The 72,089-nt window shown below is 40.1% G+C and overlaps 1 protein-coding gene across 1 annotated transcript; it reads right to left on the reverse strand.

The window, feature by feature from the left end:
• Positions 1-3,831: 3,831 nt before the first annotated feature.
• LOC124607169 (dnaJ homolog subfamily C member 1) lies at positions 3,832-37,445 on the reverse strand. Its single transcript, XM_047139383.1, has 8 exons — positions 36,987-37,445; positions 36,797-36,898; positions 36,037-36,255; positions 30,385-30,494; positions 24,806-24,937; positions 16,717-17,041; positions 10,915-11,148; positions 3,832-4,531 (listed from the first exon to the last, which is right to left on the reverse strand). The coding sequence occupies exons 1-8, from the start codon at positions 37,122-37,124 to the stop codon at positions 4,439-4,441; spliced, it is 1,353 nt and encodes a 450-aa protein (XP_046995339.1). The 5' UTR covers positions 37,125-37,445; the 3' UTR covers positions 3,832-4,438.
• Between the last annotated feature and the right edge of the window lie 34,644 nt (positions 37,446-72,089).

Here is a 72,089-nt window from a genome sequence, read left to right on the forward strand (position 1 = left end):
CCAAGAATAAGAGAATTTTAGGTTTGTACCCTCACAAAGATTTGAAAACTTTTAGCCCTTAACAGAGTATGCTGATACAAAAACAAGGTAAGTCACATCTGGTACTTCAAGCTGGAAGAAGAAGATATAAGCTATAATCTTAAGTATCTACATTTTACAGCACCAGCAGTAACAGCAGCAGCAGCAGCAGCAGCAGCAAGAAGATAAGACACAGGAAGAACTAACAATTTTCATGCAAAGCACAGTTACTGATTATATTTGTTAATACCTTGCAGACCAGCTGACAGACTAAATGACCGGAGACAATTGCTGCTCTGAACCTGATATATTAATTGGCATGATAGACACTTGATTTGCTATTCACACTCACACCACAATCCACATGAACACAACATGCACAAAAAAAAAACACTCTACAGGAAATGACAAATGAGATTAACTGAGCAAGGCTATATAATTTATTTTATTTGTAAATGATACTTTGTGCATGTGCTAATTTGGAATTGACTGTGGATGTGACGTGTCGTGTCTTATTGTAATCATGATTTTTCAGGACAGATCATCTCAAGGATGTTTTCTAACCTATTATGAAAGTTTATGTTGCAGGAAACATTTAATGAGGAAGAACACTTATTGTGTAGTACTGATGTAAAGGAAAATACACTTAAAAGGAAAACTTTATTAAAAAGGGGAAGAGACCTGTAAAAGAAAATGGATTTTCTGAATGTATCACAATACACTGAACCTATTAGATAATTTTTTTTATGTCTGACCCATATGTATTTGTAAATATCTAGTTTAGTGTAATTGAAAAATATAAAATATGTATATGTATTACGAAACAATGTAGTGTAAATGTATAGATACATGTTTCACAGAAAATTTTTATATCTATGTAAATATGTAACAGAAAACTGTACTCAAAGTGAAGTGATATTTGTTATGTTTTGTGCTCTCTGTTGTGAACGAACATTTTGTTTTGCAACGAACAATGTATGAACAAGTTGTGTGCAAATATAAAAAAAACGGTTCACTGCGCTCATGATGGGACACTATAGGTGACGTGAGTAGCAAAACCACGGCACACTTTTCGACGAAACGACGACACAATATCCAGGAGACGACATACGCTTTTTGGAAGACGAAATATGGAGGTTATTGAGTAGATGTAACACGGACTGGTCAGTATGGAACCACTGACACCATGAATTCCTACCACGACGAAACCACATTTTTAACTATGTCTTCCAAAGCACGCTTCGTTGCGAGATTCTTGATCTCCAACTTTTTCTTCAAGAACTTTCGTCTTAATGTAAACAAAACGTGTGACACGTGACATTTATTTTAAAGTGCAAAGACTTTAGCACAGTATAAAACTTTACTAACAAGTGACATTCTAAAGAGAATATGTTCACATATCTCTGAATATACACAAAACCATTAATTAATTTTATTTATTGAATGAACATGTGTAATAACATTTTGAAGTGAAAGAGAACAACGGACTATATGCCCAACAAAATTTTTACAAAGTAACAGCACAAGTGAATACGAACTATGAAATTCGTTATTGTCTGTGTACAACTGTTACATAAACTTGAGAACTGTACGCAGGGTAGCAGTGATAGCACTGTGCCACTACGCTGGCCTGTGATACTGGAGTTCCCGAGTTCAATACTGCGCGGAAGCGAATATTTTTATTTTTTCTTTTCACTTTCTTTGATCTTGTATGTAAATATTATTTATGTATTTTTGTGGATGTATGACATTTTATGATATTTTAAGTATGTTGAATCTGTGAAACAAGATACGTAATAACTTATGATTCATGACATGACAAATAAAGAAAATACGTCAACAAATTGCTCAGCTGCTGGTGGTACACCTTTGCTCTCGCAATTTGGGGGGCAGTTTAAGGAACCATTTGCACTCGAGCACAGACAATATTTAATTTAGTTAACTTAGATTATATGTATCGATTTTTTAAGACAAGAGAATGCAAAATAAAGCAATTAACACCGCTCTCTTGTCACAGCCAGTAGGCATCAACACTCTCATGTCATTCGTTGTCCTAGAAGGACTTAATATTTTGTGCGGCTTCACAGTTAGCCATATTGATATTTATTAGCAGAAAAGAGGCGCAGAATTAATAAGTCGCTCTCATTTGTGAATGATCTGCCATTATTTATCTAGAATTTTACGTAAGTGTAATTTATATCGTAACGTATATGTTAAAATGAATATATGTTTTATTTAATCGTATGCTTTTCTTTGTTTTAGTAGTTTTAGTCACTCCATTTTCATGATTGAAGCTGAGGTCAGATATCAGACTCTGTCTACAAAAAAAAATACATAATGAGCCCTGGCTACGTTCCGTACATCTTCGGACGTGCGAAGCTCGATAAATTCACGGCGTAAAATTTTAATCCCTCAATTACTTATCCAAACAAATAACAATTATTATTATTACAAATTATTATTATTATATTTTATTATTATTATTTTATTTTATATTTTTTATTTGTTACAAGACACCAACTGCTGTCTTTTGCAAACGTCATAGCATTTTTTTACAAGTTTAGCTGGCTATGGGGAAGCGCAGCAAACAGCCAGACACAAAATGCAAATGGATTAATTCACCCAACAGTTCCTTAAGTCGTAGGAATTCCACACACATTCAGTACTTTAGCACCTTTCTTTTACAACATTTAAGACCTAAATTTAATAGTGCACATTTTCACAAACAGGTCGATATTGTTATGATACCTTTTCCTCTTATGAAGATGAGGATGACACAAACATTCTAAAGTGCTACAGACAACATTAGAAGGGGGCAATCCTCTAACACAAACTTCTTGTGAATTGAGGTCATGATGCCAATGTGTGTGTGTGTGTGTGTGTGTGTGTGTGTGTGTGTGTGTGTGTGTGTGTGTGTGTGTGTACAATGCAAGAGCACAGATTTTATGCCACATTCTATTCTTGTCTGATTCACTGTCACTTGCAGAGGTCCATACCTAGCACCAACAAAATGCAGCCAGTGTTCTGAATAAAATCATTTCTTAGGTTTATAATTTACATATGGGAGCTCTTTGACTTTACTGTTTGGTCAACCAAAAAGTGTGTGTGTTTAAATCCATTAATATGCCATGATCTACGTTAAAGTAAGAATTCAATTGTTTTGACATTTCAGTGGTACTGCTTTCAGAGGGTGATTCTGTATTTGATAATGATGAATGATTTATCAACTTCCAAGTGTGGTTTACATACAATCAGACATATCACTTAAGTATGTACTGTAGTAGTTTGGATTTAAACCCTGACCATACCTTCCAGTAAGCACCGACACTGAAAAATATCTTCACTGAGTGCAGCCATCCAAGTTAAATTCCTATAGAATATTAATTGTTATGTAAGAAAATTGATGCCTGTTGTCTGAGCTGGATTTCTTTTGAATTCAGAAACTAAGCAATAGTTGTCAGGTATTGTTGAAAAAATTATTTTACACAGGTTTCTACTTTTGTTGTTATTTTTTATTTGGAGCACACAAGAAAAATCATTAAATAGTATTAAATAAAAAATGCTCTTCCAAAAGTATGTTGGCATACTTTTATACAAAACTCTCAGATTCTGTTTATAGAAAACAACATAAATAAAAATTTCCAGTTCAGTTGACAAAAGCTGGTTACAGACAATATAAAAACTGAAGTTTTGTGATCATTAAAATGAGCAGTCTTTCACTGCAGTAGGAAACAAAAGCTGATGGAATTTCAAACTGGACATGGATATATCAATTGCTGAGAAACCAAGATTAAGAAGAAGATTTTTGCAGTGGGGCAAAAAACAAATAGTAACACTATATGGTATGTAAAGTGTTTACATATTCATTAGTGACATGTGTATCTTTCTTCTGTACAAGCATAAACATCTGACAGTTCTTCATGCAGCCCAAGCACATTACATTTTCACTATTCTTTGATGCTGCAAAATAGTAACAATCATAAATTCATATACGTATTCATAGTTTTTATAAATATGCTATTTCTTTTTGGTCTTTTCTCAAAACAAATCATTCAATAGTTAACACAACTAAATGGTAATTACACCTTGTTCATTATGTACATAGCCTAACTATTCTTTGTTAGGAGTTTGCAGTCAAGTCACACTTAAAATGTACACATCTCTGAGCTTCGAAAAATTTCACAGACAGCAAGTTCACAACATACATCCACACATTAGGAACAATGATACATTTTTTCAATAGAGCATTCATAAAATGTGATACAAACATAGATCAAGGTGTACTACAATATAAAACAGTATTCAATCATTTGTGTATAACTTAACTTTGTTTTGTAGTTTACAAAGAAATGTAAATGCCCGCAAAACAGGAAGCACCTGAAATAATACTTAAACAATAGGCTGCCTCCATGGATGCAACCTAAGGCTCTGCCATTGGCACACATTCTGCAGTATTCTCCTTTTTCTTCTTTACTAATTCCACCAGTTGTCTATAACGATACATGCACTCTTCCTGTAAAAACAAAAAAGGTGAAATTTTAAATAATAGTTATCACACAAAATTTCGAAGAGTGTGACCCAAAAGGGAATAACCTTAATTTATCAATGTAGCTCATTATTATTCTTTTATCCCTGTAACGCTATCGATTTTCATAAAATACTATTTAACAAGATATGAACTGCTGTCAGGTATTCAGCTAAGTGGTGTCACAAGATGGTGCCGTATTTCCACAAGCTAACTTGTCACCATTCTCAGGTGGCAGGTGGTCATGATGACCATCTTTCACTGGGCTCTGTCTTTTATACCCCTCTCTCCTGCTGTCCATCCTGTGTCCACAATGCTGGTGTGCGACTCACCTGGTGTGGTGGAGGGGCAAATGATTTACACGTCTGCAGATAAAGAATCCTACACTGACGTATAGAAAAATAAGAAGACTGTACACTGTTTTTAAAGACACACAACATATTCTAGACATATAATTGATGCACCATTGGAACAAGCAATCCAAGTTAAGATTCCTACTGCTGCTTACATATATGAAAGGCCCCTGCCTTAAGCCTTTCTCAGGCTGTAGGAGGTCCAAGATTTTTCTTCAATTTCTCTTAAGTATCGGACAGAACATTAAAATATGAAACAGGTTTTGGTTTTTCTGGATGGCTAGCTAACTTATTTGTGAAGGATATAATCTGACTAGTGACAATGATCACATGTATTGCACATGTCTCTACTTTTAGCCTGCATCCAGATGATATACTTCAACAGTGACTTGACTGTTGAATATATGCCTTTTCCCAACTATGCCTTTTCCCAACTATGTGATATACTTTTTTAACTGCAAATCCTCAATGCTAGAGCTCAATTCAGCATCGACTGCTATTTGTGATGCACCACCTGTACATGAGAAAGTGAGTTACAGCATGTTACTAGTGCTCCCAGAAGTAGAAAAAGATTTCCTCAATCCAATCAAAATAGGACTACTTCCCTGACTCGTGGAGGGAAGACATTCTAACAGTTATTCTGAACAAAGAAAGGATAGTACTTGCCCAAGTCAATATCATGGTCCTATCTTCATAACTTGCATACAATATCTTTGAGTAGATGATAATCCCATATCATCTACCATATTTACCCACATATAAGACAAACCCCCTGTTTTCAAGAAGCTTCTTGAGAAAATTTATTTTTAACATATTCTGACTAATCAAAATTACAAACTTTTACAGACAAAGTATCTGCCAAAACACTTAACATTATATGTATTCTAAATCTATGCCATTTATTCATTTTGACAACATTTTCTTTTCCACATTTTTCTCTTATTAATCCCGTCGTTTGTGGTATCACTATTTTTAACCATCAGCCTAACAGCACAGCCGTGAAAGAAGTATCCTCATTGTCACAAACATTTTGATGTTTTTTCCAAATATGTTGCGATTTTTGATGTCGTGGTTAACTGTGGGACCTCTAAACACAGCTGATTTTATCCAAATACATATCGGATTTCACTTCTATACTAATGCGAGAATGTTACAATGTTTCTTGCTTCCAAACATATTGGTGGCCCACCATTCTTTCATTGGCTGTGTAGAATCAGCAGCGGACTCACCCCTTTCATTCACAGTGAGCATTGACAACATTGCAGCATAAAACATGTAAGAACACCACTGGTGACTATCTAGACATTTACTGTCTCCTGCAGACAGGAATACTATTGTTGAGTATTTGTCCAATTTTAAAGTCAATTCAGTTTCAACCACAATCAATAAAGGCACACTGCAATATAAACATGGTAGATGTTCCTAAAAATCAAAGTAAGCAGTGTAGATTCCCAAGACTGGCAACATGACACACTTTGCTACCAGCTCAGTCCACATGTACATTGTGAGGTGCATGGCAGAAGGTACCTCCCAGTGTACCAATTATTAAGGTTTCTTCCTGTTCCAGTCACGTATGAAGTGTGTACTCATCTAGTTCTCAGCCAATCTGGTATCACTGCTCTCCCTCCACATTTCCGTAGTGTTTACTTGTGCAAATGTGAAACACCGGCTGCAATATCTTCTCCCACAGAAATCATACATCGCAACAGCAATTAATGCACGAATAAAAGATCGCAATCACAATTCAGTCTAATTGCCAAATTTTCCGTCATTCCACTATCTACCGATGTCTTTTGGACTATCTCCAGACAGGTCTTGCTGCTGTATTTTTTTCTTGTGACAATAAGTCAGTCAGTTTAATATCATTTATTTGTTTTTTAGACATTTAAATCTGGATTAATTTACGCTCTCGTTTCAGCTGCATGTCACCATCATAATGTTGATTAAAATTTGGTAACAATTTTAGTCAGTGTTCCAATACATTAAAGTAACCAAATCTCTCGCCTGAAACCCACTTAGTAAAACATTAGTCTCTCATAATCAAATAAAATATTGATCTCAGTTGTGAATCATGTAATGTTTCCTGAAGAACAACATTTCCACTTTTTAATGTTACCTTCACTTAAAAAGCAGCAATAATGTTTATAAATGGTATCCATACGTGTATGAGAACTTTTATTGCAAACCTTTTCAAATATAACAAGAGTTTGTAAGTTAATAGAATTTAGTGCTATTTCCTCCTGTATTTCACAAAATTGTCAATTTTTAAGCAGAGTAATAGATTGCTGTAGCGGCTGTTTCATAATTTCTCACATATCCTTGGCACTACTGTCATTCGCTTCAAATATCACGTGATTGTTCGAGTAACATTGATACTATATCAAGCACTTCGTCATATAGGGAAATCTTGGCCTGTTCATATGCCAGTGTCACTTGTCTGTCCCTGCCCTTTTGAATGCTTCAAAATAAATCTGCACATGACTTCAATATCCAAAGATTCATCTACACATGTAAGAAGACCCCTATATACTCTATTAAACAATGTAAAAACGATAACCTCAGCAGCAATAGTTTAATCTGGTAATATAAAGCAACCTTGTATTTTTTGAATGATGAATTTGGGAAAAAACCTTGCCTTATAATCTGGTAAATATTGTATGCCCTTCAGCACATTCAACTCTAGTACTGGTTGACGAGATGATAGACCCAACTGGTTACCAAACCTTACTGAAGTCTAAAATTCAACAGGCTTTAATACACGAAGAACTACCTTCTTTACTAGCTCGAGGAAGCCTATAATACCATTTGGGAACATAATACTATCACGTAGCCCCACCAAAAGAGCTTCCGGGAATGTTAAGCAGTATTTGTGTGGCCCATCCTGTTTTGGTGATGTTTCGGACACAGAGTCAAGAAAGTGCTAACAGACTGGTTCTTGTCCCCGAGAAAGTGTTCTAAGTATGACCATCCTTGTCACAACCAGCAACATCACAACATCCATGATAAAGGAGCCAGTATAGAGGTTCAGAACTGGAGACAACTTTGCTATATTTTGACATTAAATGCCCACTTCTGCTTTCATCTCGCCGGCACACAAGACTTGCCAAAATATTGCACCATCTGGATGAAGCCATCTAGCACATACCCACAAGCAGTTAAAAAAAATCGTTGTATATTGAGAAAATTTAAAATCAAATGTAATTTTCTCTCTCCTATAAACAGAACTTACTTTCTCGTTTTCAACAGCCCGGGAGTTTCAAATACAGTCAGCATCAGCTGTGAAAGCTTACACTGTATGATAAAGTATGATCTAGTAAACACTATATATTATACTTTCTAGCTGTCAAGGGTTCTTTCTAGTCTGTCTTTGACCCCTCTTCTTAGAGTTTCCCACCCACCACATCCTGCATCCCTGACAAGCCTTAGCCTACTTACTTGCTTTGCTTATCTCTCCTCTTTTCATCATTCCACAAATACTAATCACAATCACAACACAGTCTTGAGAGAAAAAAGGCCACTAAAGAATTATACCACAAAGTTCAGTATAACATAAGTTACAAATGTACATGCTGTGAAGTGAAGTAAAAGCCATGACACAACAGCTTCATTATGTTAGTAGCCATCACAGCCGCTGCACCATGTGCTTCACACATCACCTAAATTGAGGTGGGTCTCAATTCTGAGTATTTTCTCTCCATTTCAGCATTAGAGCAACTAACATTTATTAATGTGGGAGAACAAGCAATCATACATGAAGTATGCCTTACAGAATATTTGACCATTAGATAAACAGGGAAAGAAAATAATGAGCTAAAATCACATTAGGTGTGCCAAAAGCAAGAAAGAATTAGCTTATCTTGAACTTTAACACTAAACAATTCTACAAGATAATTTCTTGCCAGATATAATCAAAAACGCACTGAGAACTGGGTGAATGCTTGAACTGAAGATCATTTGGCTGTACATCATACAACACACACATGTGAACACCATCTCCCTTCAATCTTTCTTTGTTGTCTGATAGTATAAGATGAGAAGAGATTTAACTAGAACTTATTCTTATAAGGCTCAACATGGTCAAGAATTAATGAGGCTGGCCAGCTCACCAGCCCTCATCATTAATCTGTGAGATGGATTCCATCTGGGTCAGGCTCACCTCTCCATGTCGCGAAAGTGGCATGTTAAGTGCTTGGCTATCTGTGCGGGTCGTAATACATATTGTTGGACACAGTTTAAAGTAAGGATTGGCATTACCACAGTTAATGATGGTAAATATTTTGAAATATCAGACACTGAACTAGCACAAATGATCATAAAGGATCTTTTGCATTAGCAATATCTTTTAAGTTGCTACAAATGACCACTAGATGGCACTGACTACTGTTTTACAACTGCCTGTTTGTTACCATGTGTTACTGTAAAAGTAATGACAGCCCAGAGATTAGTTAAATAATTTACTTAAAACGACCTTTGGTGGAAGTTTCAAATTAAGAGTTTTGTTCTTTTTTGTGATTTTTTCACTCCTTAATATCAATGCCTAAAATAGTTTCATGTAGCTTCAGAAAAAACTGTTTACAATTGGTTTGCAGAATTTCATTTGGTCATGCTTCCATCAGTGACAAATTTCGAAAAGCTTGACCAAATTCTGCTGTCCAAAAATCACGAAGCTGTGCACAATGTGACTGAAGAGGATCAACATGTGATTTCCCTTGAGCTAGGAACATCCTAACGCATGTTAAAAACAGCAGTACACAGACTTTGCACAAACATTTCGCTGTGAAAGATGCCTGCATCTGTTCCCGATTGGTGCCACACTATCTGACCGAAGCTCAAAAACAGGCTCTTGTTAACTGATATAGTGAAATCTTTAAAAAATTGACAGGGGCAATGCAAAATCCATATGCAACAGTTTAACAGGACATAGAATTTTGATATGATTGTATACACTGGAAACTAAGCAACAACCATTTGTTTGGGAGTTCTAACAGAAGACTACCTGTTTGTTCGCATACACCAGACATGTGACCACAGCTTTAGAGGATCAAAGTATAGTTAATGCCAAATAGTGTATAGTTTGTTTGCCACAAGTTACTAATGAAATCAGGAAAAACAACAACAAAAAATCACTCATCATCATGACAGTGCCAGCTGCCATTCTTATCAAAGAACTGATTATCTAAAGAAGATAATATTCAATTAAGGTATCACTGCCCTATTCACTTGACTCATTGCCTAATGGCAACTTTTTGTTTTATTATGTCTAACAAAATTTTGTGGATAGCAATTTTCATAACCTAAAAAATATGATGAATCCTTCCGAAACCATGTGTTCAAGGTACCAACATCAGTAGAAAGAAGGTTTCTAAGACTCATTCAAATGCATGCATAAGTGTGTAAATTTTGAAGGTGAACATTTTGGAAAATAATAAAACAATTTATACAAAGAATGTTTTTCTTTCCCAATTTTTGTAGGAACTTTAAAGGCAATCCTCTCATACTGAGCACGTAATGGTAGTATAGACACCTTTTTAGGAAATTAACTGAATTTCTGAACACAATCTCAACTCCCAAAAATAAGTCAATGTCAGGTGAAGACATAAGTATCAGCAATGAATTTAGTAGCATCCTTTAAGGTTTTTTCCTCATCAGTGTCGATAAACAGTACAACAAGAGTAACTAAAAATTCAGCATAAGTGGTTAACAATATAGACTGGAAATCTGCAAAAACAGAGTAATCAGTTTTGCCCAAATAAGAAGAGTAAAAACAGGCAATGAAAAGCCATCAAAATACAAGTCTTAAAGAAACTTTTAAAATAAAATGTAAAATTTTTCAAAGGTAATGCTAAACCAAAGATGGAATTGTATGACTATGACAACAAACACAACAACAAGTAGTAATCAATCAATTAATTAAGTCCTATGTGCCAACAGCTACCTAGAGAGACATTTCTCTGAAAATAAATAAACAAAAAGTCAGAAAGATTGTGTAACCTACTGCTCAAACATTAAAAGACTCACTTTCGTCTTTCCTGGAACACATTTTGCAATTTTCTCCCAACGATCTCCTGATCCTCCTTTAGGGAATTTTGTAAGAGCATTTTCAAGAGCTTTTTGTTGTGGCTGACTCCACTCTGAGGCAGCTGGCAGTGGTGATTCTGCAGCACGCGTTTTTGTTTTCCTAGGGAGCTCTTCTGTTGTGACCTGTGGAGGACGATAACCCTCTTCTTTCACCTTCTTTGCCATATGTGCCACCTGAAATAGAAGGGATATAAATCAAACAGGCTGTATAATGTATGCCGAACATCTTTTTTAACTTCATTCTGAACCAGAACATAACATAAACAAAAAAGAAAAATTCTCTTCATAAAACTATCAAATTATGAGGCAGACATGCTGGCCTGGACTTCCCAGCCAGGAGAAAAGTCAGTACTGCCAACAGGCCCCCATGAAAGTATACCTACTGTCATAGCTCTCAGAAGTAATAGTTTCAACAATGGAAAAATCCAGGATGGAATTTAACAATATTATAAAAAGGATAGTTGCTACTTGCCATATAGCAGAGATGTTGAATTGGAGATAGGCACAACAAAAAGACTGTCAGAAAATGAGTTTTCAGCAGAGATTGCATTTGTGTTTTCTGTTTCCGACAAAGGCCTTGTTGGCCGAAACTCATTTTCGGACAGTCATTTTGTTGTGCGTATCTGCGACTCAGCATCTCTGCTATACGGTGGGTAGCAACTGTTCTTTTCAGCACTAATAGTTTCCTTCTCAGGATTGCAGGAGATTTAGATTGGGGAAGGTTAAAAAGGAAAGGCAGGACACTTAGGCCCCAGGATGAGAGAATGGAAGAACTTGGCAGAACAAATTACGTAATTTATTTTTTGATAAATTTAAGGTATGTGTATGCAGTCTGTTGTACACAATGAAATCCCTGTGGCACCATACCATAGCACACTGCTGGAGCAGCCACAACAAATTGGTGCACCTTACTGATACAGCAGCATACCGTGACATTGTTTGCTACCGAAAATGAATTATAGCACACTGCTCCACTTTACCAATGGGCTGGGTCATTTTGCTTTGGTTCCTGTAGTGGGATGTGAACACAATATACTATGTTTGAACAAGAATCCACAATTTAATCAATTAAAATAATTAAACTGTTTGTGCTACGCATATAGAGGCTGAAAGAAGATCTACAAGTCAGAACAAAAGGCAGCTGGAGCGTTCAAAATGTAGACTATGAAATACTCTATTTATGAAGATATATTTTGTCAGTTGAAGATGAGTGAAAGCTCAGAAAGATGTCTTGGCATACATCAAACTATACAAAAAGCAGCTCACTGGAGTTTTTCTGCAAGTAATTCTTTGTTGGATTTTGAAAGGTAAGAAAAGACTGAGGCAACAACATAATGGAAGTTGAGTATATGAGATTCAAAAATATATAGGAGTGGTTTGATGCATACAGCTGATGATTATAATCAATGGAAAAATGTATAAGAGGCTTTAATGCAACAGTGGATGCCAGACAGATGATTATTATGACAAAAAAACAGGTTCAATTACACAGAAGTGATTTTGCAGTTCTTGCACATCCCTGGTTTGATAATTCTAACACAGTCTCAGAAATCATATATGCAGCAGCTGGGTAAAACGAATTATGGGCAAAACGAATTATAACTATGAAATCGAGGTACTGAGCTGAACAATAATTTAAGGAGAAGTGAAAGTATGTGGTTTTAGGCCAGTAATTAGGACAGAGCAGATAAGAGATCTCCCAGGGCTCATTCATGGCAACAAAGATTCCACCTACATCCAACCAAACCCCCCTCCCAGTTGAAGAAGATGCCACACCACACTGTCTGAGCTCAAGCACTAAATCAGAATGCCAAGCAAAAAAATGGAAACTAGGGTGTGGCAGAAAATGGGGCTAGTACTTTTAAAAGCAATTAGAACAGAGTAAAAGACAGATGACCAAGGCAACTGGCAAAGGAGGTAGGGTCGAGGCTGCTCCAACCCTAGCTGGCAATGGGACAGGTCCTAACTCAAACCACCCTGACCCTGATAAACTACCATGTAACAGTGTGACTATAACAAAGGTAATATTATATAAACTGGCATTTTGCTATGTTCTTTTCCAATCATGGATAGTTGGAACACAATTGTGCAATACCTTAATTTTCCAACTTATTTAAGTACTTTAAGAATGTGGCACACAGATCACTGTGAATTCAATACAGAAAGGTCCAATAATGCCATTCTTCAGGCAGCACTACACAATAACTTCTGGGCTAGCATAATCGTAGTCAGTCCTCATACGTGAAATACCTTTTCCTCAGACTTGAAACGAGTCCTTTGCCATAAACACTGTCACACTAATATGATTAGACAGAAAGCAAAGAAGGTGCAAGGGGGTAAATGAAACATTTACATATGAGGATTTTGAGGCCGGGCTTGGTGTGGGGTGCGGGTGTGGAGAATCACTATCAACAAACATCCCTCATAAAATCAAACAATGGAAAATCCAGGATGGCTTAACACAGGGGTGGTCAAGCTTTTGGCTCATGGGCACAAGTGCCACAGCACTCAGCCTTACTACATTTTTTCCTCCACTGCCACACCACACTGTCTGATCTCAAGGAGCAGGAAAGGAAGAACTGCAAACGCACACCATGTAAATCGCAGTACAGTCGCACTGCATACTACTTAGTTTTATATTTTACATTTGTCTATAACACAGGTCACAAACAAAACAAATTATTAGAATTAATTATTTATTTTTGGTTTGCTGAAGACATAAATTTTATCTGGTACAAACAGTAGGCATACAGACAGACGCAGACAATTTCACAGAGTTTTGCACACAAGTTGCCATGTAATCTTGACTTACATAGTTTCATAATCGAAAAACGATTTTTCACGTGAATATTTCTATTGAAATTAGTAGCAATTTTGTAACCTCACTATGGAGACTTGGAAACTCCACTTGAGGAAAGCAATGTAGAGATCCGGAACAGTTTTAATGTAAAAAGATTTGTCATTATAATTGGAATTACCTTGCAGGTCAATCAGTTACATCTGCACATGCACAGTGACAATTTCAACAAACAGCTAACAGTCTCAAAAATAGCTTGGAAAAAAATTTGAGATTGACAGTGTCCTCAAAATCTTTATAAAACTACCCTTGTAATTCTTCCAAGGCAACAATATGTTCTTCAAAACCATCTACAAGGCAATTTTCTTTTTAAATGCATCCCTATCAAATCATAAAGAAGTTACCTAGCAGTGTCTTGCTGTGGGCAGTGTGCAATCAAGTCCACTTAAAATGCAAAGTCTACACTCTTTCCAGGTGTTCTAATTTTCATTGTTGCCTGCCTTTGTCCTTCATAAATTCAACAATAACAAGTTTTAAATCGAAAGAACATTTCAGGCATCCCCCATAACTTAACCAACATACTTTGCAGTAACATATAACGTCTCCATACTCTCTGTTCAGTTCCGCTGAAAACTGTTGCAACTGACAATGGACCAATGCACAAGACTGCAGGAATTATACTATTCGTATCATCAATTTCTCCATGTACTCCAAGTTCGCAAATTTAGCACAAAGTGCTTTTTGATCTATAGAACAAGCAATCCGGATTGTCGGTCATTGTAATTGTTTGCTCTTTCATTGTCAACTAAATCTTTAAATTCTTTCTGCATAGTATTGTAATGCTGTTTCTTAGCAAATATATAGCACCTGACACTTATACGAATCAAGAATTCTCATCCCCCTCTTCTGTCATTCCCACTCATTTTAAAGAATTGCAAAGATAGATCACTAGACTGCCTCCTTCTCGGGCAAACATCCGCTGGACCCTCACACCATCAACAAATAGCTAAGATTAAACAGCACTGACAGTACGATTCTGTCAAACTCAAAAGAGTGGCACCGACCGAAAAATGATGCACAACAATGCTAAATGAAATGTTGCACTGTACTGTGTACTTCCAAGAAGGACCGAGCAATGCCAAGTGACAGGCAGGGCCCACCTACGGCCTGCACAGGCTGCATGTGTGAAGTTTGGCAAACCATGGCTAGCCCTCGTTTAACAACAATAAGAAATGGATAGATTACTTAACACACAGAGGAGGCGTGAAGAAGCAGAAAAGCACATTGAAAGAAGTCTGTTAGATATTATAAGCCATCAGACAGAGATCTTCAGGCGTACGGACAGACACGTCCTCCACCCCCTCCACACTTGTTGTGCACTCGAGGAATGGGACACAGCATCCCCGAGACAGTGATGAAGTGGGGATTTTCCTGTACGATCATTTCACGAGTATACTGTGAATATCACAAATCTGGTAAAACATCAATCTCCAACATTGCTGCGGCCCGAAACAACTGCTGCAAGAACACGTCCAACGACGACTGAAGAGAATTGTTCCATGTGTCAGGTGCGAACTATTCAATGAAACATCATCGATATGGGCTTTTGGAGCCAAAGAGTCACTCAAGTACCCTTGATGACTGCACAACACAAAGCTTTATGCTCGGGCCTTCAACACCAACATATGACTCTTAATAACAGGAAACATGTTGCCTGGTTGGACAAGTCTTGTTTCAAATTTTATCGAGCGGACGGACATGTAAGGGTATGGAGACAACCTCATGAATCCATGGACTGCCCATGTCAGCAGGGGACTGTTAAAGCTGGTGGAGGCTCTGTAATGGTGTGGGGCATGTGCAGTTGGAGTGGTATGGGACCCCTGATACATCTAGATATGACTGACAGGTGACACATATGCAAGCATTCTGTCTGATCACCTGCACCCATTCTTGTTCATTGTGCATTCCGACAGACTTGGGCAATTCCAGCAGGACATGTTCAGAATTGCTACAGAATGGTTCCAGGAACTCTCTTCTGAGTTTAACCCTCTCAACATGAGTGGGAGCGCGGTGCACCTTGTACACACGAAAAGAATAGGTTTCCTTATGTTACCAAGGTAAGTCATGTATGGTCAAAATCACAGTTTAATCTTAGTTTATTTAAACAAGGAGAAAATAAACTTTCATAATATGAGCTAAACTATTGTTTTATTAAACAATAATGAAATAAATTTTCACTATAACTCTCTTTTAACAAGGACAAGTGTTAAAGAGACAGTAATGACGCATTTGAACCACTAAGCAGTGCAGTTGCATCAGATCTCTGTCTGCTGCTTATTCTGAAATTATGATTTCAATTTTATTTCCTACTATGACATAATTTTTGTCTATATTTTAGTACCAAATATCTGTACAATGTACGTCCATGCTATGAAATCTCTTTTGGACTTATTCTTAAATTTTACAACTTATCCTTAAGAAAGACCAGACATCTGGCCGTCATTTCACCAGCTATCCAACACACTGTGATTGTTCCCTTGTAAGAGATACACTGTTTATTGTCTCTTAGGCTTTTAAAATAAAGTAAGTAATTTATGTTTGAGTAATAATAATGAGCCAGTTGACATCAATAAAAGAAAACTTTTTCTAAGAGGAGATCAGATTGGCAAGAAAACGAAGCACCATGCCATCCTCCTAAGAACAGATTTTATAAAATCAGTCACAGGTGTGTTGCTCTGTAGGGTCACTGTGTACAAAAATCACCTCTTGCAGACAACAAGCAGTCTCTCTTACCTCGGTCACTTACAAATGAAATGATATTGGTTCATGAATGTCTGAAAATACTGAGCTGTTATTCAGTTCTTCCTTATGTTTACAATACATTTTAAGAAGAGTTATAGATTACGCTCCCTTCTTTTTCACTAGACAAGTACCTCGAAGCTTACCTCTGCTGCCGGCCTGTGCATCGCAGCGGCCACTTTTTCCCAACGCTGTGGAGTGCCTTGTGGATATCGTTTAAGCTGACGAGACAGCTCAGCTAGATCGTCATCGGTCCACAGGCCACCTGATATGTAAGGAGCTACTGTATCTTCTTCCTGGGCTGACAAGTCATCAACTGACCCAGAAGATTGAGCTGTGCTCAAATCATGTGGCAGTTCATCTTCAGCAGCCAGTACCTCAGGAGGGGCAAATTTGGGCTTGCGGCGACGTGGGCCCCTCGCAGCAACTTCACGTACTTGCATAACAGGTTCTTCGTCCTCTTCCTCAGATCTTTTTGAAACAAAGACAAAATGTTGCACTGGAGAATAGTATTAAAATCTGGTGAACAGTGAAAATTTACATCATTCACCATTCACAACGACGCTACAGTGAAATTTGTTGCCTGATTGTGTTACTCAGTAAAATCTCCATAAAATATATGCTCCAATAATTCCTTTCAATTGTTTCATATCCAGACCAATGTGTGTCCGATTCCCATTTGTGGACACCTATCTCTTAAGGTATTCAAATGCAGTCAACATTTTACCATTCTTTAAATTAGTATAGACTTGATGCTGACAGCCAACAAATATAAAAATCATACAGTATACATAAATGAAGGCACTTAATCACACATCTGCAGATGTATAGTGGGTGACAAATTTACACACACACACACACACACACACACACACACACACACACGGAGAGAGAGAGAGAGAGAGAGAGAGAGAGAGAGAGAGAGATAGAGAGGGGGGGCGGCATGGGGGGGGGGGGCATGGGGGGGAGGGGGGGGGCTGCCAGCAACATCTTGTGTAGGAAATGTATAATGTAATGTGACTAGGGCCTCCCACTGTTCACGGGGGGGCAAGTCTTTCGATTTGATGTCACTTCAGCGACTTGTGCATCCATGGGGATGAAATGATGATGATTAGGACAACACAACACCCAGTCCCTGAGTGGAAAAAATCTCCGACCCCGCCGGGAATCAAACCCAGGCCCTTAGGACTGACATTCTGTCACGCTGACCACTCAGCTACCGTGGGCGGATATCATCTGTAGTAATGTCAATCTGATAATCCATATGTGAGAATGCAAAGAAAATCGAAAATCCATTATTTTCGAATAGTGACATGAAAAAATATAGCCCACAGAGGTGGAAAAAATGATCTTGGACTGAGTGTAACTGTGTAGTGATTCTCTAAAGTACATGTAGCTGTGATGGTACTATGAATCCTACAATCAAATATGTATACGAGTTATTATATTATGAAGAAGAGTTATAAGTAACCCCACTACTATAAAAAGTTTGATTCTGTCAAAGCAAGTAAAAATTAAATGAGACAATCTAGTGAATCATCTCTCTCTCTCTCTCTCTCTCTCTCTCTCTCTCTCTCTCTCTTTCTCTCTCTCTCTCTCTCTCCCCCCCCCCCCCCCCCCCCATCTTTGTCTACCCTTGTCCTTCTCATCAGAAGGCCCCTCTCATCCTGCAGTTCGAGTGGCCAGCCATTCCTTTTTTATGTTCCTCAACGTGTCCTCCGCCGTGACGAAGGAGCTGTTAGTTCTGAAAGCTAGGATAGTGCATCACCTTTACTGTTATATACGTCTATTGGCAGCTTTATACATTTGGCTCCTGAAGGTAAGTACAAATAAAAACAATTTATGAGATCTAGCAAAGGCACGGACACTTAACCTCACACCCGTCTCCACTGCAGGATTTTAAAAGCAACGGACTTTCATTCAGTTTTTATCATGATCTGTAGTCCCATACTGCAATTCCAGAAAGCATGCTATGATTCTGCTGAAGGAAACCGAGGCTGGAGGTAGACGATCTCACTTCCGCAGGATGCTTCACAAAACATTTGGACAAACAAAAACTACCAGAGAGCAGGTGCTTTTTCAGACTGGAACTCAACACAGGAAATGAGGGATGAATTGTGCAGAAGTAAAACCGAAAATAACTATTTGCACATTAGCAGAAGAGCTTTGGTACAGTAAAAATATGTTAACAAGGTTTGTTTTCCAGTCGCAACACTATAGTGCTGGATGTGAGCGCTATGAACTACCTGTCAGCCGTGAGTGTACACAAACAAGAATTTTGACTGGTAGAGGGGACGAGTGGTGCAGGGAAACAAGCCCTCTTGCAGGGCAGCCAGCCTATACCTGTGTTCTGGATTTCTGCAAAGCCAGAACTTGACACACGGCCCTATGACGAAATGCCAATCACTTCTGGTGTTTTGATGGACATTACTGAAAACGTGATGGGCCAAGATTAGTTTCTTCACTCATTTCAAATTAAGAAAATGTTGAGCAATGCGCAACACAAAGCAATAAGTAATGGGTACCACACAATTGCTTCCTGATGCTGACAGTGTGGTAAACAAGGTAGTCCAGGTCAACTTCAACCAGTACTTGATGCAACCACAGTATAAAACATCTGTCACCTAGAACTGCCACATTAAACTGTCTCCATTTATTAACTTTTAAACTTTGGCTAGGAGAAAAACACGCGAGTTTCTTTCCTCTAAGATACTACGCTCAACACTCGAGTCCCTATGTTGCATTACAGCACTTGTACCCTATACAGACCATTCCACTGCCCACAACTCGCGTGAGAGCAGAGCATCAAGTGCACCAATACGTCATCACATTTATGCACTTTTTATTTTGCAATCATGGTCTTACATGTTTATCTTTAGAAATTGGGCTTCACTAGATGATCTTCACTACTAGTAACTGAAAACTAAGTAATTTTTCAGTATTTATAGCAGAAAATACAGCTATTGCGAACTATCTCTGTTAAAACAGTTCATCTGGGTTCAACTCACTATGAAACAGCATTTATAAGGTAATTTAGCATTTTCTTATTTTGAAGCAAAATTCACATCTGTATTCACATTTATCACAAATTACGGACTTTTCAGGTCCCTATTTATGAAACTGCAGGGGACATGTGTAATTAGTTGCCAGAATTTTAGACACATGAGGAGATTCTGTTCCCACTGCTGTTAATTAGAAAGTTCTTAAAAGCATTATACACATATGTCCTGCTAGAGTTTTAGTTTATTACTGCATGGAGCAGGTGCTATTAGCAAAATGAACATGTTAGCTAAGGCTTGTAAATGATGTAACATAGCTTTACAGCTTTAAATAAATGTGAAATAAAATGTTACTATGATACATGAGCACAATATTGTAACCAATAAGCTATGGAATGAAGAACGAAAATAATTTTGTGACAAACAGTATTTTACGATGACAGGCATTTTTAAGCATATACAGTGAAACCCTTCTTTTTCACTTCTCAAGGGACTTCTAAAAAAATTGTGTAAAATGCAGGAAAGTGTAAAATGTGGGAAATAACATTTTAAGCTACGAAAGTTGCGTATAGGTTACCCCCTTGCATTTTCACACTTTATGTATGATATGTGCACATAACAGGCATCAAAAGGCTTTCAGTGTCTTGTTTATTATCTAATAAAAACCGCTGATGTAACTGGAACTGACAACTGTTTGGGAAGTAGGAACGTTTGGCTCAATTACATAAGCCATAATCGATGTTTTTGAAAGCCTACAGCTGTCATTCATTATTTAAATAATAAAAATACTGCACTAGTTACTTGAATACGTGTTAGTCTGCATCTCTTGCACTGTAGTCATCTTTTTGATGTTATCAGGTACTGTGCCTCCTCGCTAATGTCGCACACCACACACATACAAACTACACTCTCATTGTTTGTTTGTGCAAGATCACAAAAAGTACATATGTAAATACTGCACTTGACAACAAGAATAAATTCTTGTAACACTTTTTGCTCATCATGCAAACAACACATAACCAGTGCTGCGTTAAAGCAAAAACATTTGAGGAGTGCAAAGTGAATAACAGTGTCTACTAGCATTCCAAGTGGTCAAATGCCAAAACGTGTTAAATATGGTTCGACAAAGGTGTCACAACAATCACGAAACTGCACAGTAGAGAGAGTTTGGAAATGGTTGTGATTGGTCATGACATCTTTATTCGAACGAACGTAGTTACTCCCATGAGCCACCACGTCAAGTAGAGCTTAGTAGCGGCGGGAGATACGGCATGAATTGTTCCAACTCTTACTTGTTTACCAGTTCAAACTGGCTGAGTAGAGTGCCCTGGTACCAAAAAACTTAGCCACGGAATATTTGTAAACACTACTGGATGGCCAACATCAAGCCAGCGTCATTTTCTTTCTTCATGAATATGTTTTCACAATGCGTAAATCCCGGGAAAATTATTAATATGTTCACACAAAATCAGATGTTAATTAGCATTGTGGAAATAGGAAATTTGACGGGAATGATAAAAAAAATGTCATAAACGGCGGGAAAACATTAATTCCAGGAACGTAAAAGCGGGGTTATAGTGTATCTCTCCATAGAGCCTTCATGGACTCCAGAGTCTGTACTTCAAAATGTACTGTAGTACATTCACTGTTTCCCTTACAATTTTTGACTGCTCATACTGCATTATCTGGAATCATGTACTACTGATACTTTCACAATGTACAAGGCAAATACTCATAAAACTGTAGAAACATATACTCATATAACCTCACATGATGGAGGTAAAATATTACAAACGTTAATAAACTCATGGTCCATAGAACACATCTGAATGTCTTTCCACTTGGAAGCTCCTAGCAAGCATTTAATTGACTATTTCCACATGGAAGTTTGCTAACACTTGCACTGCAGTAAGGAATGAACAGTGACTGTGAATGCAGATAGACAAGTCTCACTCCATGTGAGGCGCTGCAGCTATGTACTGGGCAACACTTTAGGGGTGGTGGTCTATCACTGTAACAACCAGTTTTCAGTTATATCAATTTTTTCATCTGCAGTTTAACCTGACTGTTAAAACAGATCAGAATAACCAGTTTCTGAAATAGCCTTTCTTTATAGCTGTTATTTCCATAATCAATGACGACGTCAAACAAAGATCAAAAAATTATAATTCAGGTTAAGAGTATGAGATCTCAACTGATACGGGGTTGAGGCTGTGGCAGAAATCTGTCTCAGTATCTCTAGCAAAGATGGCAAAAGGGAAGGAGACAGGTGTGGTAACAGAGTGCATAAGGTCACATTCCGATTATTTTCCTGCATCATCACTCTTGGATGGAATCAATTTTTCAGCCCGAAGCAATCACAAAATTAAGGATTCAGTTATTATCCCAAGTTTACAGTACGTCAACAGAATTACACGTATGTCAATCAAATTTACCTGCTCTCCTTGTAAAGTGCCACTGTTTCGTTTGTGCACCCCATTTTCAATCTTTTAACACAAATGGAACACTGCACTTAATTCCTACCACTCTTCGTAAAATACTCCCAAATTAGGAATGATGTTATTCTGCAATACAACCAATGTCCAACGACAAAGGTGAGGAACTACCGTATTTACTCGAATCCAAGCCGCACTTTTTTTCCGGTTTTTGTAATCCAAAAAACCGTCTGCGACTTAGAATCGAGTGCAAAGTAAGCGGAAGTTCTGAAATATGTTGGTAGGTGCTGCCACAACTAACTTCTGCCGTCGAATATATGTAGCGCTACACAGGCATGCTTTACAGGCACAAAGATAAATACTGGCGCCAAAACCTCTGCGTCAGTAAATAAATTTAAAAAAAACATGGAAGACGAGCTTTTTTCTCCGCCCCGAATTTCGACCACTGCATTTTCATACATTATCCAACGAAGTAAATACAAACTCCGTATTGTTCATCTTCGAATGTAACAGCTTTTCAATGTACTACGAAAATCCGACTGGCAAGACCGTTTGCGATGTTTGTCAGTATGGCCAATTCTACGTTCTGATTTTTTCTCTACCTGTGAGAAGAGATGGTTGCTAATGGGAACTTTTGTGAATTCTGAATCACATGCAGTATTCTCTTCACCATAAGAATAATACGAATATAAACATTTTACCATGTATTCTTTCATGTTTGCTGCTATCTCATTTAAATCCTGTCTGCCTAATAAACTACGAAACTAGAATGAGACAACACAAACTCTGAAGTATACACATATGTCATGTTCATATTCGTATTATTCTTATGCCTAATAGTGATATAGTCAGAAGTGAAGCACGGCAATTGACTAGATTTTTAAATCTAAGATGACTAATTTCTGTGCAGAAAATAATGTACTAAAGTGGCGTCTGCAAATATTTTCAAACGGAGGAAATTTTCACTAAACTCTCGTTCAGAACATCTTCTATCATATGGAGTTTATTATTTGGTTCTTGATGATCATTATCAAAGAAAGCAGCAGTGTAAATAACACCAAATAGCAGTCTCTTGCCATTGTTTCGCTACTGAGACAATTACTCTCTTTTTTTTATTGTAAGCGGCGGTAGCAGGCACAAAAGCAAACCATGCCGCGAGCGGCGACAGGTCGTGAACATTCATTATCGGAATGCGACAAACAATGCATGACACAGTACAGTAATGCATTTTCAGCTTAGAGTGACGAAAACACCTATAACAAAGAGAACGGCAATTATCAGATCAAAGAAAAATAAGCAATCAATTCAAACCAGACGAAGCACGTGAGAAACGAAGGGTACGCGCATAAATAAGGACGGAGCGCCTGACGCATAGCAATGGCTACCTGGTAAAGCTTAACTGCTAAGCTTACGGCTCGAACCGAACTACTGCAGCTGTATCGTCATTCATTCGACCTGAATTCTATCTCATATTACAATGGACCAACTTTGTTTCGATTTGGAGGTGCGGCCTAAAACTTTTCTCTCCCCTTGAATTTCGAGTCTCAAATTTCAGCTGCGGCTTAGATTCGGGAAATTATTTTTTCCTTTATTTCGAGTCTCATTTTTCAGGTGCGGCTTAGATTCGAGTGCGGCTTAGATTCGAGTAAATACGGTATCCTACAGAACAAGTGTGGGCAAGTCTTTAACAAGGCATGTACATGCGTGCCACCTAATAGGCCAGGCTTCACCACATGGCACCAGGTACATTATTGTCTCACCAGTGGTGTACCAATTCTTATGTCATATGTTTGTTTCTCGTTTTGGTGTGACTATTAAAATAACACTAATTGCTATTCCCATTTTCTACAATAACCAAATATTTCAAAGCAATGGAAATTTTACAAACAAACATTGCTCTCATCATTCCATGTAGGCTTTCACGCCCGGCGTCTTCATCGGTAAACACTTCCGGGCTAAGTTGCCGTGGTCGATCTGTAGAACTTCTTCTCCCTGAGGTTTCGTTCTCAACTACGGAGAACATCTTCCGAGGTGAGTCAACCGTGCATCAATACACGGTTGACGGAGCACAAAAGAAACTGTCGTTTGGGACATATCGACAGTAGCGGAACATGTTTTTAAGGATGGAGATCACGAAATAAAATTTGGTGAAACAAGCGTGCTAGCGAGGACGTCGCACTATTATACACGTATGTATAGAGAGGCAATTGAAATCCACAAACATCAATACAATTTTAATCGTAAAGAAGAAGGATTAAAATTGGATAAGATATGGCGGTCGACGTTGCAACAATCACGTGACAATCGATTGCCTGCAATCGAGAGAACAGACGATAGCCAGAGATAGCTGCACATCGATGCCACGTGACGTGCGGTGGCGCCCCCTACGATATCCATATAAGTGGCGGCCCCAGCTCCTAGCAGCCAGTCGTTGACTCACCTCGGAAGATGTTGTCCGTAGTTGAGAACGAAACATCAGGGAGAAGAAGTTCTACAGATCGACCACGGCAACTTAGCCCGGAAGTGTTTACTGATGGTGATGAAACATTGCTCTTTTTTAAAAAAGTTTTATTTAAAAAACAAAGAATTTTTGCACGCTGTTACATGAAACTGATGTGCCTGTTTTTACATGGTTATTAGTAAAAAATTGAAAGACCTGTTACAACCAAGACCAAACAAATACCAAAAATAGCAGTTATTCAGAACCAAAATACCAGTATCAGTTTTAACCAGTAAGTTTTTCCCACCCATACCACATTTAGCATGATTTTTTGACTCTTTATTAAAATATTGTTACTCACTCAGCTGTGTCTTCCTCTTTCCTCTGCTGCCGTCTTGCCAGCATGTTCTTTATCAGCAGCACACTCTGTGGACACAATGTCAGGACGAACCACAGCATCCTTGGTAACTGGAATGGCAACGTGTCCCAAACCCTGTCATCAAAACAAGACATTATTTTTAGCTAGTACACTAATAATAAATAAAAACGGAAAACCAATTCAAAAACAAGTGTTAAATTGGCAAAGACAACTACTTGGACAGTTTACTGCTTCTTTGCAAATTTTAAAAAAATATTTTTATAGTTAACTTTAATTTTGCTTCTATCCCTAAATAACTAGTACATAACATTTAAAGCAAAACACCATATCCACTAAAGTAGTTCTGTGAGCTCGCTAATGAGGTCTCATGATACATTTCTGTATCATTTAGGACATCTCCATCTAGAAACGTAGACAGTAAATGAAGAAAAGAAAGCAAAAACATTGCCAAGTGGAATAGGAAGCTAAACTCTGAGCATCAGAAACTAGTGGTTTGTACTGCAAGGGAAGTGAGAAAACAACTACATGTAAACGACTACTCTGCAATTTACACTTAAGTGTTTGGCAGAGGGCGCATACAACCACTATCAGAGTATTGCCCTACTGTTCCACTCTCAAAAAGCATTTATAAGAAGTGAACACCTCAATTTTTTGTGCTATCTCTTATTTTATTGTGACAGTCATTTCTCCCTATATGTGTATAAAACTCACAACTGCCATAGATACTACTTCTTTGAATCTAAGGCACACTAGGCAATGTTAACATATTAAGTAAGAAATGGAAATACCCTTAGGAAGCAGTCCAGTGAGTTTTTAGTTTTTATCCTCTTTTTTTTTAAAAAAAAAAAAGATAATATTTTGGATATATTTTTGTTCAAGATTGTTTGATGCTAAGAGGTCTAGTATGTTATTGCAAATCATTTACCCTTCATGTGGGCTCCAAGACTAATTGCCTGGAGAAACTATTTAGTACAATCTCAGATGATGTTTTATGCTTACCACCAACTTTAAACATGTATCTTCAACATATTGGGGGCAGGGGGGTTGGCAGTGGAGGCAAGTAACCACTTCTTTACCCAAATGGTTGACCTGTTCATTCCCTAAGATAACCATGAGACTTGGTGCCTAGAGAAAGAGAACTGAGCAGCAAGTAGGACTAAGTTCAGCGGGCAGGTCAGGAAGAAAAATTGTTCAAATGGCTCTGAGCACTTTGGGATTTAGCTTCTGAGGTCATCAGTGTCCTATAACTTAGAACTACTTACATCTAACTAACCTAAGGATATTACACACATCCACACCCGAGGCAGGATTCGAACCTGCGACTGTAGTGGTCACGTGGATCCAGACTGTAGCACCTAGAACTGCTCGGCCACTCCGGCAGGCGGTCATGAAGAGCAAAGACCACAGAGTGACAGCCCATGGCCTGTAGATTACTCACTAAGTCACTACATATTTAAACATAGTCAAATGAGGTCCATTTAATAAAGGGGATGGTTCTGTTAACAGCTATCAGTTCCAGTGTAACAATACTACATGTTCATGGCAAGAAATGATATTCCCGTCCAGCAAATGTAAAAGCATACCCTGTCTTATCCCCAGTTTTAGAGCCATCAGTGTAAAAAATGGTTACACCCCGAAACTCCTGAAGTACTGGGGTAACAGGTGACAAAGGGTCATTAGGATGACAGACTTGAGGACCTTGAAATAGATCAGTGTTAATTTGTGGGTTGGGTACCAGCCATGGATAAGACCCAGAGCAGCTCTTGGCTGTTGGCAGCCCAGAAGACTACAGACCATGGCCTACATCTTGGAATGAAGAGGCATATGTTCTCTGGAATGAGAGACATTGCTTCCACCATTTCTTCTTGCTGCATTCAGACAGCGAGCCTTAGCACAAAATCACTTAAATTGATATGACTGGTCTGTGAATCCCTCAGAACACTGCAGGGCTCTGCGGTGATCCTGAATAGATATTACAATGTCTTTAGTCCACAGTGGCATGGGCCAGCGTTGGAAAAAGGGGAATAGCAATGCCACCAGCATAGCTGATTGCAACAGAGATGTTTAACACAATCTCATCAGTGCACTCTGATAGAGGGGGGGTGAAGGTAAATGCAGAGGCACACAACTGTCAGTTGGCTGCTCAAAGCAGCCAATGAGATAGTCTGTTCATTTGCCATAGGCAAGGAAGCAACAGGATCACTGGAAAGTTGTTATAGTCACGGAGATCATAATGTAGTGACCAATGCAGTGAAAAGATGGCAGAAAGAGATCGTTAGATCGATAGCTAAAGGGTGCCCTGGGCGGTGTTGAAGGGGATAGGAGTTCCATCATTGAGGCGGTACAGTTACTGGTCCGTAAGAAACTGGCCAACTAGAAGGCCTCTACCAGACAAAGTCGTACTCCCCCACAGGGAGTCCATTGGTGGTGTGCACTCAAATGCCCAAGTAGGAGAAAAGGAGGGGGTGTTGTAGGATTAAGATGGTCAAAGGTAAATAAAGTCCTGTCTGAAGGTATGTAAACGTTGCAAATGGTGATCGCTGATGTCCCTTGCACTTTCATCGCTATTGCTTCCTATGTGATACAAAGAGAACCTACTCACTGATCACATCTATGCAAACCAATTACAGACTCCTGCAGCAACCCTGTCATGGCCAACAGGACTGACAGAATGCATGATAACCATGATGCATTGGAGAATAGTCATCTGTGAAGTGCATTTCTTGTAGGGCAATGCAAATTGCAGAAGAGAGGGAAATAAGGTGTGTAATTCCAACAGGTACAGGTGAGGGTAATATCCACTACATTTCCACTGAATGATCATGTTACACATGTTCAGATTAGGTGTCAAGTGCTTAGAAGATCACTGTGTGTAACCAATAGGAATCTAACCACATCAATGAGCATTGGTTCAAAATCCGATGGCGCGGGGGGATCTGGCGACTCCAGGTCACCAGAATAGCCTTGTCCTCATTCTGATTCTTCTCCTCTTCCTCCTCCGCAGCCTTTGGTGGCTGAGATTCTTGGGAGAGTCCATCCTTGACAAGTGTGGGGCCAGATGAAGAGAGTACCGATATGTCTCAGTTCCTACAGCCCTTGGCTGGTACTGGCCCTCTGATCTGCGGGTTTCCGGGTAGACGTGTCCCAAGTGCCATGGGTGGACACTGGAGGAGGAAGCTGCTCCTCCAACCAGGTGTGGGAAGTGATTCTCAAAGACAGTACCATGGGCCCCACAAGAGAGGTGGTCAGTGGGAGAACTGATTTCGAAAAATTTCATGCAGTGGAAATTAATGGCTGTAACTTCTGGATGATTGGATGTCGTATCGACAGGCTGTAAGTGTTCACATTTTTTATGTGCCTCAGTATTCATTGCTGAGGGTACAGACAGACAGACAGTCTTGTGAAGTACTAAGCATGAAGCCAGGAATGCTGACTCATTTGAAAGTTTGTTTCTGTTGTAATGATGCACAATTTTGACTTGTCAATTAAATTAAGGGAGAAAGTAAAACGAGATAGGCAACGGTCTATGGCAGATCTGACAAGAGTACAATGGTGGTGGGGGCACATGTTTTGAAGTACAGGGTGTGCATAAAGTTTGCGAACACTTTCAATTATTTATTGCATAAGAACCAAACATTGTACAGACATCATACATATGTCATTTTGAAGAGAAACCCTGAAAGTTACCACCCCCCCCCCCCCCCCATGTATACTGCCACAGCGGAGTTTGGTAATTTGCCAATAGCCAGCGCTACTCGCAAACATGGAGCTGCCACATCAAGGGGAAAGCTATTTCATGAAATTGTCTCCCCAATCACCAGATCTCACTCCGTGTTACTTTTTTCTGTGGGGACATGTTAAGGATCTGGTATATGTACCAACTCTATCAGATGATGTACCACAGCTCCAGGAGAGAATACGAGAAGCGACTGCCGAAGTCGACGATGCCATGCTGGGACGGGTATGGCCAGAATTTGATTACCGTATTGACTTCTGCCAGGTCACTCATGGTTCCCATATCGAATGTTTTTTTTTTTTTTTACAAACTTTCAGCGTTTCTCTTCAAAATGCAATATGTATGATATCTGTACAATGTTTAGTTCTGGTGCAATAAATAATTGAAAGTGTTCCCAGACTTTTTGTACACCCTGTATATTACTGAGCATGGGGCTCTGCAGCAGATGATCCCAACGTGTTTCCATGTTCACCCAAAGGAATCATCAATTACGACAGCAGTGAGCATGAGAATGTCAAGGTTGGACCACTGATCAGCAGAAATATGTCACTTGGTCAGATGAACATGGCTGTATCTGGATAGGCATAATGCAGGTGAACAGCTGCTCAAAACATGCACTATGCCATGGATGCAGGTAGTGGAGGGCAGCATTATGCCATTTGGTGGGTGGGGGCATTCACCTGGGCTTTCATGACACCTGTTTAGTGCTAGAAGGCAGTATGAGAGCTGTGGACTCCATTAACATTGTTGCAGGTCATCTGAATCCCTTCACACATGATGTCTTCCCTGGTGGTAATGGCATTTTCTAACATAACTGTCCACGTCACAAGACCAGAATTATGCAACATTGGTTTGAGGAGCAGAATAGTGAACTAATGTTGATGTCTTGGCCAAAAAATTCACCTGATCTGAACTCGATGGAATCCATCTGGTATGCTCCGCACCCAAAAAGACTGGCCCGATATTTATGGGAAATGCGTGACCTGTACATTGATACCTGTTGCCACATACCACAGGAAACCTATCAAAGAGTTGTTGAATCCATACCAGGCTGAACTGATGCTACACTGCATTTGAAAGATGGACGAACATACTATTAAGCTAGTGCTCATAATTTTCTGACCCATCAGTGCATGGACACGCATGGTTAGATTTGATTGCAGTTACGAAATGGTCCCTCACCATTGAAACAAAAAATGTCCTCTCACATGCTACACACTAAGGAGTTTGTAACCTATGACAAAGTGTGTGTTGTGTAATTAACATAGCTGGTGAAACAATGGTTTCCAAAGTGATACATGCATCACATATGCTCTGAACAATGACCCCCACACTGTTAAACATATACAAAAACAGTACCAACTGATGAGTCGCTAGGTGACTTGAAACCAGTAGTGGGAAAATAAAAGTTGTACCATCTTAAAGGCGACTGGCTGCCGTCACTACTCAAAATCTTTATTCATCACAGTGTTCCACATCCATAATAGATTTTCACTTTTTCTCCCCTTTATAATGTATAAAGGGTCTTGCTGACCAAGCCACTACCAACAAAATTCCAATATGCCCCTTTTGCATATAAGGTAACAGAAAAAGATAAACATGCGTTATAACTGGAACCCGGTAAAATCGCCTAGTGAAATACCCTGCAACTAATCTAACATTGAGAGTGCAAATCTAAATAATGTTACTTCATTATTATTTAGTCCTTCCATGTAAGGCTTATTCTTGCATTCATCTCTCACATGTTGCACAAATCTTTTTTATTATTAATTGTGAAGAAATAATGATAAATACATTTAAGAGATTGATAATAGATAGTACAAACCTTGGTGAAGGTATCTCTAAAACTATTGTATCTGGAAGAGCAGGCCCATCATATTTTCCTTTCTTCTGTTTTTTCTGTAGTCTCTTTAGTTTTGCTTCTAAAAACTGTTGCTGAAAATAGAATATTACAATACTTGAAAAAAATTCAAGTTTAGATAAATAAAAATATCACAAACATAAGCTAGTCTTTGCATTATGAAGTACCTTGCTATATAGACTGTATAATGGACAGGTATGCCTCTAATCATGGGGCAAATATCTGCTGGCATAATGAACAACAGGTAAGATTATATTTTTTAAGCAAAGAATTCTTGATTTTACTCTCAATATCAAAGAATTGTGAATATTTGAGTAACAAGTGGACTGCATCTACTTATCACCAGTTTCCTCCACATTTACAGTGCATGTAGGGCTTGGCCTGAAATATAAGTTACAGAAATAGAAGGTCCAGATGGCTAACCAATTAGAAAAAAAATAGAAATTCTGGTGCAGGTCAGATGAGAAATGAACCATCTGAGCTAGTGTAGCTGCCAGGCAGCGGTTCGTACAGCAGAAAGAATGTTATTGTTGTGGTCTTCAGTCCATAGGCTGGTCTGATGCAGCTCTTCATGCTATTCTATCATGTGCGAGCCTCTTCACGTGTGAATAACTACTGCAATTTACACTTTCTGAATCTGCTTACTGTATTCATCTCTTGGTCTCCTCCTACAATTTTTGCTCCTCAACACTAAACTGGTGATCCCTTGACGTCTCGGAATGTTTATTACCAACTGATCCCTTCTTCTACTCACATTGTGCCACAAGTTTCTTTTCTCCCCAGTTCCATCCAATACCTCCTCATTAGTTACGTTATCTGCCTACCTAATAATCTGCATTCTTCTGTAGCACCATATTTCAAATGTCTCCATTCTCTTCTTGTCTAAACTGTTTATAATGCATGTTTCATTTGCATACATAGCTACACTCCTTACAAATACTTCTAGAAAAGACTTCCTCATACTTAAATCTATATACAATGCTAATAAATTTCTCTTCCACAGAAATGCTTTCCATGCCATTGCCAGTCTACATTTTCTATCCTCTCTACTTCAGACATCATCAGTTATTTTGCTGCTCAAGCAACAAAACTCATCTACTACTGTATGTGTCTTACTTGTGAGTCTCATTCCCTCAGCACCACTTGATTTAATTTGACTTCATCCCATTATCCTGATTTTGCTTTTGTTGAAGTTCATTTTACATCCTCTTTTCAATACAGTATCCCACTCTTCCAACTACTTTGCCATCTCTAACTGAATTAAAATGTCATTGGGAAACTTCAAGGTTTTCATTTCTTCTCCCTGTACTTTAATTTCTCCTCAAAATTTTTCCATTTGTTTCCTTTACTGCTTAGTCAATGTACGGATTGAATAACATCAGTGACAGGCTACAACCCTGCCTCACACACTTCTCAACTGCTGCTTCCCTTTCATGCGCCTAAACTCTTGTAACTGCCATCTCGTTTCTGTACAAGTTGTAAATATCCTTTTGCTTCTGCACTTTACCCCTCCTACCACCAGAATTTTAATGAAAGTATTGCAATCAACATTGCCAAAAGCTTTTTCTAAGTCTACAAATGCTACAAACTTGGGTTTGCCTTCCCTTAACATACGAGTTATAGGAACAGAATTGCCTTGCATGTTCCTTCATTTCTCCATAATCTACAGTGATCTTTGAGGTCCACTTCTACAACTTTATCCATTCTTCTGTAAAGAATTCATATTAGTATTTTGCTACCCATGATTTATTAGACTGACAGCACCTGCTTTCTTTGGAACTGGAATAATAACATTCTTCTTGGAGTGTGAGGGTATTTTGCTTGTCTTATACACCAGATGGAAGAGATCTGTCTCCCTACAGTATCAGTCGTTCTGATGGAATGTCGTCTACTTCCAGAGCCTTGTTTCACAGGGGTATTCATTAAAAAAACAGGGGAAGCAGTAATTGTCTTGGCATCTTCCACACATTATAAATGTGTGCACAATTATGTTACTGTTTCAAAGTTGCTATAGAAAAACAACTTTGTTTATATTCATAAAAGGTTCTCTCTCATCACACAACTTGACATCAATCCCTGCTTAATTCATTATTTCACCAAATATTAACAAGGATAGATGGTGATGTACAATGGAATACATATTGGTGCATTCTCCTGGGGATGTAGTTTCTTTTCCCTCTCAATCGACCAATTCTACCTGTATCAGTAAACTACTATTCATGTGCTGCCACTAAGGGCTGCTCGAAGGTCAAAATGAAATTAACAGGATATGAAAGACTGTGCATTTCAATTACAATCCTTTCTTGGAAAGTTATTTGCAGAGTTCTCAAGGACAATGCAAGTACTACCTTTCCTTGGATGTTTACTTGCAAACCAAATTTTCCTTTGTCTTTCCTTTTGGTGCCTCTTACGAAAATATTAATAAAGGCAACATTTTGAGCATTAGTTCAGTTTATTTGCAGTGCAAGCACTGCAAAAACTGAAAATAAATAATGCTGCACCAACTGCTACCTGGCTACTATGCCAATATAAATGGTTTTGGCCATATTTGATCCATGTCAAAAATGCTATTTTTTTCTAAATGCTTGGGCATCTGTAACTTCCACTTTCGGCTAAATGTCTGTGGCCAGAGATATCAGTCGTGTGTGGGCTGTGCTTGCGTATTCTGCTTTAGAAGAAGGCCTTTTAGCCAAATGTTCAAATGTTTAGCAGTTTTTTTGTTGTGCCTGTCTGTGACTCAACAGCTTCTCTATATACATGACATGTATTCTCAGTTGTGAATATGGGCAATCATCAGTTGTATAATGGACTGACAACAATGAAAATTTGTGCTGGGCTGGGACCTGAAACCGGATTTCCTGCTTATCGCAAGTGGTCACCTTACCATCTGGCTATCCGATGATGACTCAGTCAGACCCAAACTTCCATATGTTGTCAACCATGTACCTACAACCTGTACTTTTACATCCGTTATGTACACTCCCTACAGGGAAGTCACTTGTCCAGTTTCGGTGGATAAATACAATATTGCAGTGCCTATGTTATTCTGAATTACGATGCAACGCAAAGAACAGGCACTGCAGCGACTACAGCCATTATGTCCATATTTGCAATTGCGTCATGTATTTCTTACTGCCGTAGTTGCTGCAGTGCCTGTTCCTTCGAACATGCAAGCATGTCCAAAGGAACATTGCATCATAATCCGGAATAATACAGGCAATGCAATATCTTATAGTATCTACTCTACATGGCGAGTAGCAAACTATCCTTTTCATAATACTCTCTATAGAAAGAAAACAGCATCATCTGCAGACAGCTTCAATACATTTCCAATATTAATGGAATGAAATTGTATTACTACACTACGTAACCTCCACCACACAGTCTATGATGACTTACATAATACAAAGCTAAAAAACATCCAAATCAGATCGGTCAGGTCTCACACTAAAAATGATATGCAAGTTTGTGGTACTACATGCAAAGAAAGTTAGCATTGTAAATTGGAAGCGGTCTTGACACACCACATTTTCACACACCCACCTTCATGTCTACAGGCACACACACAATATGGTGTCCAAACGATATTGGAAAAAAATGGAAGACTGTGGTTCAACATTCCTCATTGCTGAGGTCATTAAAAGATGGAGAAGAAAGATTAGGATGTAAGATCCCACTAGTGACAAGATCATTAAGAGATGGGGCACAATCTCTGATAGGAGGAGAATGACTAAGGAAATTGGCCACGTCCCTTTTAAAGGAACTTTCCTGATATTTAATAGAGCTGGGTAGAGACCTGAACTGTCTTCCTACCAAGTGCAAGTCCGGTGTCTTATTGTTCACCTTGCTCAGTTTAGTGCAAACAATTAATGAAGATTGACTCAATGGATTTTTTATTCAGTTCCAATCACCATTGGTCCTTACATAGTACTGACATCATTTGCACCATGGCAGCACATTCACTGTAATAACCAAATGTTTTAAACTCTCTATCCACACTGTTTAGACCGTGCAGCTTACACTGGTCTGTGATAGCAGAACACTGACTGAAATGTTAAGATCTAACTTCAACCACGTCACATTACCTTTCAATTACACACAATCTTTTTCAGTGATATCATCGTGCCACAGATTGTGCTTCCTAAAGGCATCTTGTGTGCCAGTTCATGATGTGCCCTGCACACTGGCACTGGCAGTAAAAGAGTACTTGCGGAAGAGCAGATTCACTGTTTCTCTTCACTCATGTACACCCAAATATGTAATACATTATTTACTTTACTGTGCAGAACTCCAGTCATTGAAATAACATAATATTCAAAACACCCAAGAAGTCAAGAGTCATCTCCTCACAGAGACTGCCCACATCGTGTCTATTTTCATAATCTGGTAACTATTTGTGCAACTGGTTCCAGCAAGAGTAAGAGTCTACACACACACACACACACACACACACACACACACACACACACACACACACTAATATTGAATCGTCTGATCATTATGTTCAGTGGAGCTTTACAACTTTCTAATATAATATTTGAGACACACCACTCACATTAGGTACGCAAAAGGCACAAAAGTTCATGCCATCCTATTGTGAGCCCTATGTATAAGAAATAATTAAACTGAAATTGTGTTCAACAACAAACAAATGATGAATTCAGTATCTTTTTAAAGCAGTTTCTTTAAAGCTCTGAAGACAGTTGCCCTTGTCCCATCACCGATGGATCATTACCAACATAAAAAATGAAATGAGCAGCTTGTGTCAAGTATTAGAAGTAAGGTACAACTCATAGAAACATTGAAAATGAGTTAGATTGGGTGCTGCTATTACATTTCTTTATTGGAATTTGGTTATGAACCAAAACATTATTGTTCTCGAAATATGACTGACCCTCTTCTGACAGTCCTTTTGCCTCATTACAACAAAGAATTTGTTAGCTAATTGTTATAATTCATTAAAGGTCCACCACAGACATAGGGCTCTACTCAGTCTCACAAAACAAATATCCAGTAATGAATTCCTGGGATCTAGTGAAAATTTGTGACAGTATAAAACACATTACAAGAACCTAACACATTCCACTGAATCAAACTTTATACTTTACTTGTTGATAAGTGCAAATATGAATCTACAACAAAACAAGAACAGAGCGCTTCTATTGTTAAACATACTTATTTCATGGATGGAACAGTTCTCCAGAAGGATTTTAAGGAAATGCAAAATAAATACTCATCGGCAGAAATTCTTTAAATCTATAAAAAATTTCATTTGATTTCTGGGATGTCAGTATTCCAGCTAAGATGAAAGAACACTGGGTGGGACTAGTATACTGTGGGAACTCAGCTTAAGCCACGACACCCAATCAACTCCTCATGCGCCCACACCCTGCTACAAGAGGTTTGTTTGAATATATAATACAATGGATCTTAACAACCGTACAGTGTAATTATGGTTGAACAAAATGTTCTGTTAACTTTATAGCAAAGCATATTGCTGTTTCTCTACTAGTAGATTAGTCACCGTTCACAAGTCACCATTAAATGCTTCTGTATTAATACAAAGCTTCAATATTTTAGTAACACTATAAGTTAAACATCTATAGTATCACTCACCGCTGTATACTTCTTCTCCAGATATGCAGCCCATGCCACAATGTACTGTCCAACTGTTACTATCACAAACAGTATGAATGACATTTCAGCAAGTCCCATCTTCCGTACACGTCTGTAATAATACACTGCATGCTTCCAATCTGGAAGCCCATTCTCCAGCACTCGATCATACAATGCACGCTTCCTTTGATCACGAAGAACTTCATAAACTGCCACAAGCTGTAAATTAAATAATATTGCTTCTTACCAAACCTTCAATAATTTTTGGATTTTACATTGTTTAAATGGAATAACTGGCATATAGCAGCTCAAGTATTACCACTATGTGTGTTAATAGCCCACAACTGTAGAAATAACTATGACCAACTAACAACATCTGTATTTTTGGATTTTCATGGAATCAAACTACTGTCACAACACAGTTAATTTACATTTACGAGTTCTTCAAAACCAAGAAAACATAGATGTGTAGAAAACTAGTGGAAACTTTGAGGTTCAATTGAACTGCATTGATACTTTCCCTTCTACCCGTAACCCAAGAATAAATTTTAGCAATTTTTTAACATGTATTATGCCTTGCAAATAATACATCTACGAGCGTAGCAACAATCACTGTTTTTTGTGACAGAACTCTCACATACAGCATATGAAGCAGGAACTGTTCGTAGTTGTTACGTGTACCTTTAGGAGTTTTTTTGTTTTTTTTTTTTTTCGCGGAGTGTCCGCGCGTATATTTTATTGGACTGTATGCAATACTTACCTGCCGAAACTTAATTTCTGCGTCTGGTGCATCATTCTTATCTGGGTGAATCTGTAGCGACAATCTTCTGTAAGCTTTACGTATGACCGCGGCGTCTGCATCCTGCAAGCATACCCTACACACTTGCAATTTCACTGTCATCTAAGATATAAAAGTCAAAAGCGTCTATGACATTTTAAAATATACGTACCTGTGGCACATCTAATAAAGAATAGAAATTCGTGTCAACTTCCTCCACTAAATCGAATATCTCCAGCTCCTCCGTGTCCCAACATCCAACACTCACACAAAACAACACGACAATCAACACACATCTTCTAAGATTCATTGGCTTCTCGTTACTTTGCTGCAGTAGTATGGTGGGAATAATATATTATTAAAATTTCTAACTGGAAGTTAGTGGTATTAACCCTCAACATTTATATTTGTTATTTGAAACAGCAGAGTCTGACGACACCAACTGATCCAGACATTGACGATCCTACCAATTGTCATATTTTGCTACCTTGTTAGTGATGAACGAGGCGAAACAACATTCAGAAACCCCTACTTCGCCCGCAACGTCACCATGACAACGTATCCCATATGACATGGGGGTAAAATACAATCATTTAGGCTCTTTGCCCCAACGAGTCCACGTTATTTGTGAGTCAACCGCCGTGTATAATATAAACTCAGAAAGAGGTCTCGATGGTCTCATAGAACCCTAAAAAATACTCAACATATTTCGAAATAAACATTTATGTACTTGCCTCATGGTAATGACAAGACGTCCGTCTTCAGGCATGGAACTATGAGTAAGTTCTGGGAAGTTACTAGAGTTCAATGTGACTTCTACGCCTTAGATCCCATAAAATTTTCCACCTTATTTCCTTCTCGGCCTTTACCTCACCGACTCATTCAAACGTGAGCACTCATGGCTTATTAAGCAGTTTCTTGTTTCTTAATATTGCACCCCAAACATGGTTCGTCGTTAATATTTTCGAACATACGGAAATGGCGGCGTCTTTTTTTTTTATTTATTTTATTTTTTTACTCAGTCCGTCGTAAAATAGCTCCATACATACAATGTCTAAATCAATTCTGTAACCTAAGTTCATTAAGGACTCAATTTAATCTGGACTTTTTCATTTATTTTATTCTCTTATCGCTCACACAATGAATCTTGATTACAACAACACAATAGTAACAAACTTCTTTTTATGTTAAATCCGAAAGAATTAAGAGGCTATTATTCCAGCATAATCTCGGCAAACATTTTACAAACACATACAAATACAAATAGTAATTTGTCATGTTCCCTCATGACCCTTTTCTCAGTAGCATATTTAGTTTGGGACGTTAACTGAGCTGGAAACAGAATTTCACTCCCAGATCTTGTTGCTTGTTGTTCTTTGTTTTTCACCCTCTGAAGAGTCTAGTTCTTGGTCTCGGGCTGACGGCAGAACTCGAGTATCTTCAGGCTGTTGATCAACACATGTGTTGAGTTGATTAGGTCCTTGTGTACGAATAGTGTTTCCTTTGCTTTTTGGGAATATTATACAGGTTTCAGATGAGTCATGTACTGTTTCAGCTGTGACACAAATTGAGGTAACTCTGCACACCTTTGTGTGCCATACTCTCGAAAAAGAATCAACTGGTATCCTGATGGACGGGCCATAGACCATTTCTGCAATTTTATTTATTTATTTAATCAAGCCTTGATAAGCTACCAGCAGTAACATTTTCTTCACGAGATGTATGTCACAAATCAGTAGTAAACTGCGAAATACACTGGAGATTACGTACTTTGATTGGCATTAATTTCTCAGTCTTTTACTTAAATGCAAATTTTAGAGTATGTATAAAAGTACAATTAATTTGGCGAGAGAGAGAGGTATGACATCACATTCACAACGCCTGTAGAAAGTTTTCTTCTTTATGTAAGCATCATGCAGGACGTGACGGTAGGTGCCGCTTTGAATCTTCTGTAACACGAACTAAGAAGAATAAAATTCGAAAGCTTTTTTCCCTATTAATGATAATTACCTCTTCTCTCTTGCAGCACGACAACGCCGATGACGATGCGGTGGTCGTCACTTGAAGATTATTCGTGCATCTGAAGGTTGACTTAATGGTTGTTGATGCGCATAGAGGGGAACAGGTGCACTTGAAACTTGTAGAAATAAAATACTCTCCTTTCACGAACTACCCATTTCTTATTTGTTAAGCACATACAGGAGAAGACACGTGGATGAGAACAGAAGAACTATGATGCATGCATTAAAACAAGAAAGATGATGCAAAAAATGTGAAGTTGCATTGTTTTTAATATTCCCATCGCCCCCTCAGATTACATTAATGCGGCGTAATATGAATTAATATATCTTTGGCGCATTCAACTGGCGCCTGTATGAATTAATACATTTCGTTTTTTCTATATAGGTTGATGACAACATAGTTACAGATGGAACAAAAATTGCTAATATACTAAACAACAACTTTATAGATGCTCTACAAAATTTCGAAAGGAAAAACAAATCATCAATGGTCGAAGCATGCTTAAACACTTGGTCAACCATCCCACTCAACGTTCCTGGAACTAGTGACAAAAACAGAACTCATAAAAATAATCCAGAAATTGAAACACAAAAAGTCTGCAGGATATGATGAAGTATGAGATTATTTAATAAAACATGTGAATGAAAAAAAATTATCAAACCTCTTCTGGATATTGCAAACTGCTCATTGAGAGAAGGAGTTTTCCCAGAAAAATTAAAAGTAAGCAAAGTAGTACCAATATTTAAGAAAGGAGACAAAAATGATCCAGATAACTACAGACCAGTGTCTTTAATCTCTGGTTTCTCAAAAATGCTAGAGATGCTCATGCATAATAGGTTGGCCACATTCCCAGAGAAACAAAGTATTCTAATTCCAGCACAACATGGTTTCCAAAAAAGGGAAATCTACAGAAACCGCCATCTCAGGCCTCACATAATCCGTTATAGATGGATTAGATAAAAGAAACTCTGTGTCTGTTATGTTTCTGGATTTGTCGTGTTTGACACAATCACCCATACTACACTTATGGAAAAACATGAAAGCTATGGTATTCGTGGACATGCAGCCAAGTGGCTAAAATAATACATCAGCAGCCTAAAGCAGTATGTACAAACAGAAACAGCATGCAGATCTGAAATCAGAAATATTAAGTATGGAATGCGTCAAGGATCTTCTGTTCAACCTATATGCAAACAATATTGATGTCAATGAGCAAGATAAAAAAACATTATATGCAGATAACATGACACTAATGAATGTAGAAAAAAATCTGGAAACACGGGAAATATGTGCATTTATGTCAACAAATAACACAGAACAGTGGCCCATACAAAATCTAAAAAAGACAATGTTCATGATGTTCACAAATATAGAAAAGGAAGAACATATAGATATATTTGTAGCTGACACAAGACTGGAAGAAGTTAAAACTATTAAATTTTTGGGGATTACAGTTGACAATTAGCTCCAGTGGTCAGCATATAGATAATGTTTGCTGTAAAATAAGACTTCAATATTTGTTATAAAACATCTTGCACATTATTCCAACAAGGAGCTTCTGTGTACCGTGTACCATGCTCTATTTGAGCCATACCCACAACAGGGAATTACTGTTTGGGGACCAGCAAAAATGCAAAAAGAATATTTACATTGAAAAAAAGCTGTTGGGACAATCTTGAACAAGAACAAGAGATTCATCCAGAACTGTTTTCCATAGTCTAAAAATACTGAAATTTCCGTCTCTATACATTTACAAAACAATAATAACATTAATAAAAGGAAATGCAGCAATAGAAAGAAATGCAGACATTCATATATATGAAACAAAAAATAAAGACCAGCTGTGAAGTACACAACAACGACTGAGAGTTGCTGAAAGAGGTCCTTTATACTCGGCTATCAAACTCATAAAGTCCCTTCCAAAGAGTTTACAGGACAATGTGAGCAAAAAGACATTCCAAAAGCTTTTAAAGGATTATTTAATGGAAAAAGAATTTTATAGTGTAGAAGAGTATATGTATCAATGAATGAAAAATGCTACTACCACTGTTATGGAGGTACTGTAACTAATTGAACATATTATTATATGTAAATAACTTGAGAACATGAATACGGAGTGAAACATGTACATATGAATATATCGTAGAATGTAAATAATTTTCAGGACCTAAAAATGGGTGAAAAATGTATGCAACATTATTACAATTATTGCCACTTTGGTGTATTAAATTGTAATATATAGGTTAAATGTTGCAAGAAAATAGGTTTAAGTTGACTTGTCCTATATTAGAAGTATACACTTTGTACAGAATGTAATCAAATGGGACCAAATAAGAACCATCACTCCTTATAGGTTCCTACACAAGTACCATGGTCGGTATAAATAATGAAGTCTTCCTTCTAACACATATCTGAAATATTTGACAGTGATGTATATACTAACTAGCTCTCTGTCACATGAGGAATACTTCTTCTGTGCCGTTGTGAACTTTCTTCAAAAAAATCCACTTGGTCTCCACTGTTTACCTTGCCACTGTTGCAGTAGAACACCTGTGGCAAAATATGATACATCCACAAATAAAGCGAGTTGATTGTACAAATATGGAAATGTTGGACATGTAGCATTTGCGAGATCTTTGCGTTTTTTTGGATCTGAACAATTTCTTCTTCTGTCTAGTCAGTACATTGTCAGTCATTTTCAATTCTTTCTCTTAGGTACCTTGCCACCTTGCGGGCTACACTGGTTCCCGTGAGATCACCGAAGTTAAGCGCCGTCAGGTGTGGTCAGTTCTTGGATGGGTGACCATCCTGGCTGCCATGCGCTGTTGCCATTTTTCGGGGTGCAATCAGCCTCGTGATGCCAATTGAGGAGCTACTCGACCGAATAGTAGAGGCTTCGGTCAAGAATACCATCATAGCAACTGGGAGAGTGGTGTGCTGACCCCACGCCCCTCCTATCCGCATCCTCCCCTGAGTATGAGATGGCGGTCGGATGGTCCCGGTAGCCCACTCATGGCCTGAAGATGGAGTGCTTTTTTTTTTAGGTAACTATTCAGCAAAGCTTGGTGTTCAGCAGCATGTTACAAATGCTGATGATAGAAACTAATGGTCCCTAAGGAAACTCTAGGTTCACAAACAGTTTTGAGTAATTTGTAGTTCATTATTGTCGCATCCCTTTCTGAATCTGGCTTTGTTCCTGTAGATGTAATTAAATGTTCTAAGAATGTTAGCTATTGTACATCAGATACCGATTTTCCAACATTTATTATGAGACCATAATTATTTAACTGTTTAAAGAGTAAATTTAGACGCTTGACATGTTACCCTTCAGAGTCCAATGCTGTTAAAATATCATCAAACCGCGGAAAACAGAAATCTAGTTCTCTTACAACTTCATGTAAAAATATATGAAACATGCTAGGTGTGTTACGAAGTCTAAAGAACATATAATTAAAATCATAAAGAACAAAAGATGTAATAATAGCTACTTTTGATTTGTATTTGTCAGTTAATGGAATTTGGCAATGTGCTATCAGTAGTCAATTTTTAAGAAAATCTTTTTATTTTGAAGCATAAAATTTACATCGTCAGCTCATGGAATTGGATACCAGTCTGGTAGAATTTGGTCATTCAGATGACGATAATCTCCAAAAACTCTACCACTCAACATTAGGTTTCATAACAAAGTGTAGTGGACAAGCCCATTGTTATTGTGATTGATGTATAATGCAATTATTTAACAGAAACTGAAATTCTTTCTTGTAGTTTGCGATTTACATGGGTCCAGTCTACAACCCTTAAGCCGGGTTCACGCACGCAACAAAAGTGTCGCCACTGCTAGTGGCATACTGCAGTTGCATGTGTGAACTCCCAGTTTTTAGTGGCGCTACTTGGGAGCGCCAAAACAAGTTCAACTTAGTTATAACGCCACTTTCCTTCAACCAGTGCTCCCTGGTGGCAGTATTTCGAAACACGCATTAGATTTCACTGTGTTTTCATTTTATCGCAAAATAAAAACGAAACCAGTGTTCAGCAGGTACATTTTCGCAACTCCTAGAACTACAAGAACGGCAACCTACGTTTGACTTTCTGCAGCTGTGCATGTGTGTGAGTGTGTGTGTGTGTGTGTGTGTGTGTGTGTGTGTGTGTGTGTGTGTGTGTGTGTGTGTATGTGTTTGTGCGGACCAATGACATGTACCACTATCTTAAAAGGTTTTTGAATGAATAAATAAATAAACTTAGTATAAGTAAGCAAAAAAGTTAGTCGTTTATACTTCGTGATTTGTGAGACCAGCATAGTATAAATTGTGGATTGTATGCAGAAAACAGCTCCTGAGTGTGATGTGGCAGCTGTTAAACTAGAAATTAGTTATTCGAAATGTCTATATCAACGAATACAATAGGACCCTAAAATCTTGGAAGAGGGGTGTGATGATATTTAATGCCAGTTTTTGGTTAGTTTGCTGTTGCAAACAGAATTTTCGTCTCCAAGTGTTATTTCTATTACAAATGTGTTTGTGGCCTTTTGATTTATCAGTGAGGTACATCTGTTTTAGGATCCAACATCTGGGTTTCGTCTTCTTTGTATAACTCTTATCACAGTTCTAATGCCACAACCTGCACTACACATTCACACCCGCCCACACCACGCTGAAAGTTGTGCAACAACACAGAAATTGTGGTGTCCTGTGTGAACGGTAGCTAACGATTCCAATGCAGATAGACACAAGCTGTGGCTCCACATTAGTTGCGTATGTGACCCTGACTTTACTGTCTACTGGTGGCTCACCAGACACAGTAATGTAGTGTTGCATTGTGTGCTTCAACATGTTTTGTACTATGGATGGTTTTGTTAGTTCAGAAAATCTCTCCAAAAGTTTGGAAATCTGGCATGTTGCATAGAGTGAGCTTACTGAATTATTAGTATTCACAGTGATTACCTGTACTGAAATTTTTGATTTAGTGATTTTGTCCATCAACTTTTTGGTTTTGAGATCAACAAGTAAACGATAATGATGAAGGAAATCAGCCCCCCAGTACGACTTTTGATACACCTTCTACAATGATGACCATTCAAAATTGTGTTTGAGCCTTATATTAATGAGTGGTTATTAATGCAGTTAAGGTAATGTACATCACTAATAATACACTTTTCAATAGAAACACATTTATTAAACACTGAATAACCAGACACAATACATCAGAAAACGTAACTGTTACAGCACTTAAGAAAGCTGGCATTGGACTTGTCTAGAGAAAGTAATTCACAGATAAAACACACTTTTCATTTATCAATAGAAGCCACAGAGTACTCCCCCTCCCCCTCCCCTGGAAGTGCAGAGCATAGTGGAGAGGTGTCATCTTGGAGAGATGGGGGAACCAGTGCCTCAGGGAGTCTCTAGAGCCCAAGGGGGTTTTACACAGTGCACTGATACTGTTTGAGGCTTGCCATTGAAACTGATGCTCATAGTACTGGTGTTGCACATGAGCACTTTATGTGGCCCTGAGTAGGTGGCTTGAAGAGCCACATGTACAGAATCGTCCTGTAACACAATGAAGCAGCATGCTTCCAAGTCCTTATGGAGCAACACACATGGAGTGGTGTGAGCATTAGGTGGTGCTGTCCGAAGGTTAGAGATGTGCACATGGACCAGGGCAAGTAGTGAATCTTGAGAGGGTGGTGGGATGTCGTTCACAAACTCAGTGGGCAGCATTAATGGCTTAACGTACAGGAATTCTGTGAGTGATGTGTCCAGGCCCTCCTTGTGTACTGCATGTATGCCTAGAAGTATCAAGGAAAGTGTCTCGGACCAGAGCCTGCCATGACAAATGTGCACAACCTAGAGTGAGTGTCCTGTGCCAGTGTTCGACCAGGTCGTTGCTCTTCAGGTGTTAGGGCATAATGTGGAACTACGACACACCATTCAGAGCTCACAGCCTGTTGAACAGGTTAGACTTGAACTGGTGGACTTGGTCCAGAGCCAGGTATGAAGGACAGCCAAATCAGGAGATCCACATGTTGACAAACGTGCGGGCAATGATGTCAACCATAATGACCTCCAGAGAAACTGCCTCGAACCACCGGGTGCCCCAGTATACCACAGACAGTAGGTATTTGAAACCCTCCGATGGAGTGAGCGGACCCATTAAGATCAATGTGGACATGCCTCAGCCATTCGGGGGGAATAGGGAAAGGGCTGATGGGGGAGGTGTGTCATGCATTCCTGCCAACCTTGCTACATTGGCAAGGGGTGCACATACTTGCCTATGTGCGGCAGTTGTGCTTGGCTCCTGGGCAGACGTGATGTTTGGTTACCAGTATGGTAGTTGCTTTTATCCCAGGAGGGCCAAATTGTGTAAGGCATCAAAGATGTCACGTAGTCGTTCTGTCAAGATGACTGGTCAGATCCTGTCTGTCGACATGTCACAGAGCACTGGTGTCGTTGCTCCAGGAAAGTGTCGCATTTCAAGCGTGAGTGAACTCTATCGGTCAGTGAGTAGCTGTTGGATTGATATGTTGGCGGCCTGCCAGAATGCCATATCATTGAGGTCAATAGGTGCGGCGATGATACTGACCTGTCAGGAGGAGCTGGCCTCAGTACACAACAGTTGAAAGTGCTGTTGGCAACCATCAGTCACCTGCAGGCTGGTGCCTCAGAGTGTAGCACTGGCAGAGAATCTGGTGGATCGCATGAGACACCTCAGTGTAGGGGTTTATTAGTTATTGGGAGCTCCAAAGTTAGGCGCTTTATGGAGCCTCTTAGGCACCTTAGGCACATGGCTTTCAGGGCTGGAAAGAAATCCAATATGCACTCGGTATGTCTAACAGGGGGGCCTTATCTGATATATGGAGGCGGACTTGCCCTTGGCTATAGAGTGTGCAGTCACCTGCAAGTTGTGGTTCATGTTGGCGCCAACGACACCTGTCGCTTGGGTTCTGAGGCAATCCTTGTTTTGCTATGGGCTCTACTTCTGAGGCACCTCCCACTGCACCCGATGCAGTTGATCTGACCTCACAGCAGGGTGAGTGGTAAGTGGTAACACATTTGCGTCACTAGAGGTGGAGGGCTAATATAGAGATTGGTCACCTGGCTTCACCCATTCCATCCTGAGTGGACAATTGGCTGCTCCTCCAGCAGGGTCCGAGCAGGAACGTGGGGGAGGGGTTTACTGATTATTGGGAGCTCCAATGTTGGGGGCTTTATGGAGCCCCTTAGGCACATAGCCTTCAGGGCTGGAAAGAAAGCCAATGTGCACTCAGTATGTCTGCTGGGGGGCCTCATCTGAGATGTGGAGGGGGCCTTGCCCATGGCTATAGAGCGTGCAATCATCTGCAAGTTGTGGTTCATGTTGGCACCAACACCCCTGTTGTGTGGGTTCTGAGGTAATCCTCAGTTTGTACCGGCAGCTGGCGTAGGTCGTGAAGACTGTTGGCCTTGCATGCGAGCTGGAAGCAGAGCTTATAATTTGCAGCATCTTTCCCAGAGTTGATGGGGGCCTTTGGTTTGGAGCAGAGTGGAGATCTCAGACAAAGGCTTCATTGACTCTGTGGCAGTCTTGACAGCTGATTTATAGACCTGCGTTATCGAGTGGGGATTTGTATCACTCCCTTTGATAAGTCAGTGGTGCTCTACACAAAGGAAGCAGCTGCTTGGGTTGCAAAATATCTGGCACAGAAGCTGAGAAAATTTTGGTTGCATGTAAAATCGCTAAGTGGGCCTGAGGCTTCTATTCAGTCCCTTGTTGACCAGTCTGGTGAGGCAGTAGAAGATAACAAAAAAAAAAGCCAAAGTTTTAAATTTCACATTCAAGAAATCGTTCACACAGGAGAACAGTACAAATGTACCATCATTTGACCATCAGACAGACTCCCATATGGACGACATAGAAATAAGAATACCTGGCTTAGAGAAACAACTGAAACATTTGAAAAAACACCAGGTCCGGATGGAATCGTAGTTTGATTTTACAACGAGTACTGTATGATGTTGGCCCCTTACAAAGCTTGCACTTATCGTGAATCTCTCGCTCAGTACAAAGTCCCAAGCGAATGGAAAATGTGCAGATGATTCCAGTATATAAGAAAGGTAAAAGAATGGACCAGCAAAATTACAGACCAATATCCCTAATTTCTGTTTGCTGCAGAATCCTTGAACACATTTTCAGTTCGAATATCATGAACTTCCTTGAGAGACTAAGAAACTTATGTCCACGAGTAAACATCGTTCTAGAAAGCATCACTCGCACGAAGCTCAGCTTGTCCTTTTCTGACATGATACACTGAGAACTATGGACGAAAGGCAAGAGGCACATTCCATATTTCTAGATTTCTTGAATGCATTTGACACGCTGCCACATTGCAGGCTGTTAATGAAGGTATGAGCGTATGGAATAAGTTCACAGATATGTGAGTGCTCGAAGACTTCTTAAATAACAGAACCTAGTTTGTTGTCGTTAATGGCGAGTGTTCATCAGAGACAACAATATTGTTATGAGTGCCCCAGGGAAGTAAGATAGGACGGCTGTTGTTCTCTATATACATAAATGACTTGGCGGCAGGGTGGACAGCAATCTGCAATTATTTTCTGATTATGCCATGGTGTACGGTTAGGTGTAGAAGTTGAATGACTGTAGGAAGATATAAGACGACTTAGACAAAATTTCCAGTTGGTGTGATGAACGGCAGCTAGCCCTAAATATAGAAAAATGTAAGTTAATGCGGATGAGTAGGAAGAGCAAACCTGTAATGTTTGGATATAGTATTACTAGTGAGCTGCTTGACACAGTGAAATCGTTGAAGTATCTGAGCATTTCTTTACAAAGCGATATGTGGTGGAACAAGCATGTAAAAACTGTGGTTGGGGAGGCAAATGGTCGATTTCGGTTTATTGGGAGAATTTTAGGAAAGAGTGGTTCACTTGTAAAGGAGACCGCATATAGGACGCTGGTGCGACCTATTCTTGAATACTGTATGAGTGTTTTGGATCTGTAGCAGGTCGGATTGAAGGAAGACATCGAAGCAATTCAGAGAAGGGTAGCTACATTTATTACCGGTAGGTTCAAACAACATGTAAGCATTACGGAGATGCTTCAGGAAGTCAAATGGGACCAACACTGTTGAGAAAATTTAGAGAACTGGCATCTGAAGCCGACTGCCGAACAAGTCTACTGCCGCCAACATACATCGTGCATAATGCATAATGACCACAAAGATAAAATACGAGAAACTAGAGCTCATATGGAGGTGTATAGACAGTCGCTTCTCCCTCGCTCTGTTTTCGATTGGAACAGGGGGGGGGGGGGGGAGAAATGACAAGTAGTGGTACAGGATACCCTCCACCACGCCCATGGTGGCTTGTGGAGTATCTATGTAGATGTACATGTAGAAGTGGGTGCACTTGCTGGGCTTCGTGTTATGGCGTCTGTGCAGTTGCTGTGGATGGAGGGAGCGAAGTGCCAGCCTGAGTCGTAACTGTGGGTCGAGATCGCACTCAGAAGCCCATGCATCGGTAGAGAGGCCAGTACATGTGACAATTCAAAGGACGTAACCATTATGTGTGAGGGCAGCTTAGACTTTTGTGCGCGGAGCTCTGATGTAGAGTGCTTTTCAGAGAGCTCAGAGAACATAGTCACGACCTGTGAGGCTAGTGATGCACTTTTTGTGAGGATTGCCAGTTGCGGAGCTGAAGGAACAGGCATTGGGTGCGGCATGTAGCTGTTGTCACAGGAGATGAAGTCACCTGAAGAGTGACGAATTGTGGTGGCTTGAAAGTCAGGCGAAAGGTCACTGTGGCGCAGGAGTCCAACCCTAACGTGTTCACCGATTTCTGCCACATAAAAAGGCCATACAAAAAGCTTATTGTGGGAAAGGCCGAGTGATAACCTCACGGAGTTGTGAACAGCATAAGCGACCTGTTTGCAGCAGCGAGAGGTAAAGAAGCTGGAGAGGGATCAATAGGCATCACAGTGGCAGGGACAAGAGTGACATCCGCTTTTGTGCCCATGAGGAAACAGAGGCCAGAGGAGATGAGTGTGTGCCAAAGGCAGACACTGTGAGACCTGGACTGGTAGGCGCCGTGTCTCATTAAGGCGGGATATGGAGCCCAAACGTGTCCACCGTTGGCATTTGGGTGACTGTACGGAGGCCTGCAGTTGCAGCGTCGCCGAACGTCGTGTGAAACCAACAATGCAAATAGCTAGGGAGAGCTGGCAGGGAGGCAGTTCGGAAGATAGGATGGGTCGTTGCTGAGTGCTCGAGGGCTGGTCAGGCGAAGCTTCAGCTGAAGATGGTGCGTGTCAGGTTGTTGACACAGGTAGTGCAGGCTGGAGGCCACCCGGCAGCAGCAGCGTAACAACAGAAGACTGGGCTTGGTGGCCACAGTGGTGGCGGCACGTGAGAGTTTGCCTCACCAGTGTGGTTGGCGCCAGTGCTTGAGACATGAGGTGGCAGTGGTGAATAATAGAGAATGCTTGGTCAGTGAAACAGAGGCTTGACTCTAGAGGGGCCGTGAAGTGTGGAAGTAATTGCAGCTATAGCTTGTAAGAACGTTTGACAAGCCAAAGAGCTCAGAGAGCGATGTCAGGCATAACTTCACTTTTGATTTGGGGAGTGAAGGTGTTGCCAGAGCTAGGAAGCGTGTGCTCGCCTAATAGTTTGTTGTGAATAATGTGGTGTATGACCTCAGTGGGTGGACAGAAGAGGAGCTCAATGATGCACCTTCCAGTCAATGTATGTCTGCAGTCCATAGGCAGCAGATCACTGATGATGCCGATGCGTTCATGGAGATAACTGATTAAGCAAATTAACTTTGAAGTTAAAGCCTGCAGACTTACATAAAATGAACTTTGTGCTATCATCTGAGATACAATGGAAATCGAGGTTATTGTCCACTACAGTAAACTACGTCTTAGGATTGGCTTTTTGCAGGGTTGGCAGCTTGGCAAACCTCAGAGGGGTAGTATTATGAGCGGGAGCAGTCGATGTGCACTGAGGCAGGGAAGCCGTACTGGTCTGTGGTGCAAAATAGTGTTTGAGCGGTCAAAGGTCGTTATTGGCCTGGTGACTGAAGCAGCAGAAGCCTGGCCTTTCTTGTAGTCCGGAATGGGGGCGGACAGAACGGGTGTGCTGGCGATGGAGGCTTCAGAGGGTGGCACAGGAGGAGCAGGCGTGGGCAGGGCATGGGTGATGTAGTCCATAACAGTAGGACCAGACGCGTGGGCAACACTGGAGAGGCGAGCAGATGCAGGCGAGGCAGTGGCGCTGTACTTAGAGGCAGCAGGTGCGAACAAGGAAAGGACATCGTGGTCCATAGCAGCAGTAGTGAGCGCGAGTGAAATGGGTGGAAAGACGCTGCAGCACTATGAGCTAGTGCGCTTGGAGTGGGCACGAGCGGAGTATGGGTGCTGTAGGTTAGTGCCACAGGAACTGGCGCGGAAGACGCAAGAGCGAAGGTGTCTGGCGCAGCAGAAGCGACCGGCGTCGCCGAAAATTTGTGCGGGATGGGAGCGAGATGCACAGAAGGCACGAGAGCGAAGGCGTCTGGCGTGGTAGAAGTGACCAGCACCACCAAAAATCCTTGCTAGTGGGATGTGAGATGCGCTGAGGTGCGGGCATCCAACGTGGCAGAGGCGACCGACGTCGACGATAAAGCGGGCGGTAGAGGAGACATGGAAGAGGCGAAATGCAATGCCAGGTGAGCATGAAGGCGAACTGATGAGTTGGAAGCGACTGGCATGGCCGAATAAGAGTGCGAAAGTTAAACAGTCGCGGCGGAGAGGGGGGAGGGAATGGGCGAGAGTCGTCGATGTAAACGGTAAGAACACTGCAAAATGAGTAGCCGATTGGAATGAGGCAGCATGCTGCAGAATCAATGAATGGGCCGTGTAGCTCCAACCTTGTGCATGTGGCATTGAGTGGCGTGGCGACATCCTGTACAGGGATGCAGTTGGTGAGCAGGCCACTCGACACAGTATGGTCAGCATGCACGGCAGCATGCTAATTCAGCCATATTGTGCCATGCGAGGCTGGCTTGGTCGTATTCAAAACCTGCGATAGAAAATGACATAATTCTGTCTTAGCCATGAGTGACGAGGTAGCTACAATAGCAGATTCACATTCTAACTTCACTGCAGGCATGGAGAAGACCTAACACAAAGGAATGATACGATGCATGTTGGTGGCGAGCAATGGTAACCAAAGCACATGAAACAAAGGTGATAGGCACTGGCAGTTTTTTAATGTTACTGCCACTGTGGTTATTAATGCAGTTAAGGTAATGTGCATCACTAATAATACATATTTTGATGGAAATACCGAGTGATCAAAAAGTCAGTATAAATTTGAAAACTTAATAAACCACGGAATAATGTAGATAGAGAGGCAAAAATTGACACACATGCTTGTCGGCTGATGTGGCCGTGCGGTTCTAGGCGCTTCAGTCTGGAACCGCGTGACCGCTACGGTCGCAGGCTCGAATCCTGCCTCGGGCATGGGTGTGTGTGATGTCCTTAGTTTAGTTAGATTTAAGTAGTTCTACGTTCTAGGGGACTGATGACCACAGATGTTAAGTCCCATAGTGCTCAGAGCCATTTGAACCATTTGACACACATGCTTGGAATGACATGGGGTTTTATTAGAACAAAAAAAACAAACAAAGTTCACAAAATGTCCGACAGATGGCGCTGGACAGCAAAACGCCAGTGACTGCGCATGACAATCGTGTATAAAAGGAGCTTTAATGAGAGAGAGAATCAGATGCTCCAGCAGTCGCAGAATGTTTACATCACCCAAAAAGACACTTTCAGTGAAGCTGTATTATCAGAATGGGGAATGTGCTAGTTCAGCGTTACGATCCTATCGCTATGGGAAGGGGATTCGAACAGGTAAAGGTCCATTGAAAAATGCAGCTGTGGAGAGAATGATTTCGAAGTTTGAAGCCACGGGTTGTCTTGATGATAGACCCCGTAGTGGCCGACCGAGCACAAGGCGTAATGCTGCTGAGACAGTTCAGGAAGAAATGGAGACTGTAGCGGCTTCGTCTATGCATGGGGAAGTCAGCGCTCGTGCAGTCGCACGTCGCACTGGCATTCCATACACTAATGTTTGGTTGGCACTTAGGCGTACCCTCCGATGCTATCTGTACAAAATCCATCGGCATCATGAACTGTTACCTGGCGATTTAGTGAAGTATAGGGCATTTGCGGTGTGGGCGTTTCGAAAGATGGCGGAAGATGACGATTGGTTGAGTAACGTGTTGTGGACCGACGAAGCTCATTTCACGCTCTGAGTTTTTGTCTACGCCCACAACTGCAGAATTTGGGCTACCGAAAATCCTAGAACTGTCGTGGAAACTCCACTGCACGACGAGAAAGTCATGGTATGGGTTGTATTTACCACATGTACCGTTATCGAGCCTTTTTTCTTCAAGGAAATGCGTGATTCTGGTTTTGTAAGTGCTACCGTGATGGGTGAGAGGTACGCCGATATGTTACAGAATCGCATCCACCCCAACCTGGTTGATAAGCACCTGCTGGAACGTACGATGTTTATGCAGGATGGCGCTCCACCTCAAATTGCTAGACACGTGAAAGATCTCTTGCACGCGTCGTTTGGTGATGATAGTGTGCTTTCGTCATGCTTGGCCTCCCAGGTCCTCAGACCTCAGTCCGGGCGATTATTGACTTTGGGGTTACCTGAAGTCGCAAGTGTATCGTGATCGACCAACATCGCTAGGGATGCTGAAAGACAACATCTGACGCCAATGCCTCACCTTAGCTCCGGACATACTTTACAGTGCTGTTCACAACATTATTCCTCGACTACAACTATTGTTGAGGAATAATGGTGGACATATTAAGCATTTCCTGTAAAGAACATCATCTTTGCTTTGTCTTACTTTGTTATGCTAATTATTGCTATTCTGATCAGATGAAGCGCCATCTGTCGAACATTTTTTGAACATTTGTATTTTTTTGGTTCTAATAAAACCCCATGTCATTCCAAGCATGTGTGTCAATTTGTACCTCTCTATCTACATTTTTCTGTGATTTATTCAGTTTTCAAATTTATACTGACTTTTTGATCACCCATTACATTTATTAAACAGTGAATGACCAGACACAATGTGGCAGAAAACATGAGTGTTACAGCACGTAAGAAAGCAGGCATCGGATTGGATAAAACACACTTTTCATTTATCGATAGACGCCACAAATGGTTAACAGCTTTGAAACATAAGTTTTTATCTCTGACCTGTTTGCTACATGAAGACTGAATCGGTGAGTTTAACTTTCTTGTCTTTTCAACTGTTCTAACAGATATTCTGCATCGCTATCTAACAGAAAAGTCTTCCACAATTTCGATTTTTAAGAAACAAGGCTATACTGGCGGCTTGAGGTGGGTACTCGGGTAGAACGCTCAGCCACTGATGTGTCTACCCTTTCTAGTTTTTCTTATTTGGCAATAGCAAAGCTGGACAAATTTTTCAGGCTTATATCAAGCACCAAATTTAAAATGCTAACAATATTTTCTGTTCTTATCGAATTTTTCTCTGCTTCCACTTCTACTGTATCTCCTTTGCCTACTTGGTTTTCGAAGCATCTTAATCTCATTTTCCAATTCTTCAATTATTAAGAGAAGATCTTGCGCTGTCATGGCCAGTGGTATTGATGGAATGAATTGAACTGATGAAATGTGAACCTCTTCAGCAGAGTACATTTAGACCATACTCTCTATACTACATGCCATTTAAGAAATCTTATCCGCTGTTTTGTCAGATATAACTAAAATACTTCGACTGCTACTAGGAAGTTTGTCAAACCAAAGTGTTTTTAAGACCTTGTCCGATATATTACTGCAGGCATAGCGCCGCATTCTTCTTAGTAATTGCCTAGACTTCGTATCACTAAGTTCTAAACCACTCAAGAAGTTCAAATCCTGGTCTGGCACTCAGCTTTAATCTGTCAGAAAGTTTCATTAGTAGCATTTATTTGACTCTAGACCATTTTACAAAACAAATTTCGACCTGTAAAGTCACACAGAATTATATATACCCATGGTAATACTCAGCAACTCTGAGCATCGATACTCCATGTAGTCTTGGTAAATTAATTGTCATCTATTAATGGTCATTGTAATCAAAACTGATAACCAACAACACAAAGAAAGTAATTTATGATATAGACAGGTACTTTTTGTATTTATATATTACAAAATGTATCTAAATCATGCTCAAACGCACACATGTGAATTTGAACATCGCCTCTTTCTCTGCACCCGCTCCACGTTATTCACTTCGATTCTTTCTTTGCTACACTTGATTCAGCATTCTTTTCTATACTTGAAAGCAACTGATACCAGGTGAGACATTAACAGAAGAAACATTCTTAAACGAAACACGTCAGTCGAGGCTGATTCACACTTGATGGAGTGGGACAGCACTAAACATTAAAACATTCCATAATGAATTTAAAATGGTGGCATTTACACAGGCCATCAATGGAATGGAACAGGGCGGGATCGAATGAGAAGTTACTGTCAAGATTTCTTGATAAGAAGGTTTCGACGTTGACGTTAGTGAGGGAACCGTTTCGTCATCTACTGACATCGAAAGTTAACCTGTTTTCGCCGCACTCACGTAAGTTATAACATAGTACTATATTTCATTCTTTTGTATATTCTTAGTCTTCACCTTATAATTTTGGTTTGTTTTTGTGACAAACTGCAACTGTTCCATGACGATTTGGATATTTTTTACATCGAGTGTTCTTCTGTAAGAGAAGCTAGCTATCTGAGAAGGAAAAATTACCTGAGTTTTGCAATAACTGAACAAAGCTGACACCTACACTGTGTATGAATAAGAATATAAAATTGATGAAATAATTTTCATTAAGTAATTTTTTTTTACTAAGCGTAAAAGTACGTTCTACTGAAGAAGAAAAATATAGTTGTTGTTTATGATGTTATTTGCTACATAGGAACAAAAAGCAAAAGTAATGGATAAAGTGGAGAGGTTCTATCCATTCTCTCATAAATATTGTTTTATGTGTTTCTATGTAAAAATGTTCGCTAGCAAATAAATGTCGATGGTTTGAAATGTTGTTTCAATTTTCAGTAATTTACGACACAAAAATGGTCGATAAAATCCATTATGTAGTGTCCTTTGGCCATCAATACACTTAATCGATATTAGTTGCTTAATTTCGATGGTACACTCCGACTTTTTGTGTCACAAACGGTACCTCATAACCTTACTTTTCACCATTCAGTGCTAGGCTAAGAGAACTGATATCCTGTTGATACTTCATCTACTGTGAACACTCCACCAATTGATGGTGACATTGCCTACTGTTCCATTCAGTTCTGTTGTGGTCTGGCATGAATCGGCTTTTACACAGAATATACTCTATATAGATGCACACATCAACCAATAGCACCATTCTTATTGGTGAAATATCGTTTCCTGATTAGGCTCTAAATTACACCAGTAAGGATTTCACTCCACAAAGAATTAAGTAAAAATATTCTATTGTACACAGAAGCATTAATCAGCATCCAAAATAGGTAGACTTCTCTATATACTCTGTGTATCTTAGGTTTAACTTGTTACTAGGATTGTTTACTGTGAAGAAGTTTATTTTAGTATTGTTATTCTTCATATCAAATTTCTTTAGCGTTATTTTGTTTACTTGCAATAGCAACATTAACTAATTCTGACTTCCTAATAAACTGCCACAAAGTCCTTCGTAAATAGTCGATATGTTTATCAAATCTCCTTTAACCTTACCACTCCTTATGTGCTTAAGACTGTCTCTCATGTGTTGCAGTACTCCTTTATTTATTTCCGTCTTTGATCACAAACTTGTTAGATCCTCAGACTACCCATTTCAGTCATCAATGACGATCTTCATATCTGTATTAACAACATGTCCTAATATAATGGAGCCATAGTGGCAGTGTTAAAAGATAAACACAAATTCAGCTCAGCATCATCACACATAAATGATTTTGTGTTTATCTTTTGGCAGTGCTGTTGTGGCTCCATTATATTAGGACACATTGTTTGTTAAAACAGATCTGAAGATAGTCATTGCTGACCAAAACTGCTAGTATGAGGACCTAACAAGATTGTGTATCGTAGATGTAGATAAAGAAATTTATTCTACACTTTCAGGACCACTGTTCGATTTGAGACCATGTCACAGATTGTGATTGAGTATATACATTTAAAATGTGTATAGTACTGAGAAGGAGCAGATCCAGATTTCGGTTTTGCAGGGGGAAGGGGGCATCAGAGTTTATTACTGTCCCTCCCTCCCCCGCTGTTCCACAAGTATTACTTGCAGTGACCCACCGTTCTAACATGCCACAGCTGACTTCGATTTTAATAATATTAATAATAAAATTTTAAAAAATGTTTTAATATAATAGTAATTTGTTTATGTCAAGACTTAGTTCATCACTTTAGTAGAACAGCCAAGAAATTGCATTTATCCAGAAATTTCAGGGGAATATGTGTCATACAATCAATTTGCAAGCTATAATAGTTTTACGCTGCTAAATGAGTTAGTTGTACATGCTTAATTTTTTTCAAATCCTGCCCTAGGAGCTCAGAGCCAAGGAGGCTAAGTCAGAGCTGGTGAGCCAATTGGAACGTCAACCAGGCGTACCGTCTATGTAGCGGATGGCAAGTCAGCAGGCAAGAATTGGCACACAGTATCCGAATAAGAGAAGCAGAAATGCCAGTACTGGAGTGCTACATGACAGGAAAGTATGGAGTAACACTCCGTAACTTCAGCGCCAGATCGTCACTGCAATAGTCAGAAAATGCAGAAAGAATTGAGCTCAGTGCCTGAGAATAATTATTGAATCAGAACAGTGAGGCAAGGAACAATAAATGTGGACAAACCTCGTCCTAGACATGGGCTCATCTCTGTAAATCACGAGACTTTCTAAGCTCAAAGACACATCCATTTGTGACGCCATTCTGTCCATATCACTAGTACTAGATAGAATGATGGTCTACTGAGTTTCAGTGAAAACATGGCAAGCAGATCGAAGATGTATTTGTTGGCCACTTGTTAACTTCAACACTAAGACACAGTCAGCCTGGCACAAACCACAGCTGTGGTCTACTGTTGCTGCCTACTGGGACATCACAAAAGAGAATAGTACTAGTGTGTGGCCAGTCCTCCTCTACTGAAGGTCAATCGCAGATGGAGCCGAAAAAATCAGTACACCTGGAAAGACGACATCGATTCTGATCCGATGATGGCATATGCCACATGGGGGACAATAGATGTACTGTTAATGGTTTCAACGTCATCTGCTAACAGATAGCGCTGTGGCATAGCCACCAGAGGGCCATCTTTGTCCACCCTTTAATAGGGTATGCTTACAGCCAGAAGGCTCAGTGTGGAGCAGGCATGTGGAGCAAGCAGGCAACCATGCCATGGAGACACACTCGTGCTTTCTACAGCCAAATGAGCGGATTTGAAAGGGGTAAATTTATGTTCTTCAGAGAGGTGGGCTAGTCCTTTCAGAGAACTGCCACGTGAGTTGGATGCACTATGTCAGCCGTGCAGTGATACTGGTATCAGCAGTCAGGTGAACATTCTCACACTTGTAGCTGTGATTCTGGATGTCCATACATCACCGACACCCACAAGGATAGTCGTCTTATAAGGACAGCAGTGGCAGATTATACAGGTACCAAAGCAGAGATAAGAGGGCTTGTGAGCCCAGGCACATGGATGCGGCCATGTGGTAGTGTACTGAACTGTTTGTGTACTTTTTTGTCTTCTGTTTAACCCAACTTTACAGTGTAACTGTGGCATACTGGACTCTGCTAAAATTATAGCGTATAGTTGTGACTACAGCCGAAGATTAAACACAAATCTAAGAATAGATTTCTGTAAATCGTATAGTCGTTTTACACATATACAAGCAGCTGTACTATCTAAACGACTTTTGGCTGCATAATTGGTCCTAAACTTTACACAGAACCTTAAAATAATATTTTGGATTCATAAAGTTAGTATCTTGATCCTATCATAACCGATTCTGCATTAATATTATGAACATGCGCCTTGATTCATAGACTTAGTTTTGTGATGCCCAAGTAGGACATCAGAAACGTCTATTGAAATTCTCAGTTGCTCTTCATATGTGATAGCAGTCTGATGTAAAATATTATCAATTAATGCGTTATTCTATTTGCAGATGCCAGAAAGATGTTGTGTTTCTGGTTGCTACAGCAATTACAAATCCAGCAAGGAAGAGGGTTATGTATCAGCGTTTACATTCCCTGCAGAAGATCAAAACAGAAAACGCAGGATAAAAACATCCACAGAAGTGACTGGAATCAATTCAACAGAAAAGTTGTTTTTATTGAACATGAGGAACGTGATGTGTCATGAGTGGAAGTTCAAGCCCTCTTATCTCTGCTTTGGTACCTGTATAATCTGCCACTGCTGCCCTTACAAGCTCTGACTGGAATTGTCAAATGTTCCTTCATCAAATACCACTGCTTTTACCAGAAGTTGTGCCAAAATTAATTCCTGGTTTTCCATCATATTTAGGAAAGGCACAGTCTTCAACAAGGTATAATCCAGAAGAAAAAAGGAAATGTGCACGCCGAGAAGAGGAGGAGAAGAATTTGGCTCGGTTAGAGAAACATCATTTTTTTCAATGGTAGTTCCAAGAAAGAAAGTGGTGGGTTAAAGTGAATAAAATATTCTATTATGTCATAGATTTTTCTGATGACATTCCTCAGGTCAAAGTGTGTATTGAAATCAACTGAAAACTTACTTTATATGTATTGTTTCAAATTAAATGATTGCTTCATTAATAATCTGTTACTGCAAATGTGACTTCATATTTCTCGTTTGTTATGTCGCAAATGTATGTAGTGGAGATCGTCAGATATAAGCTAGCGCAACATGACGTTTATTGCAATGCCCACAACACACAACAGGTTGTATACATTTACTGAGTAACGCGGAGAGCTCTTCAGATAGCCTCTTTCCGTTTTTGTTCGCCTTTAATGAAACCAAATGAGGGGATTTGAATTAGTTTGATGGGAGTTGTGATATTCACAGTGATTGTATGAAATGATTTCATTTCCTCTTCTTAACCTGTTACAGTCTAACACTGCTCTGGCTACATTCATTCGCTTCATGGTCTGACTTTGGAAGTGAGGAGTGCTGTGAATATGAGACAGGTAACACATTGTGAGGCCCGGTGGAATGTGCCATACAGGGCCATGGTCGCAATGGCCTTCGCAGAAACGGAAGGAGAAGAAGTAGCATGTAGGACGCCTGCCTGTTTACCAGGGATGGAAGCCAGATGTCACATGTAGAGCAGGCGATAGGCCATTGACCATTTACAGGACGATGCAACGACAATTCCACTGATAAATGCAGAGGAGAGAGCTGATAGGTGGAAAGAGTACACTGAAGGCCTCTATGAGGGGGAAGACTTGTCTGATGTGACAGAAGAAGAACGAGCCGATATAGAAGAGATAGGTGGTCCAGTATCAGGATCGGAATTTAAGAGAGCTTTGGAGGACTTAAGATCAAATAAGGCAAAAGGGACAGATAAAGTTCCATCAGAATTACTAAAATCATTGGGGGAAGTAATATACAGAAGAATGGAAAAGAATATTGAGGATGTGTTAGATGATGATCAGTTTGGCTTTAGGAAAGGTAAAGGCACCACAGAGGCAATTCTAACGTTGCGGATAATAGTGGAAGCAAGACTAAAAAAAAAAAATCAAGACACATTTAGAGGTTTCGTCAAGCTGCAAAAAGCATTCGACATTGTTAAATGGTGCAAGAAGTTCATAATTCTGAGAACAATAGTGGTAAGCTTTAGGGAGAGACTGATAATACATTACTGGTCATTAAAATTGGTACACCACGAAAATAACGTACTACAGACGCGAAATTTAACCGACAGGAAGAAGCTGCTGTGATATGCAAATGAGTAGCTTTTCAGGGCATTCACGCAAGGCTGGCGACGGTGGCGACACCTACAACGTGCTGACATGAGGAAAGTTTCCAACCGATATCTCATACACAAACAGCAGTTGACCGGCGTTGCCTGATGATACGTTATTGTGACGCCTCGTGTAAGGAGGAGAAATGCGCACCATTACGTTTCGGACTTTGATAAAGGTCGCATTGTAGCCTATCGCGATTGCTGTTTATCGCATCGCGACATTGCTGCTCGCGTTGGTTAAGATCCAATGACTGTTAGCAGAATATGGAATGGGTGGGTTCAGGAGGGTAATGCGGAACGCCGTGCTGGATCCCAACGGCCTCGTATCACTAGCAGTCGAGATGAGAGGCATCTTATCCGCATGGCTGTACGGATCTTGCAGCCACGTCTCGATCCCTGAGTCAACAGTGCGGGACGTTTGAAGTACAACAACCATCTGCACGAACAGTTCGACGACGTTTGCAGCAGCATGGACTATCAGCTCGGAGACCATGGCTGCGGTTACCCTTGACGCTGCATCACAGACAGGAGCGCCTGCGATGGTGTACTCGACGACGAAACTGGGTGCACGAATGGCAAATCGTCATTTTTTCGGATAATTCCAGGTTCTGTTTACAGCATCATGATGGTCGCATCCGTGTTTGGCGCCATCGCGGTGAACGCACATTGGAAGCGTGTATTCGTCATCGCCGTACTGGCGTATCACCCGGCGTGATGGTATGGGGTGCCATTGGTTACACGTCTCGGTCACCTCTAGTTCGCATTGACGGCGCTTTGAACAGTGGACGTTACATTTCAGATGTGTTACGACCCGTGGCTCTACTCTTCATTCGATCCCTGCGAAAACCTACATTTGAGCAGGATAATGCACGACCGCATGTTGTAGGTCCTGTACGGGCCTTTCTGGGTACAGAAAATGTTCGACTGATGCTCTGGCCAGCACATTCTCCAGATCCCTCACCAATTGAAATCGCCGGTTCAATGGTGGCCGATCAACTGGCTCATCACAATACACCAGTCACTAGTCTTGATGAACTGTGGTATCGTGTTGTAGCTGCGTGGGCAGCTGTACCTGTACACGCCATCCAAGCTCTGTTTGACTCAATGCGCAGGCGTATCAAGGCCGTTATTACGGCCAGAGGTGGTTGCTTTGGGTACTGATTTCTCAGGATATATGCACCCAAATTGCGTGAAAATGTAATCACATTTCAGTTCTAGTATAATATATTTGTCCAATAAATACCCGTTTATCATCTGCATTTCTTCTTGGTGTAGCAATTTTAATGGCCAGTAGTGTATACAATTTGTACCAGAGCCAAGAGGTAATAGCAAGAGTGGATGGCCAAGAACAAAGTGCTGGGATTAAAAAGGGTGTAAGCTAGGGATGTAGTCTTTCGCCCCTACTGTTCAATCTGCAGACTGAAGAAGCAATGATGGAAATAAAAGAAAGCTTCAGGAGTGCAATTCAAATTCAAGGTGGAAGGATATCAATGATACGATTCGCTGATGACATTCCTGTCCTGAGTAAACTGAAGAAGAATTACATGGTTCAAATGGCTCTGAGCACTATGGGACTTAACATCAGAGGTCATTAGTCCCCTAGAACTTAGAACTACTTAAGCCTAACTAACCTAAGGACACCACACACATTCTTGCCCGAGGTAGGATTCGAACCTGCTACCGTAGCGGTCGTCCGGTTCCAGACTGAAGCGCCTAGAACCGCTCGGCAACTAGGGCCGGCAGAATTACATGATCTGCTGAATGGAATGAACAGTCTAATAAGTACAGAAAATGGATGGAGAGTAGGTCAAAGAAAGACTAAAGTAATGAGAAGCATCAAGAATGAGAACAGTGAGATACTTAACTTCAGGATTTATTGTCACGAAGTAGATGAACTTAAGGATTCCTGGTACCTAGGCATCAACCAATGACGGATGCATGAAGGAGGACATCAAAAGCAGACCAGCACTGGCAGAAAGGGCATTCCTGGCTAAGAGAAGTCTACTAGTATCAAACATAGCCCTTAATTTGAGGAAGAAATTTCAGAGAATGTACGTCTGTAGCACATCACTGTATGGTACTGAAGTATGGACTGTGGGAAAACCGGAACAGAAGAATGTCGAACCATTTGATATGTGGTGCAACAGAAGAATGTTGAAAACTAGGTGGACTGATAAGGTAAGGAGTGAGGAGGTTCTGTGAAGAAGTGGAGAGGAAAGGAATATATGGAAAACACTGACAAGGAGAAGGGACAGGATGATATGACTTCTGTTAAAACATCAGGGAATGACTTCCATGGTACTAGAGGGAGCCATAGAGGGAAAAACGGTAGAGGAAGACAGAGATTGGAATACATCAAGCAAATAATTGAGAACGCAGGTTGTAAGTGCTACTCTGGAATGATCAGGTTGGCACAGGAGGTGAATTAGTGGCGGGCCGCACCAAAGCAGTCAAAACACTGATGACAAAAAAAAGAAAAAAAAATTCGTCCTAGAAGATGGAACTCTGTCAGTAGTTGGTACGTGCTAGGAGCTTGTTATGTGACGTACTTGGGAAGATAAACACCTCCTGGCTGTCCTAAAAACTTAAGGGGGAAACCACATTACTAGCTATTAGACACTGATTTTTTCGGATTTTTTTGGGTGGGAAGAAATAATTAGAATTTAATCAAATTTTGAAATAATTTCATTCATTTTTCGAATAGTTTTCGTGAATTTTCTTGAATAATTTCAAAGTTATGCTGTGATGTCCGCTGAAGGTTGTGAGTATAGTTCTCCAATTGCGTGCAGTGTAGCCATTCCGATTTTCATCTAAAATCAAAAAGGTTTTGATTTTACATTAATAACTAATTTTCTTAGAATATGAACCTCAATCCAGGAGAAAATAATGAAAATTAAAACTTTTGCAGACGTTGGAACAATTTACTTCGTCTTCCACGATTTTTTCTCTAATTATGCAAAGAAAAATACCCTTAAAATCATGATACCATCTCACAAGTTGATTCATAAATCTGTAATTTTATAAAGAATCATATTATCAGTTTTCATAATGATCGGTTCTATGCTTCTTGAATTAGACTGTACGCAAATGTGAAAAAAGTCATTTCTAGATAAAAGCGTCTGAAAAATAAATTCTCGGAAACTAGAAATTCAAGGAAGTTAATAATAATGTAAAATGACTACCGATTAATCTGCGATTCCAGCACCATATAATAATCCTTCTTCTTCCTCATAGGCTCCGTTTCGCGCTTGCCGCAGTGTTTTCCGAGCTGTCCGACCTTCCTTCGATTCCAATGAACTACGTCGATTTCGATTCTGCCGGCTCACGCCCTGGTTATCCATTTGTTCGGCATAATTGAAGCTTTGCATGCCTACTACAATTCCTCCCTTGTTCATAACCATCGGAAGGGACGAATTTCCTTCACTGAATAAGCCCGCTGCTGAATACGATGCCAAATCAACGACTTTTAGTCCGGAGTTCAAGTGTTTAGGAGCTAATCGCCAAATAGTGGAATTCAAACTTTAATTCGCAATTTGTGTGTGGCCACCTAATCATCTCTTCAATAATTCATCCCTTGGTAAATCTTCATATATTGGAAGAATGATGTGCACTCGGTGCTATGCTCATAAAATCCAAACGAATGCGAATTTCGCTTTGAAATTTTGATATCGTGTTCTTGGATAGTTAAGCTAACGATTTATGCAAAAAAGATTTTTTGAACCTCCTAATGTGGTTTTCCCCTTAACAAAGCAGCATGACCTACTTCATGGACGGATAATGGAGAAGGGTTAGCTACTATTCTTGTAGGAAACTTTTTAATGTTTAATTGAACCTGTAATGTGTGGCTAGCTCGTGGCTGAATTAGCACTAATTGGTGTGTTAGTAATGATGTCAGGAGGACGTAACACTAGGCGGAAAGCTTTTTATAAAAGACGGGAAGAAATTCGATTCATTGGCGTCTTGATGTTTCGCTGATTTTGGACACGAAATATTGTCAAAGAAACAATTACGCCATTAGCGGACTGTAGCATATTTTAAGACGATTAGTGGTCGTGTTTTGTTGGAGGAAAGATAGCAACAGTCTGTTGGGAGAAGACTTGAAAAAAATAGATACATATAGTCAGACACAGAGGGTGAAGACACGGGGAAGTTGAAGGGATTCTGGGGCAGCAGTTGCAGACTGGTGACGGAAGCTACGTTGCGGCTGCACTGTCAAGTCACAAGAGTCACTGTGTCTCCCTGTGCACACAGTACTTTGAAGATTGTGGTAAACATCGTTTACAACTACAGTATATTAGGACAAGTGAGAGTATTGCAGTTGAGTTGCAAGGTAGCAATCGCTGGCTCAGATCTTTCAATGCTTCCTCAGACCTTTAGCATTCTTGGATGTTGTTTCCAGACAAACAGCCATTTTGATTGTTATAGTCAGCTTACTGTACCTAGCTTACAGAATTAGAATCGAAATTTTACGCACTTCCATCCTTTTAAGTAAATTTGCCAACTCAGAGCTTTAGTTTGTAGCTCTACAGCTTTGCAAAGTTCTTGTCCATACAATTCTATTTTTCTGCAATATTATTAATGTGTCTTTTATAATAAACATAGTCCTCTAAATGATAAATATTGCGTCAGTTCCCCACCTTCAGATTCACTGCTAAGGCCAATAAATTAAAGCTTTAATAATTGTGTTGTTTACATTAAATTCAACACGGGATTTCAGGAATTTTGCATAAATTGGATTGCCATTCAGGGACTCGCTTTAAAATTGGATGTTCTAGAAAGTAATCAGGTAGGAAACGTAATTTGTTTTAATGGTTCATTAATGAGGATCATTCGAAAGTGTGGTGGTCTATAGGACATTTTGCTGGTGCGAATAAATAATACATGTATTTATTTCTGCTTTCCGCCAATATTGCAAGGTAGCAATCGCTGGCTCAGATCTTTCAATGCTTCCTCAGACCTTTAGCATTCTTGGATGTTGTTTCCAGACAAACAGCCATTTTGATTGTTATAGTCAGCTTACTGTACCTAGCTTACAGAATTAGAATCGAAATTTTACGCACTTCCATCCTTTTAAGTAAATTTGCCAACTCAGAGCTTTAGTTTGTAGCTCTACAGCTTTGCAAAGTTCTTGTCCATACAATTCTATTTTTCTGCAATATTATTAATGTGTCTTTTATAATAAACATAGTCCTCTAAATGATAAATATTGCGTCAGTTCCCCACCTTCAGTTTCACTGCTAAGGCCAATAAATTAAAGCTTTAATAATTGTGTTGTTTACATTAAATTCAACACGGGATTTCAGGAATTTTGCATAAATTGGATTGCCATTCAGGGACTCGCTTTAAAATTGGATGTTCTAGGAAGTAATCAGGTGGGAAACGTAATTTGTTTTAATGGTTCATTAATGAGGATCATTCGAAAGTGTGGTGGTCTATAGGACATTTTGCTGGTGCGAATAAATAATACATGTATTTATTTCTGCTTTCCGCCAATATATTTCGTGAATTTTGTTCCATGTCTGAATGGTTATCTGAGTTGTGATATCAGCATCATAAAATTTTGGATGGCATTTATGCTGATATATGTACACAGGATTTGTTAACTAATGTGGAAGGTAGAGAGATTAACTGTAATGTGGTTTAGTTCTTTTTCTTGTTAACAGTAGAGTACAGTACATAATGTGAATGATAACGTGTACAGTACATCATGTGAATGATAACATGGAGTTAGTGCAAAAAGTACAAAACAAGTCAAAGATAAAACGATTAATATCATGGAGCACAGGTAAGATAAGGAAGATGGTGATTTAGGAGTGGAAAAGTTGATCATTCCCATGGAACAGACAAGTTCGAACATCAGCGATAATGAAGAAGTTGACTTACATCACATATAGTACGGTAATGAGTTAAACAATGCGCATGGCAAGAATTACGAGGAGGAAGACGAGGTCTTTTCCTAACACGCTGAGGTAGTAGCAATTACTCACAGTTATGAGGTAGAAGAAAGCAATAGGCCAGAAGCGGCCAGTGAGATGAGATGATCAAATGAATTCATAAACGACTTCTACAAATTAACAGACAGTAAATAGTGGAGATAGTTTCGAAATTATTGAATTTTCAAAGAGAAGGAATGACGATGCACGTAGGATGACAGTTCAGATTAGGAAAGAAATCAAAGAAATGCAGAAATGGACAGCTGAAATACAGAAAGAGGGACAGGAAGCTAGAAAGAATGAAGCAGATCTAAAGTAGGTGCAAAATGAGTTTATGAGTCTGTGACAAAGTGAAACGAAGTAGCATGAGCATCAAGAAAAAGCAGAGAAGTGATCAGACAAGACAGAAGAGCGGTTTGAAAGGATCGAAATACAGATCAAAAAGCCTATAGAAGAAGCCACAAGTCAATTAAAAGTTTAAAATCATGAGATAATCAAGGAGGAAATACGACAAGGGGTTTAGGCTCATATGTTACTGATGTGTATGCCAGGAAGTACAGGCGCTTCTTGCAGTCGAGAACAAGCAGGAAAAGATAAACGAAAGGCAGCAGAGAAGAAACGAGAAGTTAGATAACGTTCACAGAAGACTTTAAGGAAACGTTCGCTAGTGATAGGAATAGGAACAGACTCTAGCAAAATACAGTAACTGGATGCCCCTGAGCAAAAGTCATGCACCTGGCGAAAGCGAATGAAAGTCTGAACACAGCAACAGTGAAAACTTTCACGCAGAGTCCCGACGAGGAGAAACAATGAGAAAAGCAGAAACAGCTGTTAGCTCGTCTATAAGAGAGAAAAACTCCTTCGATTTCAAACACTTAATATCAGTCCAGAAGTTCCAAAACTATAATAATAATAATGAGAAAACACTTCTCCCTGAAACTTGGCTTATGCAATTTACTACCTTTTTGACCTTTGTCATATAAATTTTGATTTTTTCTGTGCACACCAGGAAGGGGCAACAGCAGGAAGAATGAAGGGAATAGCTGCGACTTGCATCATATCTCAGGAATTTAGAGACGATTTTCCTCACAAATTACTGGTCATAAGAAATGCAAGAACGTATTAAGCACGAGATGGTCATGTGCTAGAATTTAGTAGCATAGGATGCAGAAATCCAGTGACGTTTTACGAAGCTATGGTTAGAAAGAATCAATTCTTAAACGTTTCTTGTAGCCAAAGTGTAATCATTCAGTACTGCTATAGGAAACTGTCGATAAATTACCAACAGGACCCAGCAGGTAGATGCAATGAAGATATCGAAGCATTTAAGAACACACCATGAACGTGGATTCGCTTTTGATGAAAGTAATGCTAGGTAACGAAAAAGAGGGCACGAAAATAACTTGAACGGACCTCTGTGATGCTATAATAATAATAGGAACAATAACAGAAAGACAGCGCCCAGAGCAGGAAATAACACTACTGGCCTTTAAAATTGCTACATCAAGAAGAAACGCAGATGATAAACGGGTATTCATTGAACAAATGTATTATACTAGAACTGACACGTGATTACATTTTCACGCAATTTGGGTGCATATATCCTGAGAAATCAGTACCCAAAACAACCACCTCTGGCCGTAATAACGGCCTTGATACGCCTGCGCATTGAGTCAAACAGAGCTTGGATGGCGTGTACAGGTACAGCTGCCCATGCAGCTTCAGCACGATACCACAGTTCATCAAGAGTAGTGACTGGTGTATTGTGACGAGCCAGTTGCTCGGCCACCATTGACCAGACGATTTCAGCCGGCCGAAGTGGCCGCGCGGTTCTGGCGCTGCAGTCTGGAACCGCGAGACCGCTACGGTCGCAGGTTCGAATCCTGCCTCGGGCATGGATGTATGTGATGTCCTTAGGTTAGTTAGGTTTAACTAGTTCTAAGTTCTAGGGGACTAATGACCTCAGCAGTTGAGTCCCATAGTGCTCAGAGCCATTTGAACCATTTGAACCAGACGGTTTCAATTGGTGAGGGATCTGGAGAATGTGCTGGCCAGGGCAGCCATCGAACATTTTCTGTATCCAGAAAAGCCCGTACAGGACCTGCAACATGCGGTCGTGCATTATCCTGCTCAAGTGTAGGGTTTCGCAGGGTCGAATGAAGAGTAGAGCCACGGGTCGTAACACATCTGAAATGTAACATCCACTTCAAAGTGCCGTCAATGCGAACAAGTGGTGACCGAGACGTGTAACCAATGGCACCCCATGCCATCACGCCGGGTGATACGCCAGTACGGCGATGACGAATTCACGCTGCCAATGTGCGTTCATCGAGATGGCGCCAAACACGGATGCGGCCATCATGATGCTGTAAACAGAACCTGGATTCATCCGAAAAAATGACGATTTGCCATTCGTGCACACAGTTTCGTCGTCGAGTACACCATCGCAGGCGCTCCTGTCTGTGATGCAGCGTCGAGGGTAACCGCAGCCATAGTCTCCGAGGTGATAGTCCATGCTGCTGCAAACGTCGTCGAACCGTTCGTACAGATGGTTGTTGTCTTTCAAACGTCCCCATCTGTTGACTCAGGGATCGAGACGTGGCTGCACGATCCGTTACAGCCATGCGGATAAGATGCCTGTCATCTCGACTGCTAGTGATACGAGGCGGTTGGGATCTAGCACGGAGTTCCGTATTACCTTGCTGAACCCACCGATTCCATATTCTGCTAACATTCATTGGATCTTTACCAACGCGAGCAGCAATGTCGCGATACGATAAACCTCAATCGCGATAGGCTACAATCCGACGTTTATCAAAGTCCAAAACGTGATGCTACGCATTTCTCCTCCTTACACGAGGCCATCACAACAACGTTTCACCAGGCAACGCCGGTCAACTTCTGTTTGTGTATGAGAAATCGATTGGAAACTTTCCTCATGTCAGCATGTTGTAGGTGTCGCCACCGGCGCCAACCTTGTGTGAATGCTGTGAAAAGCTAATCATTTGCATATCACAGCATCTTCTTCCTGTCGGTTAAATTTAGCGTCTGTAGCACGTCATCTTCGTGGTGTAGCAATTTTAATGGGCTGTAGTGTAATTTCATTGGTGCGCCAGGAGGACGAAATCATTACCGTAATCACACAACACGAAGAAGAGATTTGTACAACTGTCAGAGTCATAACAATGCCCACCGTTTCATACGGAATGGGCCAACTCCACCACAAAAGAGAAAAGGAGCAAAAATCGCAGAAATCATGCCATCGAATCCAAGGAGTGATTGAGTAACGTGGTAGTAGCGCAGCACAACACTGACAAGTCGGAATCAGCTGAGTAAATTTACTCAGGTATGACGACATATTAAAGTTCCTATTGGAGGAAAGGAAGCCGTCATGGAACATGATATGCATCCAGTAATTAAGGTCACCGTAGATGTACAGTTTAAAGGAATATTCAACAGTGGAAGCCAAATTTCTGCAATAGAGGACACAGAAATTCAAATATGCATCAAGTGGGTAAATTGGCCAGTGCTGTTGTAAAAGAAAACCGGAATAAGAGGAGCAACAGTAGGTAAATTCACCAAAGTAAATCGCCAGATTAGGCTAGATTTTGTTTGTCAGAGATACATGTTAACAGGGAATTTCTTGGTGATACCTAAATCAGCCATCGACCTAATCATCACAATGGACGTCTTGAATAGTAATCAAACATATTGGATCTTGGCAGAGAAGAGGTCATTCTACAAAAAGAAAATAAAATAGTCGTCCTTTTCGAGGAACAGGCGATTCAAGTGCAGATATCAGCGAGCTGTTTGAAAATCGCTACGAACAAGGGGAATGCATAGAAGAAAATGAAAACAGGAACCGGGACCAAGAGAGATAGTGGCAGGGTGAGAAGGAAGGGATCAGGAGGGAAGTCCATCAGAAAAAATGTACGCCAGCTGACACATGCAGCTCATTCCTTTCTTCTTCCGGTCTTAAATCTTCAACCTTCATTTCTAGTAATTTAGCGCCTACGCTTTGGGGCAAGGAACTTTCTTTACGGGTCGTCTTTCTGCCTTCAACCTCTCTTTCATCTTCGTTTATTTCATTTATACAAATGCCTGCATTTCGTAGTAATGTCGTTCCCTCGCAAGTTAAAATGATGCTAGTAGTTCAAATCTTTCAACCCACTAATCATTCTGATTATCCTTGAATTTTAACTTGGATTCTTTTCCGGCTGCATGTACAAGTGCACATCTCCGTTTCAGGTAAACACCACCGTGTAGATATTTACTATCAAAAACAGCCTTGATCACAATTTATTTATTACGGTGACCGGTTTCGACCACTACTGTGGTCATCTTCAGACCAATGAGTAAGAACTGCAGTAGTGATTTACCACCAAAAGGAGGTTCTTACCGATTGGTCTGAAGATGACCACAGTAGTGGTCGAAACCGGTCGCCGTAATAAATTAATTCTGATCAAGGCTGTTTTTGATAGTAAATATTTTAACACCTTGATCACTGTTCACTCCCACAATGTATTCAAAAGTAACCACCTTGTAGAATTTGAGAAAATCGATTCCTGGAATCGCTTTTACAGACAGGTTTTTTATGATAAAAAAGTTTGGGTTAAGCGTGTGTGACTGACTTGCTCCTTTACTTCTGTAGATTTTCGTTTCGTTACGTCCGACATTCCCACCTCTTACATTTTAAATATCAGCCACTAACTACTCTTGTCGCACATGACATACACGTCCTTATGGAATGGCCGGCCGCGTTTGGCGAGCGGTTCTAGGCGCTTCAGTCCGGAACCGCGCGACTGCTACGGTCGCAGGTTCGAATCCTGCCTCGGGCATGAATGTGTGTGATGTCCTTAGGTTAGTTAGGTTTAAGTAGTTCTAAGTTGTAGGGGACTGATGACCTCAGATGTTAAGTCCCATAGTGCTCAGAGCCATTTGAACCTTATGGAGTACCGGGACTTGACTTCCTGAATCTAAAACGCACTACACCGTTGCATCCTCCAACGACACACAAAGTATTGGATATGCAGTATCTTCCGTTCTGTTGAACTCTGCTACATATGCAGACGGTTACTTCTTTAAATCTTGGAAATCGACAAGCAAGGCTCTTGGTAGATGAATTTCATTTACGTGTGAAATAGGAGCCTCGGCCCCTTGTCAGTCTCTCTTCTAGTTCCTTTCTTCTTCATTTCTTCGCGGATTCCTTTGCGGATCCGGGCCGCGACCTTCAGAAATACGCGCGCCCTCTCGCCATTGACCATCGCGTCCTCTGTGATCTCTTCCGTAGTTGGTTCAATACGACTGCACTCACGAATTGCGCTGATGATTTCTATTCCACTTGCTATCGTTCTTTCTGAGCGGGTCTCGGCCAATGTTGTGGCGAACCGTAGCGCTTTTGCACAAAGTGCACTGGTTCTCCGTCCTCGTTTTCCGGATGGTAGCCAAGTTCACCAAGCAAAAACAAGAATGCACTTGTATCAACCGTATCACGAACTGCCTTCGTCTCAAAGCGGTGTGTCCAGAAATCCGATTCACTTAACCATTTCTTTGCAGTAGTGCGCTGGACTTCGAAACTGTGAGCTCACTTAGAGCGTCATCATTTAAATGCCTAATTTGACACATTCCTGTTTCTCCTTTGCCCAGATTCGTGCTTAAATGTGTCTGTAAATTCCTCAAAGTTTTGCACTTCGGCGCAATCACTTCTTCGCGTAATTGTGCATTAAAGAAATTGATGTTGTAACCTTCACGCTAGAAACTGAGCAGAACTTCTTGGAGCTGCTCAGTCCAAATGTTGGGATGTAGACTATTCGATCTGTCTGGAAACAGCGCAGAACTTTAAACTAAGATGCGCTGATAATGTATGCCTACGATTCCATGTTCACTGGAGGTGGTACTAAATCCGACAGTCTATCAGTTAAATCCTGCAATTCTTGTTCTTCAGCTAAATCCTGCAATTCTTGATCTTCCTTGCACCTGCTTTCTTTGCTCATTAATATTTCCCCGATTCACGTACTGATAGCCTATCCACTGTTTCGCTAACTGCTTAAATAACTTCACCAATGCTTCACGATTGCCACGATTCGCATCGGCTTGAACTTCCTTCAGTTGGAACATAACTTTAATTTCTCCTCGATCTTTTAGACTAACTGGAATGTTTCCACCTGAACCTGTGCCATTCTGCCTGCTCCTTAACTTGTGTAACATAGGCTGAGACTTTCCATTCCTTCCTGCTGTCAACATTCTTACGTAACTCCCTTGTTGCTTCATTACCTCTGGAGTTGCTGTGCTATATTTTTTCTCGCAACTGTAAAACTGATGC

The sequence above is a fragment of the Schistocerca americana genome, chromosome 3 (assembly GCF_021461395.2).
Source record: "Schistocerca americana isolate TAMUIC-IGC-003095 chromosome 3, iqSchAmer2.1, whole genome shotgun sequence".
Classification (NCBI taxonomy): Eukaryota; Metazoa; Arthropoda; class Insecta; order Orthoptera; family Acrididae; genus Schistocerca; species Schistocerca americana.

Bases quoted from the DNA above. Each gene is read 5' to 3' on its own strand.
- LOC124607169 (XM_047139383.1), bottom strand. From the start codon at position 37,124: ATGAATCTTAGAAGATGTGTGTTGATTGTCGTGTTGTTTTGTGTGAGT. The intron at 30,495-36,036 runs GTGAGTGATACT...TTCTATTTTCAG, and splicing joins TGGAGAAGAAGTATACAGCG to CAACAGTTTTTAGAAGCAAA. The intron at 4,532-10,914 runs GTGAGTCTTTTA...TTGTTTTTACAG, and splicing joins GTGTTCCAGGAAAGACGAAA to GAAGAGTGCATGTATCGTTA.